At 47.2% G+C, this 72,089-nt stretch overlaps 1 protein-coding gene across 1 annotated transcript; it reads right to left on the bottom strand.

The window, feature by feature from the left end:
- Positions 1 to 52,148: 52,148 nt before the first annotated feature.
- LOC119958286 (probable G-protein coupled receptor 139) lies at positions 52,149 to 66,201 on the bottom strand. The gene is made up of 2 exons (XM_038786718.1): positions 66,105 to 66,201; positions 52,149 to 53,044 (listed from the first exon to the last, which is right to left on the bottom strand). The coding sequence occupies exons 1-2, from the start codon at positions 66,199 to 66,201 to the stop codon at positions 52,149 to 52,151; spliced, it is 993 nt and encodes a 330-aa protein (XP_038642646.1).
- Between the last annotated feature and the right edge of the window lie 5,888 nt (positions 66,202 to 72,089).

The following is a 72,089-nucleotide window of genomic DNA, read 5'->3' as shown; positions in this document are numbered from 1 at the left end:
CAATCAGTAGCTAGTAGTGTCCGTCAGGGATCAGTGTTGGGCCCACAATTGTTCACAATTTACATAGATGATTTGGAGTTGGGGACCAAGGGCATTGTGTCCAAGTTTGCAGACGACACTATGATGAATGTTAAAGCAAAAAGTGCAGAGGCTACCGGAAGTCTGCAGAGGGATTTGGATAGGTTAAATGAATGGGCTAAGGCCTGGCAGATGGAATACAATGTTGACAAATGTGAGGTTATCCATTTTGGTAGGAATTACAGCAACATGGATTATTATTTGAATGATAAAATATTAAAACACGTTGCTGTGCAGAGAGACCTGGGTGTGCATGAATAGCAAAAAGTTGGTTTACAGGTGCAACAGGTGATTAAGAAGGCAAATGGAATTTTGTTCTTCATTGGTAGGGTGATGGAGTTTAAGGCTAGAGAGGTTATGCTGCAATTGTATAAGTCGTTAGTGAGGCCACACCAGGAGTATTGGGTTCAGTTTTGGTCTCCTGACCTGAGATTGGACCGACTGCCGCTGGAGGGTGTGCAGAGGAGATTCACTAGGTTAATCCCAGATTTGAAGAGGTTGGATTACGAGGAGAATTTGAGTAGACTGGGACTGTACTCGTTGGAATTTAGAAGGATGAGGGGGAATCTTATAGAAACATATAAAATTATGAAACGAATAGATAGGTTCGATGCGGGCAGTTTGTTTCCACTGGCAGGTGCAAGCAGAACTAGGGGCAGAGCCTCAAAATAAGGGGAAGTAGATTTAGGACTGAGCTGAGGAGGAACTTCTTCACCCAAAGGGTTGTGAATCTATGGAATTCCTTGCCCAGTGAAGCAGTTGACGCTCCTTCATTAAATGTTTTTAAGGTAAAGATGGATAGTTTTTTGAAAAATAAAGGGATTAAAGGTTATGGTAATCGGGCTGGAAAGTGGAGTTGAGTCCACAAAAGATCATCCATGATCTCATTGAATGGCGGAACAGGCTCCAGGGGCCAGATGGCCTACTCCTGCTCCTAGTTCTTATTTGCCGAGTTCTCAGAGTGAATCGTCAGTTCAGTAAAGACGAATATGCTGACTGGATCGTGTAGTTCGATGACTTGTTCAATAACTGATGTTGTTGTTGCAACTGATGTCTGGAGCTTGCCTTGTTCAATGGAGGTGCTCTGGAGGTAAACGGGCACATTCCTTAAAGGGTTTGCTGGAATCAAAGACATGGATCATTTCATTCATAACTGATATATTCCGACAACAATCATTTCCAGTATTCGGGTCAAAATCTTCGACACAGTGCGCTTGGCCATACATATTACTCAAATCTCAGATAACAATGCAGACAATGTAAATACATTTCTGTAACATCGAAATGGCTTCGATTCTTAAATCATATCGGAAACACTGAACTGAAAAGTAAAAGGAAAGAATCTGAAAAATGGTACATCTAACTCAGGAAATCGAGTAGTATCTAAAACGAGGAGAGTTGAGAAGTGAGGATTAATTGAGAAAGGGTAGTTAATGTAAACAGATTTTAAAATAATAATGTTGATTGGGCATAGCTGGGTAAACCAGCACTTATTGCCTATCCCTAATTGCCCTTGGGAAAGTGATGGTGAGCTGCATTCTTGACCGCTGCTCTCTATGTTGTGTAGGTGCACCCGCAGTGCTGTTAGGGAGGGACTTCCAGCATCTTCACCCAGCGACAAGTGAAGGATGTGTTTGTGTGTTTGTTTTTCAAACAAGCATCACAATTAGCATTTCTACAAGGGAAGATTTATTTTTCGGATTAGCAAATCCCATTTCACATTTTTTTCCATTCACTCTCCTGTTTGTTACATTAACTTACACAGTACAGCAGATGAACAGACTAATTGGCACAATTAACCTGCACTCGTGTCTGTACTCCGCTCCAAGCTTACGCCACTTGCTGAGAGTTCAATATTTCCCAACTAACTGCCTATTTGGCAAATTGTCTGACATATTAGGCAGCGTTGTTCTGTTTCGACTTTGTTTTGTTGTATTCAGGGGGAGACCACACACAACCAGATGTAACAACAGAGGTTTAGTGCACAAATAAATAATGGTGGTAATAGAACAGATAAGTTTGTCGCTGACTGCTGACAAGAGTAATGAATACATTTAAATAAAATAAACAGACAAATGTTTTACATCAACAATTCAAATTCAGAGATCAATATTTTGGACCAGATGCCTTAGAACCATACATTTCTTTAAATAATCCATTGAATATAAAGCAGAGACTTTGCTGCACAAGTTCTGTAATTTTTCACAAATAAGTCTTTTGTGTCAGAGGGGGTCGGTTTGGGGGCTGGTTTGGTGGCTGGTTTTGGGGCTGGTTTGAGGGCTGGTTTGGGGGCTGGTCTGGTGGTTGGTTTGGGGGCTGGTTTGGGGGCTGGTTTGCTGGTCGGTTTTGGGGGCTGGTTTCGGGGCTGCTTGAGCTCACGTGGCTGAATCAGGAGGCACGGCAACGTCTAACTTAAGAGTGCTGATCCTCAGGTTGAATGACCATCAGGCAGCGCTCCCCCTCAAAGTGAAAGCAGTTTATCGTCACAGATAGAACATAGAACATTAAAGCGCAGTACGGGCCCTTCGGCCCTCGATGTTGCGCCTCCATGTGAAACCATCTGAAGCCTATCTGATCGACACTATTCCATTTTCATCCATCTGTCTATCCAGTGACCACTTAAATGCCCTTAAAGTTGGCGAGACAACTACTGTTGCAGGCAGGACGTTCCACACCCCTACTACTCTCTGCGTAAAGAAACTGCCTTTGACGTCTGTCGTATATCTACCACCCCTCAATTTAAAGCTATGTCCCCTCGTGTTGGTCATCACCATCCGAGGAAAGAGACTCTCACTGTCCACCCTATCTAACCCTCTGACTATCTTATATGTCTCTATTAAGTCACCTCTCAGCCTTCTCCTCTCTAACGTAAACAACCTCAAGTCCCTGAGCCTTTCCTCGTAAGACCTTCCCTCAATACCAGGCAACATTCTAGTAAATCTCCTCTGAACCCTTTCCAAAGCTTCCACATCCTTCCTATAATATGTTGACCAGAACTGCACGCAGTACTCCAGGAGCGGCCGCACTAGAGTAATGTACAGCTGCAGCATGACCTTGTGGCTCCGAAACTCAATCCCCCTACTGATAAAGGCTAGCACACCATATGCCTTCTTAACAGCCCTATTAACCTGGGTGGCAACTTTCAGGGATTTATGTACCTGGATGCCGAGATCGCTCTGTTCATCTCCACTACCAAGAATCTTGCCATTAGCCCAGTACTCTGCATTCATGTTACTCCTTCCAAAGTGAACCGCCTCACACATTTCCGCATTAAACTCCATCTGCCACCTCTCAGCCCAGCTCTGCAGCTTATCTATGTCCCTCTGTATCCTATAACATCCTTCAGCATTATCCACAACTCCACCGACCTTCGTGTCATCTGCAAATTTACTAACCCATCCTTCTACACCCTCTTCCAGGTCATTTATAAAATGAAAAACAGCAGTGGCACCAAAACAAATCCTTGCGGTACACCACTAGTAACTGAACTCCAGGATGAACATTTGCCATCAACCACCACCCTCTGTCTTCTTTCAGCTAGCCAATTACTGATCCAAACCGCTAAATTACCTTCAATCCCATACTTCCTTATTTTCTGCAATAGCCTACCGTGGGGAACCTTATCAAACGCCTTACTGAAATCCATATACACCACATCAACCGCTTTACCCTCATCCACCTGTATGGTCACCTTCTCAACAAACTGAATAAGGTTTGTGAGGCATAACCTACCCTTCACAAAACCGTTTTGACTATCGCTAATTAACTTGTTGTTTTCAAGATGATTATAAACCCTATCTCTTATAACCTTTCCCAACATTTTACCCACAACCGAAGTAAGGCTGACAGGTCTATAATTACCAGGGTTGTCTCTACTACCCTTCTTGAACAAGGGGACAACATTTGCTATCGTACAGTCTTCCGGCACTATCCCTGTCGAAAACGACGATATAATGATCAAGGACAAAAGCTCGGCAATCTCCTCCCTGGCTTCCCAGAGAATCCTAGGATAAATCCCATCTGGCCTAGGGGACTTATATATTTTTACATTTTCCAGAATTGCTAACACCTCCTCCTTGTGAACATCAATTCCATCTAGCCTGGTCGACTGTACCTGAGTATTCTCCTCGACAACATTGTCTTTCTCCAGTGTAAACACTGACGAAAAATATCCATTCAACGCTTCCCCTATCTCCTCTGATTCCACACACAACTTTCCCCTACTATCCTTGATTGGCCCTAATCTTACTCTAGTCATTCTTTTGTTCCTGATATACCTATGGAAAGCCTTAGGGTGTTCCTTGATCCTATCCGCCAACGACTTTTCGTGTCCTCTCCTCGCTTTTCTTAACTCTCCCTTTAGGTCCTTCCTGGCTAACTTGTAACTCTCAAGTGCCCTAAATGAGCCTTCATATCTCATCCTAACATAAGCCTTCTTCTTCCTCTAGACAAGTGCTTCAACGTCCTTAGTAAACCACGGTTCCCTTGCTCGACAACGTCCTACCTGCCTGACAGGTACATACTTATCAAGGACACGCAGTAGCTCTTCCTTGAAAAAGCTCCACATTCCGATTGTACCCATCCCCTGCAGTTTCCTTCCCCATCCTATACATCCTAAATCTTGCCGAATAGCATCATAATTGCCTTGTCCCCAGCTATAGAACATAGAACGATTCAGCGCAGTACAGGCCCTCCGGCCCACGATGTTGCACCGGCATGGGAAGTCAAAAACTAAAGGCCATCTAACCTACACTATGCCATTATCATCCATATGGTTATCCAATAAACTTTTAAATGCCCTCAATGTTGGCGAGTGCACTACTGTTGCAGGTAGGGCATTCCACGGCCATACCACTCTTTGCGTAAAAAACCTACCTCTGACCTCTGTCCTATATCTATTTCCCCTCAATTTAACGCTATGTCCCCTCGTGCTAGCCACCTCCATCCGCGGGAGAAGGCTCTCACTGTCCACCCTATCTAACCCTCTGATCATTTTGTATGCCCCTATTAAGTCACCTCTTAACCTTCTTCTCTCTAACGAAAACAACCCCAAGTCCATCAGCCTTTCCTCAGAAGATTTTCCCTCCATAACAGGCAACATCCTGGTAAATCTCCTCTGCACCCGTTCCAAAGCTTCCACGTCCTTCCTATAATGAGGCGGCCAGAACTGTACGCAATACTCCAATAGCGGCCGTACTAGAGTGTTGTACAGCTGCAACATGACCTCATGGCTCCGATACTCAATCCCTCTACCAATAAAGGCCAACACACCATAGGCCTTCTTCACAACCCTCTCAACCTGGGTGGCAACTTTCAGGGATCTATGTACATGGACACCGAGATCCCTCTGCTCATCCACACTACCAAGAATTTTACCATTAACCAAATAGTCCGCATTGCTGTTATTCTTTCCAAAGTGAATCATCTCACACTTCTCTACATTAAACTCCATTTGCCACCTCTCAGCCCAGCTCTGCAGCTTATCTATGTTCCTCTGTAACCTGCAACATCCTTCCACACTGTCTACAACTCCACCGACTTTAGTGTCGTCTGCAAATTTACTCTCCCAACCTTCTGTGCCCTCCTCTAGGTCATTTATAAAAATGACAAACAGCAACGGCCCCAGAGCAGATCCTTGTGGTACGCCACTCGTAACTGAACTCCATTCTGAACATTTGCCATCAACCACCACCCTGTGTCTTCTTTAAACTAGCCACTTTCTGATCCACATCTCTTAATCACCCGCAATCCCCAGCCTCTGTATTTTCTGTAATAGCCGACCGTCGGGAACCTTATCAAATGCTTTACTGAAATCCATATACACCACATCAACTGCTCTACCCTTGTCTACCTGTTCAGTCACCTTCTCAAAAAACTCGATAAGGTTTGTGAGGCATGACCTACCCTTCACAAAACCATGCTGACTATCCCTAATCATATTATTCCTATCTAGTTGATTATAAATCGTATTTCTTATAATTCTCTCCAAGACTTTACCCACAACTGACGTGAGGCTCACCGGCCTATAGTTACCGGGGGTTATCTCTACTCCCCTTCTTGAACAAAGGGACCACATTTGCTATCCTCCAGTCCTCTGGCACTATTCCTGTAGCCAATGATCACACAAAAATCAAAGCCAAAGGCTCAGCAATCTCTTCCCTGGCTTCCCAGAGAATCCTAGGATAAATCCCATCAGGCCCCGGGGACTTATCTATTTTCATCTTGTCCAGAATTGCCAACATTTCTTCCCTACGCACCTCAATGCCATCTATTCTAATAGCCTGGGTCTCAGCATTCTCCTCCACAACATTATCTTTTTCCTGTGTGAATTCTGACAAAAAAGTATTCATTTATTATCTCGCTTTTCTCCTCAGCCTCCGCACACAACTTCCCACCACTGGTCCTTGACTGGCCCTACACTTACCCTAGTCATTCTTTTATTCCTGACATACCTATAGAAAGCTTTTGGGTTTTCCTTGATCTTACCTGCCAAAGACTTCTCATGTCCGGCTCAGAGTTGATGATCTGGAATCTGAGCTTCAAACACTGCGGCACATCCGGGAGGGGGAGAGTTACCTGGACACTTTGTTTCAGGAGGCAGTCACACGTGGGAGATTAAGTAATTCACATTCAGTAAGTGATCAGGGACTTCAGAGTGTGACTGTTAGTGAGGCAGGCAGGGGGAACCTGAGTTCAGGAGTGCAGGAGCCTCAGCCTTTGACCTTGTCCAACAGGTATGAGACTCTTGCTCCCTGTATGGATGAGGAAAAGGGCTCTGGACAGGATGAGCCTGCTGACCATGGTACCATGGTGCAGAAGGCCATTCAAGAGGGGGGAGTAAAAAGACAAGTAGTTGTTATAGGGGATTCTATAATTAGGGGGACAGATAGTATCCTATGCAAGCCGGATCGGGAGTCTCGCATGGTGTGTTGCCTGCCCGGTGCCAGGGTGCGGGACATCACTGACCGGCTTGCAAGGATATTGAAGCGGGAGGGGGAGGATCCAGTTGTTGTGGTCCACGTTGGGACTAACAACATAGGTAAAGCTAGGGTGGAGGACCTTTTCGGGGACTATCAAGCGCGAGGAAGAAAATTGAAATACAGGTCCTCAAGGGTCATAATCTCCGGATTACTGCCCGAGACACGTGCCAATTGGCATAGGGACAAGAAAATTAGGGAAGTAAACACGTGGCTAAGGGATTGGTGTGGGAAAGAGGGATTCCACTTCATGGGACATTGGCATCAGTTTTGGAACCGGGGGGATCTGTACCGTTGGGACGGTCTCCACCTGAACCGATCTGGAACCAGTGTTCTAGCGACGAGGATAAATAGGGTGGTCAGTAGGACTTTAAACTTCTGAGTTGGGGGGAAGGGAAAGTGAAAGCGACAGGGAGCATGGAGTTAAATGGCAAGATACGCAGGAGGATAACATGTAGGCAGGTGGATTTAAGCTTGAGGCAGACTAGGAATGCAACATAAAGTAAGGATAACTTTGGACATCTTAGGACTTCCAATATCTGTAATGATAAGAAAGTTAGCATTAAGGCACTTTACCTGAATGCTCGTAGCATTTGTAACAAAGTAGACGAACTAATGGCACAGATCATCGTGAATGATTATGATGTGGTAGGCATCACAGAGACATGGCTGCAGGGGGTTCAGGACTGGCAGTTAAACATCCAAGGATACACAACCTATCGAAAAGACAGGGAGGTGGGCCGAGGGGGTGGGGTTGCCATGTTAGTTGAGAACAAAATTAAATCTATGGCACTAAACGACATAGGGTCGGATGATGTGGAGTCTGTGTGGGTAGAATTGAGGAACCACAAAGGCAAAAAAACCATAATGGGAGTCATGTACAGACCTCCTAACAGTGGTCAGGACCAGGGGCGCAACATGTACCGGGAAATAGAAAAGGCATGTCAGAAAGGCAAGGTCACGGTGATCATGAGGGACTTCAATATGCAGGTGGATTGGGTAAATAACGTAGCCAGTGGATCCAAAGAAAAGGAATTCATGGAATGCTTACAAAATGGCTTTTTGGAACAGCTTGTCATGGAGCCCGCAAGGGAGCAGGCTATTCTGGACCTAGTGCTATGTAATGAACCAGACTTTATAAAAGATCTTAAAGTAAGGGAACACTTAGGAAGCAGCGATCATAATATGGTTGAGTTCAGTCTGCAGTTTGAAAGAGAGAAGGCAAAATCGGAAGTAATGGTGTTACAGTTAAATAAAGGTAATTACGAGGGCATGAGAGAGGAACTGGCGAAAATCGACTGGAAGCAGACCCTAGTGGGGAAGACAGCAGAGCAAAAATGGCAGGAGTTTGTATGCATAATTGAGGACACTGTACAGAGGTTCATCCCCAAGAAAAGAAAGATTATCAGGGGAGGGATTAGACAGCCATGGCTGACAAAGGCGGTCAGGAAATGTATCAAAGAAAAAGAGAGATCCTATAAAGTGGCCAAAAGCACTGGGAAATCAGAAGATTGGGAAGGCTACAAAAACAAACAGAGGTTAACAAAGAGACAAATAAGGAAGGAGAGGATCAAATATGAAGGCAGGCTAGCCAGTAATATAAGAAATGATAGTAAAAGTTTCTTTCAATACATAAGAAACAAACGACAGGCCAAAGTAGACATTGGGCCAATTCAAACTGATTCCGGAAGGCTAGTGATGGGAGACGAGGAAATGGCTGGAGAACATAATAAGTACTTTGCGTCTGTCTTCACAGTGGAAGACATGAGTAATATCCCAAAAATTATAGAGGGTCAGGGGGCTGAGTTGAGTATGGTTGCCATTACAAAAGAGATGGTGCTAAAAAAGCTAAAAGGTCTTAAAATTGACAAATCTCCTGGCCCCGATGGGCTACACCCTAGAGTTCTGAGGGAGGTGGCTGAAGAAATAGCGGAAGCGTTGGTTGAGATCTTTCAAAAATCACTGGAGTCAGGGAAAGTCCCGGACGATTGGAAGATCGCTGTTGTAACCCCCTTGTTCAAGAAAGGATCAAGACAAAAGATGGAAAATTATAGGCCAATTAGCCTAACCTCGGTTGTTGGTAAAATTCTAGAATCGATTGTTAAGGATGAGATTTCTAAATTCTTGGAAGAGCAGGGTCGGATTAGAACAAGTTAACATGGATTTAGTAAGGGGAGGTCGTGCCTGACGAACCTGTTAGAATTCTTTGAGGAGGTGACAAGTAGGTTAGACCAGGGAAACCCAGTGGATGTGGTCTATCTGGATTTCCAAAAGGCCTTTGATAAGGTGCCCCACAGGAGGCTGCTGAGTAAGGTGAGGGCCCATGGTGTTCGAGGTGAGCTACTGGCATGGGTTGAGGATTGGCTGTCTGACAGAAGGCAGAGAGTTGGGATAAAAGGTTCTTTTTCGGAATGGCAGCCGGTCACCAGCGGTGTCCCACAGGGTTCAGTGTTGGGGCCACAGCTGTTCACCATATATATTAATGATCTGGGTGAAGGGACTGGGGGCATTCTAGCGAAGTTTGCCGATGATACAAAGTTAGGTGGTCAGGCCGGTAGTGCTGAGGAAGTGGGGAGGCTGCAGAAGGATCTAGACAGTTTGGGAGAGTGGTGCAGGAAATGGCTGATGCAATTCAACGTGAGAAAATGTGAGGTCTTGCACTTTGGAAAAAAGAATCCAAGCATAGACTACTTTCTAAACGGTGAGAAAATTCATAATGCCAAAGGATCTGGGAGTGCTAGTCGAAGATTCCCTAAAGGTAAACATGCAGGTTGAATCTGTGATTAAGAAAGCGAATGCAATGTTGTCATTTATCTCAAGAGGGTTGGAATATAAAAGCAGCGATGTGCTACTGAGCCTTTATAAGGCTCTGGTTAGGCCCTATTTAGAGTACTGTGTCCCGTTTTGGGCCCCACATCTCAGGAAGGACATACTGGCTCTGGAGCGTGTCCAGCGGAGATTCACACGGATGATCCCTGGAATGGCGGGTCTAACATATGATGAACGGCTGAGGATCCTGGGATTGTATTCATTGGAGTTTAGAAGGTTAAGGGGAGATCTAATAGAAACTTACAAGATAATACATGGCTTAGAAAGGGTGGACGCAAAGAAACTGTCTCCGTTAGGCGAGGAGACGAGGACCCGTGGGCACAGCCTTAGAATTAGAGGGGGTAAATTCAGAACAGAAATGCGGAGACATTTCTTCAGCCAGAGACTGGTGGGCCTGTGGAATTCATTGCCGCGGAGTGCAGTGGAGGCCGGGACGCTAAATGGCTTCAAGGCAGAGATAGATAAATTCTTGATGTCACGAGGAATTAAGGGCTACGTAGAGAATGCTGGTAGGTGGAGTTGAAATGCCCATCAGCCATGATTGAATGGCGGAGTGGACTCGATGGGCCTAATGGCCTTACTTCCATTCCTATATCTTATGGTATGGTCCTCTCCTTGCTCGTCTTAGCTCTCTTTAGATCCATCCTCGCTTCCTAGTAACTATCAAGCGCCCCAACCGAAACTTCACGCCTCATCTTCACATAGCCCTCCTGCACACATTGTACAAAGAACGACCCATCTAATGTACTCGAACTATATATTTTCCAGTCAATATTTGGAAAGTTAAAGTCTCCCATAACAACTACCCTGTTACTTTCGCTCTTTTCCAGAATCATCTTCGCCATCCTTTCCTCTACATCCCTAGAACTATTAGGTGGCCTATAGGAAACTCCCAACAGGGTGACCTCTCCTTTCCTGTTTCTAACCTCAGCCCATACTACCTCAGAAGAAGAGTCTCCATCTAGCATCCTTTCCGCCACCGTAATACTGTCCTTGACTAGCAGCGCCACACCTCCCCCTCTTTTGCCCCCTTCTCTGAGCTTACTAAAACACCTAAACCCCGGAACCTGCAACAACCATTCCTGTCCCTGCTCTATCCATGTCTCTGAAATGGCCACAACATCGAAGTCCCAGGTACCAACCCATGCTGCCAGTTCCCCTACCTTATTTCGTATACTCCTGGCATTGAAGTACACACACTTTAGTGATAACAATCCTCTCAAGGTCCTCACCTGTCATAGTCTCATTTCTATCAGTCGCTGGCATGTTATTTGTGTCTTCCACTGTGAAGACCGACCCAAAAAACCTGTTCAGTTCCTCAGGAATTTCCTCATCTCCCATTATTAAAACTCCCTTCTCATCCTCTAAAGCACCAATATTTACCTTAGCCACTCTTTTTTGTTTTATATATTTGTAAAAACTTTTACTGTCTGTTTTTATATTCTGAGCAAGTTTACTCTCATACTCTATCTTACTCTTCTTTATAGCTTTTTTAGTAGCTTTCTGTTGCCCCCTAAAGATTTCCCAGTACTCTAGTCTCCCACCAATCTTTGCCACTTTATATGCTTTTCCCTTCAATTTGATACTCTCCCTTATTTCCTTAGATATCCACGGTCGATTTCCCCTCTTTCTACCGTCCTTCCTTTTTGTTGGTATAAACCTTTGCTGAGCACTGTGAAAAATCGCTTGGAAGGTTCTCCAAGGTTCCTCAACTGTTCCACCAGAAAGTCTTTGCTCCCAGTCTACCTTAGCTAGTTCTTCTCTCATCACCTTGTAATCTCCTTTGTTTAAACACAAAACACGAGTATTTGATTTTACTTTCTTACACTCCATCTGTATTTAAATTCCACCATATTGTGATCGCTCATTCCGAGAGGATCCCTAACTATGAGATCATGAATCAATCCTGTCTCATTACACAGGACAAGATCAAGGACCGCTTGTTCCCTCGTAGGTTCCATTACATACTGTTCTAGGAAACTATCGCGGATACATTCTATAAACTCCTCCTCAAGGTTGCCTTGACCGACCTGGTTAGATTAAAATCCCCCATTATAACTGCTGTACCATTTCTACATGCATCAGTTATTTCTTTGTTTGTTGTCTGCCCCGCTATTACGTTACTATTTGGTGGCCGATAGACTACTCCTATCAGTTACTTCTTCGCCTTACTATTCCTGATTTCCACCCAAATGGATTCAACTTTATCCTCCATAGCACCGATGTCATCCCTTACTATTGCCCGGATGTCTTCCTTAAATAACAGAGCAACACCACCACCCTTACCATCCACTCTGTCCTTTCGAATAGTTTGATACCGTCGGATATTTAACTCCCAGTCGTGACCATCCTTTAACCATATTTCAGTAATGACCACTAAATCATAGTCATTTACGATGATTTGTGCCGTCAACTCATTAACGTCATTCCGAATACTACGAGCATTCAGGTAAAGTACACTTATGTTGGGTTTTTTTTACCTCTGTTTTGAATCTTAACATATCCAGTTTTATTCCTTTTGTTATTACTGGGCCTATTCACTGAGCTCCCCTCAGTCACTGAACCTTGTACTGTCGCCCTTTTAGATTTTTGACTGTCTTCTCTGCCTTGCACTTTCCCCCTTACTTCCTTTTGCTTCTGTCCCTGTTTTACTACCTTTCAACTTCCTGCATAGGTTCCCATCCCCCTGCTACATTAGTGTAAACCCTCCCCAACGGCTCTAGAACCCCCCCCCCCCCAGGACATCGGTTCCAGTCCTGCCCAGGTGCAGACCGTCCGGTTTGTACTGGTCCCACCTCCCCCAGAACCGGTCCCAATGCCCCAGGAATTTGAATCCCTCCCTCTTGCACCATCTCTCGAGCCACGCATTCATCCTATCTATACTGACATTCCTACTCTGACTAGCACGTGGCACTGGTAGCAATCCTGAGATTACTACCTTTGAGGTCCTACTTATTTGTTTAACTCCTAACTCCCTGAATTTCGCTTAGAACATAGAACATAAAACACTACAGCGCAGTACGGGCCCTTCGGCCCTCGATGTTGCGCCGACCTGTGAAACCATCTGAAGCCTATCTGACCTACACTATTCCATTTTCATCCATATGTCTATCCAGTGACCACTTAAATGCCCTTAAAGTTGGCGAGTCTACTACTGTTGCAGGCAGGGCGTTCCACACCCCTACTACTCTCTGAGTAAAGAAACTGCCTCTGATATCTGTCCTATATCTATCACCCCTCAATTTAAAGCTATGTCCCCTCGTGTTGGTCATCACCATCCGAGGAAAAATACTCTCACTGTCCACCCATATCTAACCCTCTGACTATCTTATATGTCTCTATTAAGTCTCTATTGTAGGACCTCATCCCGTTTTTGACCTATATCGTTGGTGCCTATGTGCACCACGACAGCTGGCTGTTCACCCTCCCCCCCCCCCGAATGTCCTGCAGCCGCTCCCAGATATCCTTGACCCTTGCACCAGGGAGGCAACATACCATCCTGGAGTCTCGATTGCGTCCACAGAACCGCCTGTCTATTCCCCTTACGATCGAGTCCCCTATCACTATAGCCCCGCCAATTTTCAACCTGCCCTGCTGTGCAGCAGAGCCAGCCACGGTGCCATGAACCTGGCCTCTGCTGCCTTCCCTTGGTGAGCCATCTCCCTCAACAGTATCCAAAGCATTTTTATCTGTTTTGCAGGGATATGACCGCAGGGGACACCTGCACTGCCTTCCTACTCTTGCTCTTTCTTTTGGTCACCCATTTTCTATCTCCCTCATTAATTTTCACCTGCGGTGTAACCAACTCGCTAAACGTGCTATCCACGACCTCCTCAGCATCGTGGATGCTCCAAAGTGAGTCAATCCGCAGCTTCAGAGCCGTCACGCGGTCTAACAGGAGCTGCAACTGAACACACTTCTTGCACGTGAAAGAGCCAGGGACAGTGGACGTGTCCCTGAGCTCCCACATCGCACACGGGGAGCATGACACGGGTCTGGGGTCTCCTGCCATGTCTTAAACCTTAGGTAAACTTATACAACAGCAATTTCAAAATAAAAATAAATAAATTAGACAATGAAAAGAAAAACTACTCACCCGTCACTTACCAGGTTTAAAAAGCACCTTATCTCACTCTGCACCGAATTACCTCACTGCACCAAATTACCAAATTGCAATCCCACTCTTGATGTGTCTCACTCAGGATGTGACTCCTTGAAAAGCGCTAGCTTACTGAGTGCGCTCTCTGTCTATCTTTTATGCAGACCTCAGCTAATCGATGACTCAAAAAATACCTAAACTTCAAAGAGAAGAATACAATGTGCCCCTAAACAGGCCTAAGGTGATTGACAGATAACTGCCTCTCGGCAATTAGGGTGGGGGCAACTTCAACCAATCAGACATTAAGCTACACACTGCACTTGTAACTGAGTTGAAGCGGCAGCTCGTTCATGGTGCAGAGAGAGGCGATTAGCGCTGGTTCAGTTTCCCTACCAGCGAAGATTATTCATGAAGGCCTTCTCAACCGCGCCCCTCCTGAGAGTGCGCTGACCCTCATGTGGGACGGCATGATAGCACAGTGGTTAGAACTGCAGGCTGTTATGGGGAGGGTTTAGACAGCCCCAAAGTTTATCATGGAGTTCACCTGACCTACAACCGGTTATGAGGAGCACAAGGCCTCCCTTTCAGGTGTTATTCAACAGAGGCCTTAAGAACTTTTAATCAAAAGCAACATTTATTCTACGAATTAAGTTAACGTTTTTATAAACACACATAGTTGGCATTTTTATAAACTACAAACTTAAATAACCCGCTCAGCTACAGTCTTCTATATATAACAAAGAATAAAGAACAAAAAAAAAATACGGCGCAGGCTTGGAGGGCCTAAATCTAAAACTGTCACCAATTTTCTCAGGATCTGCTCCCTGCCCATTCATGTATCTGTCTAGATATATTTTAAATGACGCTATCGTGCCCGCCTCTACCACTTCCGCCGGCAATGCGTTCCAGACACCCACCACTCTCTGCTTAACGAACTTTCCACGTATATCTCCCTTAAACCTTTCCCCTCTCACCTTGAACTCGTGACCCCTAGTAATTGAGTCCCCCACTCTGGGGTAAAGCTTCTTGCTATCCACCCTGTCTATACCTCTCATGAATTTGTCGACCTCAATGAGGTCCCCCACCAACCTCAGTGTTTCTAATGAAAATAATCCTAATCTACTCAACCTCTCGTCATAGCTAGCGCCCTCCATACCTGGCAACATCCTGGTGAGCCTCCACTGCACCTTCTCTAAAGCATCCACATCACTTTGGTAATGTGGCGACCAGAATTGCAGGCAGTATTCCAAATGTGGCCCAACCAAAGTCTTATACAACTGTAACATTACCTGCCAACTCTTGCCATGCTAAATTGCCCCTTAATTGGAAAAACTAAATTGGGTACCCTAAAATATATACCACCAAATATTCAAAGGATAGTCTATTTCAACATTACTGATGATGAGTTAACACTGTGCTAGATAGCTGGCTGTAATGTCGAACAAGGCAGCAGCACGGGTTCAATTCCCGTACCGGCCTCCCTGAACAGGCGCCGGAATGTGGCGACCGGGAGCTTTTCACAGTAACTTATTTGAAGCCTACTTGTGAACAATAAGCGATTATTATTAATACAGGGATGGGGTTGGGAGGTAATAGTAAAGATTGCGATTCAGTATCACTTCGGTGACAACCACCATCAGATCTGCCGCTGCCATTGCCACCACGTACAGAGTGATATATTGGAGAGGCCACACTTAACCAGGAATAGAGTCCAGATCGTCACCAGGTTCCCTGAAAGACAAAAGGAAAACAGTTATCAAACATGCAAATATGGAAATCACCACTGCTGGGGCAGATGGCGGCATAGTGTTAGTGCCATTGGAGTAGTCGTCCAGAGGCCCAGGCTCACGCTCAAACCCCAGTGTGGAAGCTGTTGGAATTTGCAAGTCTGGAATATAAAGTTGGCCTCAATAATGGTGACTATGACAGTGGATCGTCGATTGTCATAAAAAGTTATTATGCTCAATATTTCCTTTAAGGGCAGGAGGTTTGACCTCTGAACCTGGTCGCGCCTAAATGTGGCTCCAGGCACACAGCAAAGTTGCTACTCTTTGTAACTGTCCTCTGAAATGGACAATATTGGACAACAATGATTGGCTTTTCCCGCAATGCCCACATCCCATGACAGAAGAGTAAAGAACATCCCGTCTGAGCTCATCCTTTCCTATTTTGTTTTCACTTCAATCTCCACTTTTAATTCACTCCAGTCATAAAACGCCAGCTGTCTTCTCAGATTGCCTTCAGGAGAACTCCTTTCCTGGAGGACTCACACATGACCATTTTGGAAACTCACTTTCGTCCCCTTTTAAATCCCCCAAAAAGAGGCAATTCAGAAATTGGGTGAGGAAATATTCTCCCTGCTGCTCGTCTATTTCTGGCACTATCCATTTCTCCGCTGGGTTGCAGGCCGAGTGGAGGAAGATCCCAACATCAGTATGGAGACACATCTTATAAATGAGGACACACTGGATTGATTGCTGCCTTGGCACCACACCAGGTGTAAATGTTAGGTCTCCACAAATACCCGCCCTGGTGCATTTAACAGAGATCCCACCTTGAACATGTTGAAAGTGCATAAAACTTTGTCCGCTTACTCCTGTACAACGCTGCCATCACCATGGTCCTTAAGCTGGACCCCTTTCAAGATTTGTCCTGAATCCTATCCCATTCTACCCCCTCTCCTTCCCACTATCATCGTACCTTCCCCACACTTGCCGCCCAATAATAATGAAACAGGATCGGCAATGCCAACACTTCCACCCCCCCGCTAACTCTGCATCTGCAGCCGGGTCCTCCCTACCCTTGGCACCTTCCCTGCCCATACAAAATAATCATGTCCAATTTTCGAAAAAAGGCCTTTAGTAGTGCCTGAAAATTAAAGAGGAATCTTGGAGGAAGATTCATTTTTACAACTTGAATGTCCCTGCTAAAGTTAACTGCAACGTATCCCACCTACGCAGATCCCCTCTGGCCACCTCGACCAGCTTCCTTAAGTTCCACTTGTAAAGCATCGTCCATTGCCTTGCTTCCTGAATCCCCAAATACCCGAACCTAACCCCAGCCACCTTAAATGACACCCCCCCCCCCCCATAAATCAGTCGCTGTCCTTACTCGTTCACCGGGAACACTTTGTTTCCCCCTGCATTCTGCCTGTACCCCGAGAACTCGCCCAACCTCCCCAGCAGGCCCATGTTCATCCCACGCTCCGCCTGCTGGTCGGAAGGCAGAAGTGCACCTACCTCAGAATCCTGTGTGCAACACTATCTGGTAGCCAGCGCCAAGTCCATCACTGATCAGAACACCGTGCACTCAGTTCCATCCAATGGCTCAAGAGCCGAATTGCACGACTTTGAATTCTTAGGTGACACGCCATCTGGTGGTCGAGGCAGGAATTGCGCCAACGTGAACCTTTCGAGTGAATCTATTTCCCAGAGGCCGCAGCCATATGAATGAAGAGTAATCTCAAACCTACCTCTGAATCCCCAATTGCTTTTGATGCCCGCCAACCTTTACCTTTTGTCTGTCTTGTGTGCTTGTGCGTAGATCGTGGGACTGGGGTTTGGGATTCGGTAGTCTGGTACACCATTATCCTGCTATTTCCTTCTATGTTGATCTTTTCTTCATTTTAGTGATGAATAGTTTGTTAATGTTTACTAACAAATCTGGAATCCGTAACTCATTGGAGTAGTCAGGGGTTAAAGATCTTTGGAAAACGTGAATTTTTGATTAATTCACTTGTGTTGGGATTTCGGAGTCTGAGGGGTTGGAATCGACTACCCACTCACCCACGGTGCCATCCCAACAACTGAGATGACCCCTGCCGGATTATCTTATGAGCAAAGGTTAAACAGGTTTGGACTCTACTTATTGGAATTTAGCAGAATGAGAGGTATTCTCATTGGAACATGTGGGGTTCTTCAGGAGCTTGAGAGGATACATGGTGAGAGGATGTTTTCCCTCACGGGGAAATCAACAGAGGCATTAATGGAGTACAGAAAGTGCTGAATTGAGCTTAAGAAAGCAATTAGGAGAGCAAAAAGGGGATATGGGAAATCTCCAGCTGGTAAAAGCAAGCCAAATCCCAAACATATTATATAAGTACATCAATGGGAAGAGGATAACGAGGGAAAAAGTAGTGCCCATTAGGGACCAAGGGGGGAATGTGTGAGTGGAGCCCGTGCCCGTGCGATGCCTTCTGCGAAGGAGGTCCTCCGCACATGCACACGGATAGCTCAATCTGCACCACTCCATGTTTTAAGGTATTATTAGTCACCATCTCACACGTCAGACTCTCGCTTCCCTCTCGATTCTGAAGCACTGATTCTCTTTTTTTACTTTTCCGATTTATTTTTTGCTCAATGTCTCCCGCGTTCCCCATGTCGCAGAAATATGGCGTGCGCCCTGCCCCGCCCGTACCCACCCGGCAGACCCCCTGATGTTCCCACCAATGAGCAGCGCCCGGTGCCAGGAGCGGGCAAGAGGTGACACTGGGAGTTCGAGGAGAGGCCTCTGGCGGTCGGGAGACTCATGGCAGCTGGTGAGCAGTGAGTGTGGGATGTAAGGCGGAGTCTGCCTGTGTCTCTGTCTGTGGTACATTCTGCTGCACAGACTGTATTTCAGTGCGAGGCACACGCGCAGCTGATCGGCCATGCGGGAGGCACACACACACAGCTGATCGGCCATAGGGTGAGGCACACACACCCTACTGATCGATCATGGGGGTTTCCAATTGTTGACTAGTTACAACCGGCTCTGCTGTCATGTTTCATTTCGAGCACTTATGGACAATTGTTTCCTGCTGTTAGAAATTATAAATCATTAATAATCATTGTTCTGAGTCCCGGTTCCACAAAATTACATTTCCTACCCTTATAGCAATTGCTGTCAATGATACCCACCATGTTGAATATTTGTAACACAATAATGCCTTGAAACAAGGAAACAAGATAACATGAAGCCGAATAGCCCCTTGTTGTAATGTGGGGAGGGGGGTTAAGGTCAGGGGCTGCTGTCACTCTGCTCCCTGGTGCAAAAATCTGCAGCGGTGACACTGGAAGGGATTGAAGAGCAGTTGGATGGCGGTAGGAGGCAGCGCTGCAGCTCCCATTGGAACTGCAATTGTTGCTCCATCTCCTCAACAATCCCAATCACCCCCAATGGGGACACTTCCCAGCAGGAGGCGCCACTGCGCATGCGTCACATCCATCTCTCCCAGCAGTCTCTGCACGGCTCCCATCTTGCGTTGCCAGAGGAGACGTTGAGCGGCCAACTTGCGTTGCCAGTGGAGACCCACGGCTGCCATCTTGCATTGCCTGGAGTGACGGTCTCAGTGCGTCGTTGGCGAGCGCGTTGCCTTTTGTGAGAAGACCCTCCGCAAATGTGCACGGGCGGCTCTATCTGCACATCTCCAGCTTTCAAAGTATTATGACTCACCTCGTCTCCTGTCAGGCTCTCGCTTCCCTCTCGGTTCCGAGGCGCCAATTCTCCAGTTTTTAATTTTGTGATTTATTTTTTGTTTAATGGGCCGCTCGCGTCGTACGTCACGGCAATATGGCGGACGCTCGGCCCCGGCAGGTCCCGGATGTTGCCGCCAAAGAGCGGCGACCGGTGCCGGGAGCGTGCAAGAGGTGACACTGGGAGGAGCAGCAGCGGCCTCTGGTGGCCGGGAGGGTGAACAGCAGCTGGTGAGCAGTGAGGGTGGGCTGTGGGGCTGAGTCTGTCTGTGTGTCTGTCTGCAGCACATTCTGCAGCACAGACTGTGTTTCAGTGTGAGGCACACACCCAGCTGCTCTCCCGTGGGGGGAGGCACAGACCCAGCTGATCAGTCATGGGGGGAGGCACACACACAGCTGATCGACCGTGGGGAGGGTATGGAGGGGGGCGTCGCACATGCACAGATGGCCGGCCGTGGGGAGCTTAGCACACACCCAGCTGATCACCCATGGGGAGAGGCACACATACCAGCTGCCGGGAGGGGAGTGGGTATGAAATGAAAAATGAAAATGAAAATCGCTTATTGTCACGAGTTGACTTCAGTGAAGTTACTGTGAAAAGCCCCTAGTCGCCACATTCCGGCGCCTGTCCGGGGAGGCTGGTACGGGAATCGAACCGTGCTGCTGGCCTGCTTGGTCTGCTTTAAAATCCAGCGATTTAGCTGAGTGAGCTAAACCAGCCCCAATGCACACTGAACCAGCTGATCGGCCATGGGCGGAATCAGTGATACCCAACTGAGTGTCCATAGGGGAATGACAGAGATCCAGCAGATGGGCCATGGGGGAATCAAAGACCAGCTGATTGGCCGTTCAAATATGTCATGCTCGTGAGCGTGCTGCGAAGCAGATCGACATGTTGAATCTCAGCAGTTTTGGCACAAAGGCACGGAACGTGGCAGACGCCATTAGTGTGGGATCATGGCGCTAGGATGGGGTGGACGGGGTAGTGAATATGGGTACAGAATTCATTGGAATGGTCAGTGCGGACTTCATGGGCCTAATGGCCTCCTCCTACACTTTCAGGATTCTATGATTCTAAGAGGAAAGATTAGATCGGCTCAGGTTGTTATCCTGAGTGCGGAGGAGGTTGAGGGCTGACCTAAGTGAAGTGTCTCAACTTCTGAGGAGGCCGAGATAGGGTAGAGGGGAAAGGCCTGTTTCCCTGAGCAGAGAGAAGTCTGTGGTGTGAGCGAGGGGGTGAGGGGTATGAAAAGCCATTGGTGGAAGCATTAGAGGGAACATTAGGAGGAGGTTTTCCACTCAGAGGGTTTGTTCGGTGAGGCAGAAACCCCCTGGGCTCAGTCGCTGGGATTCGGATGGGAAGTGGGATTAGACTCCGGGGGAAGTTGGGAGTCCAGTATTAATTTCACAAACTAGTGCAGGCATGAGGGGATGAATGGCCTATTTCTGTGCCGTGGTGTGACGTTTCTGTACTTTCTGATTGGTGTTGCCGCGTGGGAGGTGTGTGTGGTTTGATGAGAAATAAGGCGGGAACGTCGAGATGAAGCTGACTTATTCCAAACCCCTCCCTGGTCCTCCTTCAAAGTGAGTCAGAAACAGCCCCCATTCCCAATGGGGGGAATCACAGAGACCCAGCTGATCGGTCGTGAGGGGAGGCGCACACACATACCTGATTGGTGATGGTGGAGGCACCCACACCCAGCTGATCGGCCTTGGGAGAGGCACATACCTAGCGGATCGGTCATGGGGGCAGGCACTCTCACCCAGCTGATCGACCCTGATGGGGGGGGGGGGTTAGTCTGACACACACAGGTGATCAGGCATGGGTGAATCACACACACCCAGCTGATCAGCCATGGGGGAATCACAGAGACCCAGCTGATCAGCCATGGGTGAATCACACACACCCAGCTGATCAGCCATGGGGGAATCACAGGGACCCAGCTGAGCGGCCATGGGGGAACCACACACACCCAGTTGATCGGAATGGAGGAATCACAGAAAGCTAGCTGATCGGCCATGGGGGAATCAAAGAGACGCAGCTGATCCGCCATGGGGGAATCACAGAGACCCAGCTGATCCGCCACAGGGAAACACAGAGACGCAGCTGATTGGCCATTCAAATATGTCACGCTTGTGACCTGGCTGCAAAGCAGCTCGGCACGTTGAATCTTCGCAGTTTCGGCACAAAGGCAGAGCAGGTGACAGGCCCCATTAATGTGGTGACGCAGCTTAATAAGAAACGTGCTTCCAGTGCAGGCGGCCAATTTGAGCGGCTGACCTGATCGTCCATTTTGTGTCTGCGATGTACAAACGGCATAAACCACGGCAATGCCCCGCTGATGGAAAAACTTGTGCCATCTGTAATGACTGACTGTTATATTTGCAGCCCAATGTTATATCAAAAACAGTCCTGAACAACGTCCAGCAGGGCCGAGGAGAAATTCTCTTGGTGGACATGACCTCCAGCAAAGACAAGGAGACTCAAGGTGTTTCAAACAGAAGTATGTTTGTACCACTCTGCAGCAATGTTGACTGGAAGGCAGATAATTAAACGGATAAATGGACGGTGCCATTAGAAATAAATAGCACCATAATTTCTTTTAAAATTTAGAGCACCGAATTCTTTTTTTCCAATTAAGTGGGCAATTTAGCATGTTAATTCCACCTACCCTGCACGTCTTTGGGTTCTGGGGGCGAAACCCACGCAAAAACGGGGAGAATGTGCAAACTCCACATGGACAGTGACCCAAAGCCGGAATCAAACCTGGGACCTCGGCGCCGTGAGACAGCACTGCGCCACCGTGCTGCCCCAAATGGCACAATAATAAAAGTCAAGCTTGACACTGGTGCAGTGGCCAACCTCATCAAACTTTCTGATTGTAAAAAAGATAGTACCCTTCTAAACACGCGACTGAAATTATAGAGGATATTCTATTTGCAGACACGAAAATGGATCTGGGGCCTCGATTTAGCATTCACCTGAAGAGAGCGGAAGTACTCCGCCATATCATCCCTTGGCCAATGTGATTCTCTCCCTTCAAAAACCTCCTACAAGAAAAGTTGAGTTGAGAGAACAATTGAGCTGAGCCCCAGTCCCTCGCGTTAATAGTCAACCCGTGGGGTGTCTGGAAGCTTGCATTAAGACCACCGCCACGAAGCCCGACCCTCACCCTGCACAAATAGACTGAAAATGTTACTCCCTCCCACCGCTCCCCACCGTTCAACAGTTCAGCGTACATTGCTTGATCAGTGGTCTAAATCCTGGACTGGATTTACTGTGAAAGTGGAGCTTGAGCTTTTGTAAAGGTGTCATTTGGAAAACGTGGACTGGATTTCAAAACACAAACCGCCAAGGGAAAGCATTATTAGGACAGAAGATCTAAAAGTGTGTTTTAGTACTGCAGTGTAGAAACTTTCAAAAGACAATCACCTGGATGGATTCAGAGGAGACAATAACTTGAATTCAGAGAAGAGTGCCTATTTATCCACAGTCATGTTGTGTCTTTAAAATTGACGTTGTGTTATTGGACGATTGTAGACTAAGATATACTTCACCAACTGTGTTACTCCTAAAATCTCTGCGTGATTGTTAAGATGAGGAGGAGATAAAACAAATTGCATCATTAGCCAATTTATTTATATTTAATAAATGTTTGTTTTTCATGTTGTTGAAGCTAACTACCAGTCCTGTGACACTGCCCCCCCCCCCCCCCCGGTTTTAAAAAATGAATCAAAGTTACAGTTCTTTGAGGCAGGGCTCCATTGGGAATCTTCCCCTCCAGTTGTAACACTAACTGTCGTGACAAATATATATATATATATATATGTAAACCGTATCTCTGAAAGTTTCAAACATTTTTCTCTGGTTTACAGTCTTCCGTAAATTTTCATTCATGTTGCTATTGTATATTTATGAACTTCAATTTAAAGAAGAAATATATAATGTTGAAATTTGTCGCACTTCTTTTGGAAGCCAACGTCAAGCCCTGCGACTCTGTCCCACCGCGATTCTAATTGAACATAAAAGTTTATTCAAGTTGATCAAATGTGAGTTTATTTTGACAAAGCAGGGGTGACACTCATTTATTTGCCCATGCTTTTCATATTCCAATGATTTTCGTCTTATTTCCTTGATGCCTGAATATCTTTCTGTTCACAAACGTTACCCAACTATGAAGGTAGTCGGATTGATCCCTCGTTGCCAGGTACCGTCGACCATTGAATTCTGTTGTACGGGCATACGGAATATACAATACTCCATCACATTGGCAGCATACCGGAATCAAAGATGTGCGGCAGACGTTCCCGAACTTTAGTCATTAACCTAAACTGCACTCGAACCAGAATAGATAACTATCCCAACTTGAGAACTAGCATCCTTGCAAGTACCTAATCTTAACCTAACCAATATTGTTACAGTTCCTTCTCTTCCTGTTGTGGCACCATGTTCTTCTGCCATGCGAATAGGTGAAGGTACCCAACGAATAACTCAGTGATGACCTCTGCTTCAAGAAGAAGACGCCGTTTTTCTTGTCTTAGCTTCACTCTCTCCTTTTGACTACTATTTGTACTAAGTCAGCGCTTATTAGTGACTTTGATTCTGTTATATGTGAGCCACATACCTAACCAAATGCTCTCTTCATACCCCAATATTTACATTTCACAGATCATGTCAGCACATCTACCTGCAAATTAATATGAGAATGCCTGAGGTCATCTCATCGAATTAACGCAATCATCTTTTCAATTGGATATTTCACTCCATTCTTCACCTCATCTCTGAATTTTCTCTGAGTAACTGCATAGATGAAAGTGTTCGTGCAGCAACTCAGAAGCTGCAGCATGAAGCCTATTTCAGATACAAACGAGGGAAGAGAAACTGGAAAACCCAAATAATCCAAGCGTCTCAATATAGAACATACCATAAACACTACCCATAACACCATGAAATTACCCGATATAACAAATAGTAAAATCATGGATTTCCTTCTGTTGGTCATCTCTGGGTCAGGTGGGCTCTCTCCATTGCTGCGACACTGGAGTCTCCTGCGGGCCCTGTTGGCCACTAAAATGCTCCTGACAGTCAGGGCATTCAACAGTAGAATCAATAGAAATGGTGTAAAGGGCGTTAAAATGTAATGCAGAAATTCAAAGACGGCCCAGCCCAATGAGCGGCTTACCATAGTTGCTACAAGACAAAACCATGGACTGTTCGTCAGCCAATACCGACTTGTATACAGAAAATACCAGCAAATATTCTTCAAACAGCTCACTGCAGTCACTGTTCCGATGACAATAATTGCTGTTTTCTCCGTGCAATATTTAGCTCTTAACTTTGGAGTGGAAATAGCTATAAAGCGATCAAATGTGAAAGTAACAGTAAACCATACCGAACAGTCTGTGACAGCATAAAGCAGAACAGCATGGATGTTGCACAAGCGAAGCGAGCGTACAAACCTAAATTGTTCACGATAGATAATAGGAATTTGCCTTAGTATCAGATCGAAAATAATGACCAGTAGATCTGTCGCTGCCATGGCTACCAGATAGCGAGTGACACATTTGGAGAGACCACACTTTCCACGAGAAAGGATTGCGATTGTCACCACATTAACTGCAAGAGTAAATGACAGAATTATTCAACAGACATTCCTGGAATATCGGAAGTATTGTATTGCCGCTGAAACTGTGGGGTAGTCTGTAAAGTATGAACATGAATGTTCCTCATGATAAACACACGTTTTCACAGAATCCCTACAGTGCAGAAGGAGGCCATTCAGCCAATCGAGTCTGCACCGATCCATTGAAAGAGCAGCCCAGCCAGACCCAATCCCCATCGTACCCCGTAAGTTCGGGGCAATTTAGTACAGCCAATCTACCGAAACTGCACATCTTGGACTGTCAGCGGAAACCGGAGCACCTGGAGGAAACCTACGCACACACGAGGAGAACGTGCAGACTCCACACAGGCAATCGCCAGAGGACAGAATTGAACCTCGGTCTCTGGCACTGAGAGGCAGCAGTGCTAACCACTATGCCACTGTGTTGCTCCTGTATGCAACATGGTGGTGAACACTGCATCAACCGATTACATCTAAATGTTTTCCCGGTGATACGGTGGCCCAGATATACGCTATGTAATCATAGTAATCACCAATTGATCAGCAAATAATTGATCCAATCACATAAAATGAAAGTTTAGTCATGGATTTGTAATGCAAATGATGTAACGCAATAGGACAGACCGGGTAACAACATTAAAACCCATATGTTAAAATTGGATAAAGCAGAATGGATCCAAAATTTGATAAGGGATGAATAACAGAGCTGTGGCGTGTGGATTTTTTCCTGGACTGCAGTGACGTATGTCCCAGCATTTAATTCCGGACAACTGTTCCTCTTATGTACATTAATGACTTGGATTTGGGGTGCCCTAAGCAATTCCGTAAGTTACAGGCGACATGGGCAAAAGAAGTGCAGTAAACAAAAGACGTCCATTAATTCACTATCAAATGGACATAGGGTGGAGCGTGGATTTGGCAAACAGAAAGTAGATACAAACATAGATACCTAGAAGATAGGAGCAGGCGGAGGCTTTTTAGCCCTTCCAGCCTGCTCCATTTATCACGATCATGGCTGATCATCCAACTCAATAGCCTAATCCTGCTTTCTCCCCATAGCCTTTGATCCCATTCTCCCCAAGTGCTATATCCAGACGCCTCTTGAATATATTCAATGTTTCAGCATCAACTACTTCATGTGGTTGTGAATTCCACAGCCTCACCAGTCTTTGGGTGAAGAAATCTCTCCTCATCTCTGTCCGAAATGGTTCACCCTGAAACCTTTGATTATGACACCCTGGTTCTGTAAAATGTGGGGTTCAGCCCAGAGATTTGTGAACTCAGCACTTTGTTAGTAATAATGCAATGAAAAGGAAATTATCTGGGACAACTTCAGACGGAAAACAACCGGAAATGGACAAGGGGTGTACTTGTTTACAACTTTGAAGGTGACAGCACCTAACAAAATGGTTGAAAAAAATTGAAATCCTAAGTTGATAAATACAGACAAATGAGAGCTGTGAGCCTATTGAATTTGTTACCACAGGAAGTAGTTGAGACCAAAACATGGCATGTTTCCAAGAAGCAGTTCGATATAGCACTGAGGGCGAAGGGGATCAAAGGATAGCAGGGCAAGATTAAAGGGCAGCACGGTCGCACAAGTGATTAGCACTGTGGCTTCACAGCGCCAGGGCCCCAGGTTCGATTCCCTGCTGGGTCTCTCTCCATTGCTGCGACACTAGAGTCTCCTGCGGACCCTGCTGGCCACTAACATGCTCCTGACCGTCAGGAAATTGAACAGTAGAATCAGTAGCACAGACGCCTGTGTGGAGTCTGCATGTTCTCGCCGTGTCTGCGTGGGTTTCATCCGGGTGCTACAGTTTCCTCCCACAGTCCAAAGACGTGCTGATTAGGCGGATTGTTCATGATAAATTGCCCTTAGTGACCAAGAAAGGTTAGGATAGGTTACGAGGATAGTGTGGAGGTGGGGCTTAAGTGCAGACTCGATGGGCCGAATGGCCTCCTTCTGCACTGTCTGTTCGATGATTTGGGGAGAAAGTGGGATTAGGCAATTGAGTTGGATGATCTTATCAGCCTTGATCACAATGAATGGCGCAGAAGGGCCGAATAGCCTCCTCCTACTCCTATTTTATATGTTTCTATTCAAAAAACATGCAGTTCTGCTCAAGTTCCCGAAACATTATTTATTTTTCAACTATTTCAGCAAGAGACACTGACCAGTACAGGACACCAGAATTGGGAAAGGATGGGAAGGCTGAGGAGAAGGTTCTTAAAGAAAGACTCGAACCATTCTGGAGTAGATATACTGTGGAAGCTGGCGTTGTTGTACTTGGGGTGGGAAGGTAGTGACATAATGATGAGTTTAAAGACAGTGAGTGCGAGCATTTTAAACCAGCTGAAGATAACCAGAGAGTACATTTCTAAGATAATTGTCAATAGGAGCAGACGGTCAGGAAGGAAATGCATCTAATTGCTGGAATTTAGATTGTACTGCCCTTTAGGATGCGAAAAATTATTCAATTTTAACCTCAAAAAGGGTTGTCGTGCGGACAAACAATGGATAAATGAGGAATGAGCGATGAAATGGGACTAATAGATTCTTCTTCAATTGTGCTGGCTCGCTGGGACTTCTTGTGTGCCACTTTTCTATAACTCCATTACTTTATTTCTCATACTCTTACCGTGAGGTGGATTAGTTCTCAATTTAAGCCTCTACATTTTTGCATGGCTCTCATATCACAGGAGATTGCTCCTCTGTGTACCCGAACAAATCCTTGAATCAATGTTCTTTCCACAAACAGATCACCCATCAGTGTTTTAATATTCTAAGAATGCAACTTGCATCTATCCAATTGGTTCATGAATTTGCAACATTTAGTCCCGGTGTCCTCGGGTGGAATCAGCGCTGCAGCTTCAGCAAGGTCAGTATGCACCTTCTGTTGTGCAGTCGCTAAATCTGAATGCATTACTCAAATTGAACTCTGCACTGTTGTCTAATTTCAAAGCCCTTTGTTTTACAAACCTTTTTCAGATAAAGGCTGGGGTTGTCTTAAAAGTTTCTCGTTGCTCATATATGCCTCCTTTAAAACAGAGATGAGGAGGAATTTCTTCAGCCAGAAGGTGGTGAATCTATGCAACTCTTTGCCGCAGAAGGTGTGGAGCCCAAATCACCGAGTGTCGTTAAGACAGATATTTAGGATCTTGATTAATAAGGGGATTAGGAGTTATGGGAGAAGGCAGGAGAATGGGGATGAGATAAGTATCAGCCATTGTTGAATGGCAGGCAAGGATCGATGGGCCGAGTGGCATATTTCAGCTCCTATGTCTTATGACTCTTCAATATAGATTGAAATTTATTATGGCGATCTTATTGTTCTGACATGGGAGACAATAAAACGGAACGGCGATTAACGGGAATAAGGGAGTAGATTATACTTTCTGAATGGTATAGATAACCAAACCCACTGTCTTTGCTCATTCATTGACTATGCTCACTTGCTCCGTGTATACTTGTGCAGAGTACGTGAATGCAAAAACAGGCATCAATCTTTCTAAAACAGTTGATTCTTCAACTTCTCCCTTCCTGATCCAAATTGCTAAATATTAAATCCCGGTTCATTCTGGATATTCAAATTCACGGAACATCTCATCCATCACTTCTCGATTGTTCGTGGTCGATCAATGAATAAACACAGCTACTTAAATCTTACGGGCAACGAGATATTCACATATACATACACATCAAGTCTTAGAAATAAAATGTTGGGTCGAAAAACGTTTTCTTATCGAACACTCGAGCTCAGTAGATGCAACATGATTCGGGGTTAATATAGAACATAGAACATAGAACATAGAACGATACAGCGCAGTACAGGCCCTTCGGCCCTCGATGTTGCACCGACATGGAAAAAAAAAAACTAAAGGCCATCTAACCTACACTATGCCCTTATCATCCATATGCTTATCCAATAAATTTTTAAATGCCCTCAATGTTGGCGAGTTCACTACTGTTTCAGGTAGGGCATTCCACGGCCTCACCACTCTTTGCGTAAAAAACCCACCTCTGACCTCTGTCCTATATCTATTACCCCTCAATTTAAGGCTATGTCCCCTCGTGCTAGCCACCTCCATCCGCGGGAGAAGGCTCTCGCTGTCCACCCTATCTAACCCTCTGATCATTTTGTATGCCTCTATTAAGTCACCTCTTAACCTTCTTCTCTCTAACGAAAACAACCTCAAGTCCATCAGCCTTTCCTCATAAGATTTTCCCTCCATACCAGGCAACATCCTGGTAAATCTCCTCTGCACCCGTTCCAAAGCTTCCACGTCCTTCCTATAATGAGGCGACCAGAACTGTACGCAATACTCCAAATGCGGCCGTACCAGAGTTTGGTACAGCTGCATCATGACCTCATGGCTCCGGAACTCAATCCCTCTACCAATAAAGGCCAACACACCATAGGCCTTCTTCACAACCCTATCAACCTGGGTGGCAACTTTCAGGGATCTATGTACATGGACACCGAGATCCCTCTGCTCATCCACACTACCAAGAATTTTACCATTAGCCAAATATTCCGCATTCCTGTTATTCTTTCCAAAGTGAATCACCTCACACTTCTCCACATTAAACTCCATTTGCCACCTCTCAGCCCAGCTCTGCAGCATATCTATGTCCCTCTGTAACTTGCAACATCCTTCCGCACTGTCTACAACTCCACCGACTTTAGTGTCGTCTGCAAATTTACTCACCCATCCTTCTGCGCCCTCCTCTAGGTCATTTATAAAAATGACAAACAGCAACGGCCCCAGAACAGATCCTTGTGGTACGCCTCTCGTAACTGAACTCCATTCTGAACATTTCCCATCAACTACCACTCTCTGTCTTCTTTCAACTAGCCAATTTCTGATCCACATCTCTAAATCACCCTCAATCCCCAGCCTCCGTATTTTCTGCAATAGCCGACCGTGGGGAACCTTATCAAACGCTTTACTGAAATCCATATACACCACATCAACTGCTCTACCCTCGTCTACCTGTTCAGTCACCTTCTCAAAGAACTCGATAAGGTTTGTGAGGCATGACCTACCCTTCACAAAACCATGCTGACTATCCCTAATCATATTATTCCTATCTAGATGATTATAAATCGTATCTTTTATAATCCTCTCCAAGACTTTACCCACCACAGACGTTAGGCTCACCGGCCTATAGTTACCGGGGTTATCTCTACTCCCCTTCTTGAACAAAGGGACCACATTTGCTATCCTCCAGTCCTCTGGCACTATTCCTGTAGCCAATGATGACCTAAAAATCAAAGCCAAAGGCTCAGCAATCTCTTCCCTGGCTTCCCAGAGAATCCTAGGATAAATCCCATCCGGCCCCGGGGACTTATCTATTTTCACCTTGTCCAGAATTGCCAACACTTCTTCCCTACACACCTCAATGCCATCTATTCTAATAGCCTGGGTCTCAGCATTCTCCTCCTCAATATTATCTTTTTCTTGAGTGAATACTGACGAAAAGTATTCATTTAGTATCTCGCTTATCTCCTCAGCCTCCACACACAACTTCCCACCACTGTCCTTGACTGGCCCTACTCTTACCCTAGTCATTCTTTTATTCCTGACATACCCATAGAAAGCTTTTGGGTTTTCCTTGATCCTACCTGCCAAAGACTTCTCATGTCCCCTCCTTGCTCGTCTCAGCTCTCTCTTTAGATCCTTCCTCGCTTCCTTGTAACTATCAAGCGCCCCAACTGAAACTTCACGCCTCATCTTCACATAGGCCTCCTTCTTCCTCTTAACAAGAGATTCCACTTCTTTGGTAAACCACGGTTCCCTCGCTCGACCCCTTCCTCCCTGCCTGACTGGTACGTACTTATCAAGAACATGCAATAGCTGTTCCTTGAACAAGCTCCACATATCCAGTGTGCCCAACCCTTGCAGCCTACTTCTCCAACCAACACATCCTAAGTCATGTCTAATGGCATCATAATTGCCCTTCCCCCAGCTATAACTCTTGCTCTGCGGGGTATACTTATCCCTTTCCATCACTAACGTAAAGGTCACCGAATTGTGGTCACTGTCTCCAAAGTGTTCACCTACCTCCAGATCTAACACCTGGCCTGGTTCATTACCCAAAACCAAATCCAAAGTGGCCTCACCTCTTGTTGGCCTGTCAACATATTGTGTCAGAAAACCCTCCTGCACACATTGTACAAAGAACGACCCATCCAATGTACTCGAACTATATCTTTTCCAGTCAATATTAGGAAAGTTAAAGTCTCCCATAACAACTACCCTGTTACTTTCGCTCTTTTCCAGAATCATCTTCGCCATCCTTTCCTCTACATCTCTAGAACTATTAGGTGGCCTATAGAAAACTCCCAACAGGGTGACCTCTCCTTTCCTGTTTCTAACCTCAGCCCATACTACCTCGGAAGAAGAGTCCCCATCTTGCATCCTTTCTACCACCGTAATACTGTCCTTGACTAGCAGCGCCACACCTCCCCCTCTTTTGCCCCCTTCTCTGACCTTACTAAAGCACCTAAACCCCGGAACCTGCAACAACCATTCCTGTCCCTGCTCTATCCATGTCTCTGAAATGGCCACAACATCGAAGTCCCAGGTACCAACCCATGCTGCCAGTTCCCCTACCTTATTTCGTATACTCCTGGCATTGAAATAGACACACTTCAAACCACAGACCTGAACACTGCCGCCCTCCTGCGAAGTCAAAACTGTGCTCCTGACCTCTCTACTCTCAATCTCTCGCACCCCAAAACTACAATCCAGGTTCCCATGCCCCTGCTGGATTAGTTTAAACCCCCCCAAAGAGTACTAACAAATCTCCCCCCCAGGATATTGGTGCCCCTCAGGTTCAGATGTAGACCATCCTGTCTATAGAGGTCCCACCTTCCCCAGAAAGAGCCCCAGTTATCCAGAAATCTGAATCCCTCCCGCCTGCACCATCCCTGTAGCCACGTGTTTAATTGCTCTCTCTCCCTATTCCTCATCTCACTATCACGTGGCACGGGCAACAACCCAGAGATAACAACTCTGTTTGTTCTCGCTCTGAGCTTCCATCCTAGCTCCCTAAAGGCCTGCCTGACATCCTTGTCCCCTTTCCTACCTATGTCGTTAGTGCCAATGTGGACTACGACTTGGGGCTGCTCCCCCTCCCCCTTAAGGACCCGGAAAACACGATCCGAGACATCACGTACCCTTGCACCTGGGAGGCAACATACGAAACGTGAGTCTCTCTCGCTCCCACAAAATCTCCTATCTGTGCCCCTGACTATTGAGTCCCCAATTACTAATATTCTACTCCTTTCCCCCCTTCCCTTCTGAGCAACAGGGACAGACTCCGTGCCAGAGGCCCGTACCCCATGGCTTACCCCTGGTAAGTCGTCCCCCCCACAAGTATCCAAAACGGTATACTTGTTACTCAGGGGAACGACCGCAGGGGGTCCCTGCACTGACTGCTTCTTCCCAGTCCCTCTTACAGTTACCCATCTATCTCCAGTCTTTGGTGTAACTACTTCCCTGAAGCTCCTATCTATGACCCCCTCTGCCTCCCGAATGATCCGAAGTTCATCCAGCTCAAGCTCCAGGTCCCTAACACGGTTTTTGAGGAGCTGGAGTTGGGTGCACTTCCCACAGATGAAATCAGCAGGGACACTGACGGCGTCCCTCACCTCAAACATTCTGCAGGAGGAGCATTGTACTGCCTTCCCTGACATCCCCTCTAGATTAAAAAAAAAACAAGAAAAAGAAAAAGAAAGGAAGAGCTTACCTGATATTACCTCAAACCCTGATCCCGCTGAAAGGTAAGCAAATTTAAAGGCACTCACTCACCTTCACGATGGAGCTTTAGATTTACCGAAATTGAACAAAATATGAGAATTAATAACATAGAACCCCTTCAGTGCAGAAGGGGGCCATTCGCCCCATAGAATCTGCACTGACCCTCTGAAATGGCACCGTACCTTGGACCAATCCACTGCCCCATTACTGTTACACCACCTAACCTCCATAACTTTGGATACTGTGGAACAATTTCGCATGGCCAATCAACCAAACCTGTGAGAGGAGAAAACACCCCGAGGAGACCCACGCGGACACGAGAGGAAGTGGAAGCTCCACATAAACAGTCACACAAGGCTACAATCGAACCCGGGTCCCCTGGTGTTGTGAGGCAGCTGTGTTGATCACTGCGCAATCATACTAATAATTGAGTTGAGTCTGACGAATGCTATTTCATTTCAAACTGTGTCGCACTAGCACCAGGTCGTAACTTACCCGGAACACCGACTGCAGCCAACACAGGGTAGTAAGTCATCTGTGCATCATAAAGTGCCCGTAGAATCTGGAGTTTGACAAAGAAACCAAGACCCATTATTTCCCCTGAAATGATAATCAATGAGTTGATGATTGCTTTTGATTCTGCAGCAACTATCTGAACAATACTTCCGGAGAATGCCTCTTACTTATAGGACAGCATTACCATCCGATCGCAAGATCTTGTCCCTTGCTGACTGGGCTTACTTCCAGTCAATGAACAAACATGTGAAGTCAACAAACTTCACTGCAAGAACAATCGAATTCCCAGAGTAGAAATTGCAAGAAGGCCAAGCCTACACTGACAATATGGATGTCTAAAGCTGTCTTTTTAAAATAACGTGTAAGAAGAGACTTGGTCCATCAGATGTGAAACAAAACATATCAGAAGGTGAATTTTGTTTTTCTACCAACTCTTGATACTGCATTCTAAGCTCCTGGTCTGTCTCTTCACTACATAATTATGTTTTTGACGCTTCTTATCCCGAACGAACATCATTTGCCTTAATATTAATGCATTCATATGTTTAGCCCATGCTGAGCCAATTCTTTGGCAATGCATATCCCACATCTTGTCTCCCCTTAGTACAGTTTAACTGCGAGTATATTGTACGTCAGGAAGCATCCCTTCAATATTCAGAAAGGAAAACATGCCTTCAATATTCAGGGCAGCAGTTACCAAAATTACTTCTTCAGTGAAAAAATGCCCGTTTCCCCCTCAATCCTATCAGTCGGAATTGTTTAATCTACAGATTCTACTAATACCTATCCCATAATCTCATCAACTCAGTGACAATCATTGGCTCAACTATCGAACTAGCATGCGGATAAATGATTGTGTTTTCAACAATGTTACCGGAGCAGGGGGATGGGAACCAATGCAGGAAGTTGGAAGGTAGTAAAACATGGACAGAAGCAAAAGCCAGTCAGGGGGAAAGTGTCAGGCAGAGGTGCCATAGTCAAAAATCAAAATGGGCGACAGTAAACGGTACAGTGAATGAGGGAAGATCAGTGAATAGGCCCAGTAATACTAAAAGGAATAAAACGGGAAGTAAAACCATAAATGGTAAGTAACGCGGCAGGTTGTTACATGAATATATGGGTTTAACGACAAGGAAAATTAGGAGAAAAATTAAAGGGAAATATAACGTAGAAGAGGTTACTGATCGAGGTGTTAAGATTCAAAACAGAGGTATAAAAGCCAACATAAGTATACTTTACCTGAATGCTCGTAGTATTACGAATAAGGTAAATGAGTTGATGGCGCAAATCATTGTGAATGAGTATGATTTAATGGCCATGACTGAAACATGGTTAAAGGATGATCACGACTGGGAGCTAAACATCCAAGGGTATCAAACTATTCGGAAGTACAGAGTGGATGGTAAGGGAGGTGGTGTAGCTCTGTTATTTAAGAATGACATCCGGGCAATAGGAAGGGATGATATCAGTGGTATGGAGGATAAGGTTGAATCCATTAGAGTGGAAATCAGGAATAGTAAGGCGAAAGATTCACTGATAGGAGTAGTCTATAGGCCACCAAATAGTAACCTTATGGTGGGGTAGGCAATAAACAAAGAAATAACTGATGCATGTAGAAATGGTACAGCAGTTAACGTGAGCGATTTTAATCTCCATGTCGATTGGTGTGACAGGCCGGTCAAGGCAGCCTTGAGGAGGGGTTTAGATAACGTATCCGCGACAGTTTCCTAGAACAGTATGTAATGGAACCTATGAGGGAACAAGCAGTCCTTGATCTGGTCCTGTGCAATGAGACAGGATTGATTAATGATCTCATAGTTTGGGATCGTCTCGGAAGGAGCGATCACAACGTGGTGGAATTTAAAATACAGATGGAGGGTGAGAAGGTGAAATCAAACACTAGTGTTTTGTGCTTAAACAAAGGAGATTACAATGGGATAAGAGAAGGGCGAGCTAAGGTAGACTGGGAGCAAAGACTTGATGGTGAAACAGTTGAGGATCAGTGGGGAACCGTCCAAGCGATTTTTCACAGTGCTCAGCAAAGGTTTATACCAACAAAAAGGAAGGACGGTAGAAAGTGGGAAAATCGACCGTGGATATCTAAGGAAATAAGTGAGAGTATCAAATTGAAGGAAAAAGCAGGCAAAGTGACAAAGATAAGTGGCAGACGAGAGGACTGGGAAATCTTTAGGGGGCAACAGAAAGTTACTAAAAAAGCTATAAAGAAGAGTAAGATAGATTGTGCGAGTAAACTTTCTCACAATATATAAACAGATAGTAAATGTTTCTACAAATATATGAAACAAAAAAGAGTTTCTAAGGTAAATATTGGTCCTTTAGAGGACGAGAAGGGAGATTTAATAATGGGAGATGAGGAAGTGGCTGAGGAACTGAACAGGTTTTTTGGGTCGGTCTTCACAGTGGAAGATACAAATAACATGCCAGTGACTGATAGAAATGTGGCTATGACAGGTGAGGACCTTGAGATGATTTTTTTTATCACTAAGGAGGAAGTGATGGGCAGCTAATGAGGCTAAAGGTAGACAAGTCTCCTGGCCCTGATGGGATGAATCCCAGAATGCTCAAAGAGATAGCGAGGGAAATTGCAAATGCACTAGTGATAATTTACCAAAATTCACTAGACTCTGGGGTGGTCCCGGCGGATTGGAAATTAGCAAACGTGACACCACTGTTTAAAAATGTAGATGGGCAGAAAGCGGGTAATTATAGCACAGTGAGCTTAACTTCGGTAGTAGGAAAGATGTTGGAATCTATCATTAAAGAAGAAATAGCGAGGCATCTGGATGGAAATTGTCCCTTTGGGCAGACGTAGCATGGGTTCATAAAGTGCAGTTCGTGCCTAACTAATTTAGTGGAATTTTTTGAAGACATTACAAGAGCGGTAAGTAAAGGCTAGCCAATGGATGTGGTATATCTGCATTTCCAGAAAGCCTTTGACAAAGTGCCACGTAAAAGATTGATGCATAAGATAAAGATGCGTGGCATATAGGACAAAGTCGTAGCATGGATAGAGGATTGGTTAATTAATAGAAAGCAAAGAGTGGGGATTAATGGGCGTTTCGCTGGTTGGCAATCCAGTAGCTAGTGGTGTCCATAAGACCATACGACCATAAGACATAGGAGCGAAAATAAGGCCATTCGGCCCATCGAGTCCACTCCACCATTCAATCATGGTTGATTTCAACTCCATTTACCCGCTCTCTCCCCATAGCCCTTAATTCCTCGAGAAATCAAGAATTTATCAATTTCTGTCTTAAAGACACTCAATGTCCCGGCCTCCACCGCCCTCTGTGGCAATGAATTCCACAGACCTACCACTCTCTGGTTGAAGAAATTTCTCCTCATCTCTGTTCTAAAGTGACTCCCTTTTATTCTAAGGCTGTGCCCCCGCGTCCTAGTCTCCCCTGCTAATGGAAACAACTTTCCTACGTCCATCCTATCCAAGCCATTCTTTATCTTGTAAGTGTCTTTAAGATCTCCCCTCAACCTCCTAAACTCCAATGAATATAATCCCACGATCCTCAGACGTTCATCGTATGTTAGGCCTACCATTCCTGGGATCATCCGTGTGAATCTCCGCTGGACCCGCTCCAGTGCCAGTATGTCCTTCCTGATGTGTGGGGCCCAAAATTGCTCACACTTTACATAGATGATTTGGAGTTGGGGACTAAGGGCAATGTGTCCAAGTTTGCAGACGACACTAAGATGAATGGTAAAGCAAAAAGTGCAGAGGATACCGGAAGTCTGCAGAGGGATTTGGATAGATTAAATGAATGGGCTAAGGCCTGGCAGATGGAATACAATGTTGATAAATGTGAGGTTATCCATTTTGGTAGGAATTACAGCAACATGGATTATTATTTAAATGATAAAATATTAAAACATGTTGCTGTGCAGAGAGACCTGGGTGTGCTCGTGCATGAATCGCAAAAAGTTGGTTACAAGGTGCAACAGTGATTAAGAAGGCAAATGGAATGCTGTTCTTCATTGCTAGAGGGGTGCATTTTAAGACTAGGGAGGTTATGCTGCAATTGTATAAGCTGTTAGTGACGCCACACCACGAGTATTGGGTTCAGTTTTGGTCTCCAGACCTGAGAATGGACGTCTGGCGCTGGAGGGTGTGCAGAGGAGATTCACTAGGTTAATCCCAGACCTGAAGAGGTTGGATTACGAGGAGAGGTTGAGTAGACTGGGACTGTACTCGTTGGAATTTAGAAGGATGAGGGGGGATCTTGTAGAAACATTTAAAATTATGAAGGGAGTAGATAGGATCGATGCGGGCAGGTTGTTTCCACTGGCGGGTGAAAGCAGAACTAGGGGACAGAGCCTCAAAATAAGGGGAAGTAGAGTTAGGACTGAGCTGAGGAGGAACTTCTTCACCCAAAGGGTTGTGAATCTACGGAATTTCTTGCCCAGTGAAGCAGTTGAGGCTCCTTCATTAAATGTTATAAAGATAAAGATAGATAGTTTTTTGAAAAATAAAGGGATTAAAGGTTATGGTAATCGGGCTGGAAAGTGGAGTTGAGTCCACAAAACATCAGCCATGATCTCATTGAATGGCGGAGCAGACTCCAGGGGCCATATGGCCTACTCCTGCTCCTAGTTCTTATTTGACGAGTTCTCAGTGTGAATCGTCAGTTCAGTAAAGACGAATATGCTGCCTGGATCGTCTAGTTCGATTACTTGCTCAATAACTGATGTTGTTTTTGCAACTAATGTCTGGAGCTTGCCTTGTTCAATGGAGGTGCTCTGGAGGTAAACGTGCACATTCCTCACAGGGTTTTCTGGAATCAAAGACATGGATCATTTCATTCATAACTGATATATTCCGACAATACTTTCCAGTATTCGGGTCAAAGTCTTCGACACAGTGAGCTTGGCCAAACATCTTACTCAAATCTCAGATAACAATGCAGACAATGTAAATACATTTTTGTAACATCGAAATGGCTCCATTCTTAAATCATATCGGAAACACTGCACTGAAAATGTAAAAGGAAAGAATCTGAAAAATGGTACATCTAACTCAGGAAATCGAGGAGTATCTAAAACGAGGAGAGTTGGGAAGTGAGGATTAATCGAGAGAGGGTAGTTAATGTAAACGGATTTTAAAATAAAAACATTTCCGGGATTGGAGCATAGCTGGGTAAGGCAGCATTTAATGCCCATACCTAATTGCCCTTGGGAAAGTGATGATGAGTTACATTCTTTACCGCTGCTCTCTATGTTGTGTTGGTGCACCCGCAGTGCTGTTAGGGAGGGACTTCCATCACCTTCACCCAGCGACAAGTGAAGGATGTGTTTGGTTTTCAAACAAGCATCACAATTAGCATTTCTACAAGGGAAGATTTATTTTTCGGATTAGCAAATCCCATTTCACATTTTTTTCCATTCACTCTCCTGTTTGTTACATTACCTTACACAGTACAGCAGATGAACAGACTATTGGGCACAATTAACCTGCACGCATGTCTGTACTCCGCTCCAAACTTACGCCACTTGCTGAGAGTTCAATATTTGCCAACTAACTGCCTATTTGGCAAATTGTCTGATATATTAGGCAGCGTTGTTCTGTATAGATTTTGTTTTGTTGTGTTCAGGGCGAGACCACACACAACAAGATGTGACAACAGAGGTTTACTGCACAAATAAATAATGGTGGTAATAGAACAGATAAGCTTGACACTGACTGCTGACAAGAGTAATGAATACATTTATTTAAAATAAACAGACAAATGCTTTAGATCAACAATTCAAATTCAGAGATCAATATTTTGGACCAGATGCCTTAGAACCATACATTTCTTTAAATAATCAAATGAATATAATGCAGAGACTTTGCTGTACAAGTTCTGTAATTTTTCATAAATAAGTCTTTTATGTCAGAGAGGGTCGGTTTGGGGGCTGGTTTGGTGGTCGGTTTGGAGGCTGGTTTGGGGGCTGGTTTGGGGGCTGGTTTGGGGGCTGGTTTGAGGGCTGGTTTGCGGGCTGGTTTGTGGTCTGGTTTGTGGTCTGGTTTGGGGGCTGGTTTTGGGGCTGGTTTGAGGGCTGGTTTGAGGGCTGGCTTGGGGGCTGGTTTGGTGGTCGGTTTGGGGGCTGGTTTTGGGGGCTGGTTTGGGGGCTGGTTTTGGGGGCTGGTTTGGGGGCTGGTTTGGGGGCTGGTTTTGGGGGCTGGTTTGCTGGTCAGTTTGTGGGCTGGTTTTGGGGGCTGGTTTGGTGGTCGGTTTGGGGGCTGCTTTGGGGGCTGCTTTGGGGCTGGTTTGGTGGTCGGTTTGGCGGCTGGTTTTGGGGGCTGGTTTGCTGGTCGGTTTGGGGGCTGGTTTGGTGGCTGGTTTGGGGGCTGGTTTGGTGGCTGGTTATGGGGCTGGTTTTGGGGCTGGTTTTGGGGGCTGGTTTTGGGGCTGGTTTGAGGGCTGGCTTGGGGGCTGGTTTGGGGGCTGGTTTGCTGGTCGGTTTGGGGGCTGGTTTGGGGGCTGGTTTTGGGGGTGTTTTGGGGGCTGGTTTGGGGGCTGGTTTGCTGGTCGGTTTGGTGGTCGGTTTGGGGACTGGTTTGTGGGCTGGTTTGGGGCTGCTTGAGCACACATTGCTGATTCAGGAGGCAGTGCAATGTCTAACTTAAGTGTGCTGATCCTCAGGTTGAATGACCATCAGTCAGCTCTCCACCTCAAAGGAGAAAGCAGTTTATGGTTATCTGGGGTATGGCCACGTTACCCTCCCTTTGGCTGCCGGTCCAGCTGATTTGACGCAGAAGCTTGTTCATGGTGCAGAGAGAGGCTATTAGCGCTGGTTCAGTTTCCCTACCGGCGAAGGTTATTCATGAAGGCCTTCTCAACCTCGCCCCTCCTGAGAGTGCGGTGACCCTCAGGTGGGACGGCGTGATGGCACAGTGGTTAGAACTGCAGGCTGTTATGGGCCAGGGATTAGACAACGCCAAAGTTTATCATGGAGTTCACCTGACGAACAACCGATTATGAGGAGCACAAGGCCTTCCTTTCAGGTGTTATTCAACAGAGGTCTTAAGCACATTTAATTAAAAACAACATTTATTCTACGAATTAAGTTAACGTTTTTGTAAACACACACAGTTGGCATTTTTATCAACCACAAACATAAACAACCCGCTCATCAACAGTCATCTATACATAACAAAGAAGAAAGAACAAAAAAAATTACAGCACAGGAACAGGCCCTTCGGCCCACCAAGCCTGCGCCGATCCAGATCCTCTATCTAAAACTGTCACCTATGTTCTATGATCTGTAGCCCTCTGCTCCCTGCCCATTCATGTATCTGTCTAGATACATCTTAAATGACGCTATCGTGCCCGCCTCTACCACCTCTGCCGGCAGCGCGTTCCAGACACCCACCACTCTCTGCTTAAAGAACTCTCCACGCATATCTCCCTTAAATTTTTCCCCTCCCACCTTGAACTCGTGACCCCTAGTAATTGAGTCCCCCACTCTGGGGAAAAGCTTCTTGCTATCCACGCTGTCTATACCTCTCATGATTTTGTCGACCTCAATGAGTTACCCCTCAACCTCCGTCTTTCTAATGAAAATAATCCTAATCTACTCAGCCTCTCTTCATAGCTAGCGTCCTCCATACCTGGCAACATCCTGGTGAGCCTCCTCTGCACCTTCTCCAAAACATCCACATCATTTTGGTAATGTGACGACCAGAACTGTAGGGAGTATTCCAATTGTGGCCCAACCAAAGTCTTATACAACTGTAACATGACCTGCCAACTCTTGCCATGCTAAATTGCCCCTTAAAAACTAAATTGGTTACTCTCAAATATATACCACTAAATATTCAATGGATAGTCTATTTCAACATTACTGATGATGAGTTAACACTGTGCTAGATAGCTGGCTGTAATGAGAACAAGGCAGCAGCGCGGGTTGAATTTGCGTACCGGCCTCCCTGAACAGGCGCCGGAATGTGGCGACCAGGAGCTTTTCACAGTAACTTCTTTGAAGCCTACTTATGAACAATAAGCGATTATTATTAATACAGGGATGAGATTGGGAGGTAATAGTAAAGAATGCGATTCAGTATCACTTCGGTGACAACCACCATCAGATCTGCCGCTGCAATTGCCACCAGGGACAGATTGATACATTTGGACAGGCCACACTGAACCTGCAATAGAGACCAGATCGTCACCAGGTTCCCTGCAAGAAAAATTGAAAACAGTTATCAAACATGCAAATATAGAAAACACCATTGCTGGTGCAGATGGCGGCATAGTGTTAGTGCCATTGGAGTAGTCATCCAGAGGCCCAGGCTCACCCTCAAATCTCAGTGTGGAAGCTGTTGGAATTTGCAAATCTGGAATATAAAGTTGGTCACAATAATGGTGACTATGACAGTGAATCGTCGATTGTCAAAAAATGTTATTATGCTCACTATTTTCTTTTAGGGCAGGAGGTTTGACCTCTGAACCAGGTTGCGCCAACATGTGGCTCCAGGCATACAGCAAAGTTGTTGTCATTATAACTGTCCTCTGAAATGGACAATATTGGAGAACAATGATTGGCGTTTCCCGCAATGCCAGAGAAGGTACTGTGAATTCCGCTAGGTTGCTGAACGAGCAGAGGTAGATCCAAACATTAGTAAGGAGACAAGTCTTATAAATGAGGAGACACTGGAGTAAAGAACATCCCGTCTGAGCTCATCCTTTCCTATTTTGTTTTCACTTCAATCTCCCCTTTTAGTTCACTCCAGTCATAAAAAGCCAACTGTTTTCTCAGATTGCCTTCAGGAGAACTCCTTTCCTGGAGTACTCACGTATGACCATTTTGGACCAGGGGCAGCAGGGTAGCATGGTGGTTAGCATAAATGCTTCACAGCTCCAGGGTCCCAGGTTCGATTCCCGGCTGGGTCACTGTCTGTGTAGAGTCTGCACATCCTCCCCCTGTGTGCGTGGGTTTCCTCCGGGTGCTCCGGTTTCCTCCCACAGTCCAAAGATGTGCGGGTTAGGTGGATTGGCCATGCTAAATTGCCCGTAGTGTCCTAATAAAAGTAAGGTTAAGGGGGGGTTGTTGGGTGACGGGTATAGGGTGGATACGTGGGTTTGAGTAGGGTGATCATGGCTCGGCCGAAGATCATAGAGGGCCGAAGAGCCTGTTCTGTGCTGTACTGTTCTATGTTCTAAACTCACTTTCGTCACCTTTTAAATCCCCCAAAAAGACGCAATTCAGAAATTGGGTGAGGAAATATTCTGCCTGCTGCTCGTCTATTTCTGGCACGATCCATTTCTCCGCTGGGTTGCAGAACGAGCAGAGGAAGATCCCAACAGCTACAAGGAGACTCATCTTAGAAATGAGGAGACACTGGAATGATTGTTGCCATGGCACCACACCAGGTATAAACGTCAGCTATCCACAAATACCCGCCCTGGTGCATTTAACAGAGAACCCACCTTGAACGTGTTGAATGTCCATAAAACGTTCGTCGTTTACTCCTGTACAACGCTACCATCACCATGGTCCTTAAGCTGGACCACTTTCAAGATTTGTCCTGAATCCTACCCATTCTACCCCCTCTCCTTCCCACTATCCTTGCACCTTACCCACACTTGCCGCACAATAATAATGAAACATGTTCGGCAATGCCAACACTTCCACCCTCCCCCCCCCCCCGCTGACTCTGCCCCTGTAACAGGGTCCTCTCTATCCATGGCATCTTCCCTGCGCATACAAAATCCAAAATAATCGTGTCCAACTTCCGAAACATTGCCTTCAGTAGAGCCTAAAAATTAAAGAGGAACCTTGGAAGAAGATTCATTTTAACCACTTGACTCTCCCTGCTAAAGTTAACTGCAACGTATTCCACCTACTCAGTTCCCCTCTGGCCACCTCGACCAGCTTCCTGAAGTTCCACTTGTGAAGCATCGTCCATTGTCTCGCTTCCTGAATCCCCAAATACCCGAACCTAACCCCAGCCACCTTAAACGGCATCTCCCATAAATTAGCTCGCTGTTGTAAAACGCATTGTTTCCCCCTGTATTCTGCCTGTATCCCGAGAACTCCGTAAACCTCCCCAGGAGGCCCATGATCCTTTCCCATGCTCCGCCTGCTGGCAGGAAGGCAGAAGTGCACCGTACCTCAGAATCCTGTGTGCAACACTATCTGGTAGCCAGCGCCAGGTTGCACTGATCTGAACACCCTGGACTCAGAAGAGTGGAATTTCACCGACCTGGAATGCTGAGAAGCATGTTCGGCAATGTCAACCCTTCCACCCCCCCCCCCACTACCCACCCCCCCACCCCCCGCTGACTCTGCCTCTGTAGCAGAGTCCTCCCTACCCTTGGCATCTTCCCTGCCCATACAAAATCCAAAATAATCGTGTCCAACTTCCGAAACATGGCCTTCAGTAGTGCCTGAAAAATAAAGAGGAACCTTGGAAGAATATGCATTTTTACCACTTGACTCTCCCTGCTAAAGTTAACTGCAACGTATTCCACCTACTCAGATCCCCTCTGGCCACCGCCACCAGCTTCCTTAACTTCCACTTGTGGAGCATCTTCCATTGTCTCGCTTCCTGAATCCCCAAATACCTGAACCTAACCCCATCCACTTGAACCGGCATCCCGCATAAATTAGTCGCTGTCCTAACTCGTTCACCGGGAACACTTTGTATTCCCCTGCAGCCCAGCAGGCCCATGATCATTCCCACGCTCCGCCTGCTAGTCGGAAGGCAGAAGTGCACCGACCTCAGAATCCTGTGTACAACACTATCTAGTCGCCAGCGCCAAGTCCTGCACTGATCTGAACACCCTGGACCCAGTTCCATCCAATGGCGGAAGAGTGGAATTGCACCGACCTGAAATTCTTTGGGGACAGCCATCTGGTGGTCGAGGCAGGAATTGCGCCAACTTGAACCACTCGAGTGAATCTATTTCCCAGAGGCCGCAGCCATATGAATGAAGAGTCATCTCAAACCTACCTCTGAATCCCCATTTGCATTTGATCCGCGCCAACCTTTACCTTTTGTCTTGTGTGCATCTGTGTAGATGGTGGGACGGGGGTTTGGGAGTCGGTAGTCTGGTACACCATTCTCCTGCTATTTCCTTGTATGTTGATCTTTTCTTCATTTTAGTGATGAACAGTTTGTTAATGTTTACTAACAAATCTGGAGTCCGTAACTCATTGGAGTAGTTAGGGGTTAAAGATCTTTGGAAAACATGAATTTTTGATTAATTCAATTGTGTTGGGATGTCGGAGTCTGAGGGGTTGGAATCGACTACCCACTCACCCACGGTGCCATCCTAACAACTGAGATGACCCCTCTCGGATTATTTTATGAGCAAAGGTTAAACAGGTTTGGACTCTACTCACTGGAATTTAGAAGAATGAGAGGTGTTCTCATTGGAACATGTGGGGTTCTTCAGGAGCTTGAGAGGATGCATCCTGAGAGGATGTTTTCCCTCATGGGGAAATCAACAGAGGCATTAATGGGGCGCAGAAAGTGCAGAATTGAGCTTAAGAAAGAAATTAGGAGAGCAAAAAGGGGATCTCTAGCTGGTAAAATTAGGCAAAATCCCAAACATATTCTATAAGAACATCAATGGAAGAGGATAACGAGGGAAAAAGTAGTGCCCATTAGGGACCAAGGGGGGAATCTGTGAGTGGAGCCCGTGCCCGGGCGATGCCTTCTGCGAGGGAGGTCCTCCGCACATGCACCTGGATAGCTCAATCTGAACCGCTCCATGTTTTAAGGTATTATTAGTCACCTTCTCACTCGTCAGATTCTCGCTCCCCTCTCGGTTCTGAAGCACTGATTCTCTTTTATTAATTTTCCGATTTATTTTTTGCTCAATGCCCACGTCGCGGAAATATGGCGTTCACCCTGCCTACCCCCCCCCCCCCCCCCCACTCCCCGCCCTCCCGGCAGACACCCTGATGTTACCACCAATGAGCAGTGCCCGGAGCCAGGAGCGGGCAAGAGGTGACACTGGGAGGACGAGGAGAGGCTTCTGGCGGCCGGGAGACTCATGGCAGCTGGTGAGCAGTGAGTGTGGGATGTAGGGCGGAGTCTGTCTGTGTCTCTGTCTGTGGTGCATTCTGCTGCACAGACTGCATTTCAGTTCGAGGCACACACGCAGCTGATCGGCCATACGGGAGGCACACACACACAGCTGATCGGCCATAGGGTGAGGCACACAAACCCCACTGATCGGTCATGAGGGTTTCCAATTGTTGACTAGTTACAACCGGCTCTGCTGTCATGTCCCAATTCGAGCACTTATGGACAATTGTTTCCTGCTGTTAGAAATTATAAATCATTAATAATCATTGTACTGTGTCCCGGTTCCACAAAATTACATTTCCTACCCTTATAGCAATTGCTGTCAATGATACCCACCATGTTCAATATTTGTGACACAATAATGCCTAGAAACAAGAAAACAAGATAACATGAAGCCGAATATCTCCTTGTTGTAATGTGGGGAGGGGGGTTAAGGTCAGGGGCTGCAGTCACTCTGCTCTCTGGTGTAAAACTCTGCGGCGGTGACACTGGAGGGGATTGAAGAGCAGTTGGATGGCGGTGGGAGGCAGTGCTGCGGCTCTCATTGAAACTATAATTGTTGCTCCATCTCCTCAACAATCCCAATCACCCCCAATGGGGACAATGCGCAGCTGGTGGCGCCACTGCGCATGCACCACATCCATCTGTCACAGCAGTCTCCACACGGCTGCCATCTTGCGTTGCCAGGGGAGACGCTCAGCGGCCAACTTGCGTTGCCAGTGGAGACCCACGGCTGCCATCTTGCATTGCCAGGAGTGACTGCATCAGTGTGTCGCTGGAACGCACGCTGCCTTCTGGGCGAAAGACCCTCCGCACATGCGCACGGGCAACTCTATCTGCACAGCTCCAGGTTTCAATGTATTATTTCTCACCTCCTCTCCCATCAGACTCTCGCTTCCCACTCGTTTACGTAGCGCCAATTCTCATTTTTTAAACTTTGTGATTTATTTTTTGTTTAATGGGCCGCTCGCTTCGTACGTCACGGCAATATGGCTGCCGCTTGGCCCGTGGCAGGTCCCGGATGTTGCCGCCAAAGAGCAGCCACCGGTGCCGGGAGCGAACAAGAGGTGACACTGAGAGGAGCAGCAGCGGCCTGTGGTGGCCGGGAGGGGGATCAGCAGCTGGTGAGCAGTGAGAGTGGGATGTGGGGCTGAGTCTGTCTGTGTGTCTGTCTGTAGCACATTCTGCAGCACAGACTGTGTTCCAGGGCGAGGCACACACCCAGCTGCTCTGCGTGGGTGGAGGCACACACCCAGCTGATCAGCCATGGGGGGAGGCACACACTCAGCTGATCGACCATGGACGGGGGCGTCGCACATGCACAGCTGGCCGGCCGTGGGGAGCTTAACACACACCCACTGATCATCCATGGGGAGAGGCACACAGACCAGCTGCCGGGAAGGGGGGTGGGGCGGGTATGCACACGGAACCAACTGATCGGCCATGGGGGAAATCACACCCACCCAGCTGTCGGCCGCGGGCGGAATCAGTGATACCCAACTGATTGTCCATAGGGGAATGACAGAGATCCAGCAGGTCGGCCATGGGGAAATCAAGGTCCAGCTGATTGGCCATACAAATATGTCATGCTCGTGAGCGTGCTGCGAAGCAGATCGACATGTTGAATCTCAGCAGTTTTGGCGCAAAGGCATGGAACGTGGCAGACGCCATTTGTGTGGGATCATGGCACTAGGGTGGGGTGGACGGGGTAGTGAATATGGGTACAGCATTCATTTGAATGGTCAGTGTGGACTTCATGGACCTAATGGCCTCCTCCTACACTGTCAGGATTCTATAATTCTAAGAGGAAAGATTAGATCAGCTCAGGTTGTTTTCCTGAGGGCGGAGGAGGTTGAGGGCTGACCTAAATGAAGTGTCTAAACATCTGAGGAGGCCGAGATAGGGTAGAGGGGAAAGGCCTGTTTCCCTGTGCAGAGAGGTCAGCTACTGTGATGTGAGCGAGAGGGTGAGGGGAGTATGAACGGCCATTGGTGGAAGGATTAGAGGGAACATTAGGATGAGGTTTTCCACTCAGAGGGTTTGATCGGTGAGGAAGAAAACCACTGGGCTCAGTCGATGGGACCCGGATGGGAAGTGGGATTAGGCTCCGGGGGAAGTGGGGAGACTTGTATTAATTTCACAAACTAGTGCTGGCATGAGGGGCTGAATTGCCTATTTCTGTGCCGTGGTGTGACGTTTCTGTACTTTCTGATTGGTGTAGACGCGCGAGGGTGGGGGGGGGGGGGGTGGGGCTGTTGGTGAGAAATAAGGCGGGAACATCGAGGTGAAGCTGAGTTATTCCAAACCCCTCCCTGGTCCTCCGTCAAAGTGAGTCAGAAACAGCCCCCATTCCCAATGGGGGGAATCACAGAGACCCAGCTGATCGGTCGTGAGGGCAGGTGGACACACACACCTGATCGGCGATGGTGGAGGCACACACACCCAGCGAGAGGCACACACCTGGCTGATCGGTCATGGGGGCAGGCACACTCACCCAACTGATCGACCCTGATTTGGGGGGGGGAGGGTGGGGAGTCTGACACACACGTCTGGGCAGCACGGTAGCATGGTGGTTAGCATAAATGCTTCACAGCTCCAGGGTTCCAGGTTCGATTCCCGGCTGAGTCACTGTCTGTGTGGAGTCTGCACGTCCTCCCCGTGTGTGCGTGGGTTTCCTCCGGGTGCTCCGGTTTCCTCACACAGTCCAAAGATGTGCGGGTTAGGTGGATTGGCCATGCTAAATTGGCCGTAGTGTTCTAAAAAGTAAGGTTAAGGGGGTGTGGGGGTTGTTGGTTTACGGGTATAGGGTGGATACGTGGGTTTGAGTAGGGTGATCATTGTTCGGCACAAAATCGAGGGCCGAAGGGCCTGTTCTGTGCTGTTATATTCTATGTTCTATGTTCTACACAGATGATCCGCATGGGGGACTCGCACACACCCAGCTGATCAGCCATGGGGGAATCACACACAACTAGCTGATCAGCCATGGGGGAATCACAGAGACCCAGCTGATCGGCCATGGGGGAATCACACACAACTAGCTGATCAGCCATGGAGGAAACACAGAAATCTAGCTGATCTGCCATGGGGGAATCACAGAGACCCAGCTGATCCGCCATGGGGGAATCACAGAGACCCAGCTGATCCGCCATGGGGGAATCACAGAGACCCAGCTGATCCGCCATGGGGGAATCACAGAGACCCAGCTGATTGGCCATTTAAATATGTCACGCTTGTGACCTGGCTGCAAAGCAGCTCGGCACGTTGAATCTCCGTAGTTTTGGCACAAAGGCAGAGCAGGCGACAGACCCCATTAGTGTGGCGACGCAGCTGAATAAGAAACGTGCTTCCAGTGCAGGCGGCCAATTTGAGCGGCTGATCCTATCGTCTACTTTGTGTCCGCGATGTACCAAATGGCATAAGCCACGGCAATGCCCCGCTGATGGAAAAAATTGTGCCATCTGTAATGACAGACTGTTATATTTGCAGCCCGATGTTATATGAAAAACAGACCTGAACAAAGTGCATCAGTGCCTAGGAGAAATTTTCTTGGTGGACATAACCTCCAGCAAAGACAAGGAGACTCAAGGTGTTTCAAACAGAAGTAGGTTTGCACCAATCTGCAGCAATCGGATCCCACTCCAGCTTTTTGCTGCTCTGAGCGTGATTGCTAGTGGGGACAGTGGGCATCCTTGCCTGGTGCCCCTGTGCAGCTGGAAGCATTAGGAGTTGGTATTATTGGTCCATACGTTCGCCATGGGAGCGTTGTATAGGAGCTTTACCCAGGTGGTGAACCCTGTTCCAAGCCCGAACCGCTCCAGTACCTCTATGAGGTATTTCCATTCGATTCTGTCGAAGGCCTTCTCTGCTTCTAGGGAGACGATCACCTCTTGTGTTCTCTCCCCGGGGGGGGGGGGGGGGGGGGGTCATTTACACATTCAGCAGGCGTCTAATGTTCGAGGTAAGCTATCTACCTTTGACAAAGCCCTTCTGGTCCTCTGTGACCAACTCAGGTACACAGTCTTGTAGCCTTTTGGCTAGGATTTTGGCCCAGTATTTTGGCTCTGCGTTCAGCAGTGAGCTGGGTCTGTATGACCCAGATTCTGTTGGGTCTTTGTCTTTGTTAGGTATCAGCGAGATTGGGGCCTGTGCTAGCGTGGGTGGCAGTGTGCCCCTGGCTAGCGAGTCTGTGAACGTCTCCCGCAGCACTGTCGCAAATTTTTTTTAGACGTCTGCAGGGAATCCGTCTGGTCCCGGCGCCTTCCCCGCCTGCATGGAGCTAATGCTCTCCATGATCTCTCCCAGTGCTAATGGTGCTTCCAGGTCCCGTGTTCTGCCTTCCCCCACGATTGGAATGTCGAGTCCATCAAGGAACCGTTTCATTCCGGACTCCCCCCCTTGGGGGCTCTGAGGTGTACAGCTCTTGGTAGAAGGCATTGAAGGTTTCGGTAATCCTTTCTGGTTCCGTTTCTAACGTGCCTCTGGTACCCCTGATTTGTGCAATTTCTCTTGTGGCTGCCTGCTTTCTCAGCTGGTGTGCCAACAGGCGGCTGGCTTTGTCTCCGTGTTTGTAGAGGGTCCCACGTGCCTGGCGGTGTTGGTGCACTGCTTTCATGGCGGAGAGCAGGTCAAAGTTCCTTTGTAGCTCTTTCCTCTCCGCCAGGAGCTCTGCGGTCGGGACCTCGGAGTATTTACGGTCTACCTACAATATGTAGTCGACCAGCTGCTGCCTAGCCACCCTTTCCTCCCTATCTCTTTGCGCTTTGAAAGCGATGATTTCCCCTCTTAGTGTGGCCTTTAGCGCTTCCCAGAACGTGGAGGGTGAGACCTCCCCGTTCCGGTTGTTCTCCGTGTACTCTGCTATGGCCCGCGCTATCCTTTCGTTGAAAGCCTTGTCCTCTAGTAAGGCACCGTCCAACCTCCATGTGGGGCATTGGGCCCTGCCCGTCTCTAGCCGTACGTCCATGCAATGTGGAGCGTGGTCTGATATCACAATTGCGGAGTATTCCACTTTGTCTATCCCTGGAAGCACCGTTTACCCCACCACAAAGAAGTCAATTCTGGTGTCTATGTTGTGTACTGGGGAGAAGAAGGAGAATTCCTTCTCCCCTGGGTGGGCGAAGCTCCAGGGGTCCACAGCTCCCATCTGCTCCATAAAGTGAGTGAGTTGACTTGCCATGCTTGAGGTGTTCCCCGTTTTGGGGTTTGATCTGTCTGTCTTTGGATCCTGTACACAGTTGAAGTCCCCCCCAATGATTAGTCGACACGCCCCACCGCTCAACAGTTCAGCGTACATTGCTTGATCGGTAGTCCAAATCCTGGACTGAATTTACCGTGAAAAGTGGAGCATGAGCTTTGTGCAAAGGTGTCATTTGGAAAACGTGGACTGGATTTCAAAACGCAAACCGCCAAGGGAAAGCATTATTATGACAGAAGATCTGAAAGTGTGTTTTAGTAGTGCAGTGTGGAAACTTTCAAAAGACAATCATCTGGATGGTTTTTGAGGTGAAGTTAAATTGAATTCAGAGAGGAGTGTCTATTTGTCCACAGTCATCTTGTGCCTTTAAAATGGACTTTGTGTTATGAGACGATTGTAGACTAAGATATACTTCACCAACTGTGTGAATCCTAAAATCTCTGCGTAATTGTTAAGATGAGGAGGAGATAAAACAAATTGCATCATAATCCAATTTATTCATATTTAATAAATGTTTGTTTTTCATGTTGTTGAAGCTAATTAGCAGTTCTGTGAATATGTCCCCCCGGGTTTTAAAAATAAATCAAAGTTACAGTTCTTTGATGCATGGCTCCATTTGGAATCTTCCCCTCCAGTTATAACACTAACTGGAGTACAAATATATGTATATATATAGACCGTACCTTTGAAAGCTTCAAACACTTTTCTCTGTTTTACAGAATTCCGTAAATTTCAATTCATGTTGCTATTGTATATTTATGAACTACAATTTAAAGAAGAAATATATAATGTTGAAATTTGTCACGCTTGTTTTGGAAGCCAACGTCAAGCCCTGCGACTCTCTCCCGCCGCTATTTTAATTGGACCAAAAAGTTTGTTCAAGTTGATCAAATGTGAGTTTCTTTTGACAAAGCAGGGGTGACACTCATTTATTAGCCCGTGCTTTCATATTCCAATGCTTTTCGTTTTATTTCCTCGATGTCTGAATAGGTTTCTGTTCACAAACGTTGACCCAACTGTGAAGGTAGTCGGATTGATCCCTCGTTGCCAGGTACAGTCGACCACTGAATTCTGTTGTACAGGCATACGGAATGTACAATGCTCCATCACATTGGCAGCATACCAGAATCAAAGATGTGTGACAGACGCTCCCGAACTTTAGTCATTAACCGAAACTGCACTCGAACCAGACTAGATAACTATCCCAACTTGAGAACTAGCATCCTTGTAAGTACCTAATCTTAACCTAACCAATATTGTTGCAGTCCCTTCTATTCCTGTTGTGGCAACTTGTTCTTCTACCATGCAAATAGGTGCAAGGTACCCAACGAATAACTCAGTAATGACCTCTGCTTCAAGAAGAAGACGCCGTTTTTCTTTTCTTAGCTTCACTCTCTCCCTTTGACTACCATTTGTACTATGTCAGCGCTTATTAGTGACTTTGATTCTGTTATATGTGAACCACATACCTAACCTAATGCTCTCTTCATACCCCAATATTTACCTTTCACAGATCTTGCCAGCACATCTATATGAGAATGCCTGAGGTCATCTCATCGAATTAACGCAATCATCTTTTCAATTGGATATTTCACTCCATTCTTCACCTCATCTCTGAATTTTTTCTGTGTAACTACATAGATGAAAGTGTTCGTGCAGCAACTCAGAAGCTGCAGCATGAAGCCTATTTCAGATACAAACGTGGGAAGAGAAATTGGAAAACCCAAATAATCCAAGCGTCTCATTATGGAACATACCATGAACACTATCCATAACACCATGAAATTACCCGATATAACAAACAGTAAAATCATTGATTTCCTTCTGTTGGTCATCTCTGGGTCGTCTGGACTCTCTCCATTGCTGCGACTCTGGAGTCTCCTGCGGGCCCTGCTGGCCACTAAAATGCTCCTGACCGTCAGGGCATTCAACAGTAGAATCAATAGAAATGGTATAAATGGCGTTAAAATGTAATGCAGAAATTCAAAGACGGCCCAGCCCAATGAGCGGCTTTCGTTAATTAATACGAGACAAAACCATGGACTGTTCGAAAGCCAATATCGACCTGTATACAGAAAATACCAGGAAATATTCTTGAAACAGCTGACTGTAGTCACTGTTCCGAGGACAATAATTGCTGTTTTCTCCGTGCAATATTTAGCTCTTAACTTTGGAGTGGAAATAGCTATAAAGCGATCAAATGTGAAAGTAACAGTAAACCATACCGAACAGTCTGTGACAGCATAAAGCAGAACAGCATGGATGTTACACAAGCGAACCGAGCGTACAAACCTAAATTGTTCACGATAGACAATAGGAATTTGCCTTAGTATCAGATCGAAAATAATGACCAGTAGATCTGTCGCTGCCATGGCTACCAGATAGCGAGTGACACATTTGGAGAGACCACACTTTCCACGAGAAAGGATTGCGATTGTCACCACATTAACTGCAAGAGTAAATGACATAATTATTCAACAGATATTCCTGTAATACCAAAAGTTGGATGTATTACCACTGAAACAGTGGGGTAGTCTGTAAAGTATGAACATGAATGCTCCTCATGATAAACACACGTTTTCATAGAATCCCTACAGTGCAGAAGGAGGCCATTCAGCTAGTCGAGTCTGCACTGATCCTTTGAAAGAGCAGCCCAGCCAGACCTAACCCCCACCGTACCCCGTAACTTCGGAGCCATTTAGTACAGCCAATCTACCTGAACCGCACATCTTGGACTGTCACCGGAGCACCTGGAGGAAGCCTACGCAGACACGGGGAGAACGTGCAGACTCCACACAGGCAATCACCCGAGGCCAGAATCGAATCTCGGTCTCTGGCACTGTGAAGCAACACTGTTAACCACTGTCCCCACCGTGTTGACCCTGTATGCAACATGCTGGTGAACACTGCATCAACCGATTAAATGTAAATATTTTCCCGTTGATTGGGTGGCCCAGAAATACTCATTGTAATCAGAGTAATCACCAATAGATCAGCAAATAATTGATCCAACCACATCAAATGAAAGTTTGGTCATGGATTTGAAAAGGAAATGATGTAGCGGAATAGGATAGACCAGGTAACAACGTTAAAACCCACATGTTAGAATTGGAAAAAGCAGAATAGATACAAAATTGGATAGGGGATGAATAACAGAGCTGTGTCATGTGGACATTTTCTTGGACTGCAGAGACGTATGCCCCAGCATTTAATTCAGGACAACTGTTCCTCATATGTCCATTAATGACTTGGATTTGTGGTGCAGTACGCAATTCCATAAGTTACAGATGACATGGGCATTAGAAGTGCAGTAAACATAAGACGTTCATTAATTCACTTTCAAATGAACATAGGGTGGAGAGTGGATTTGGCAAATATAAAGTAGATACATATATAGATACATAGAAGATAGGAGCAGGCGGAGGCTTTTTTGCCCTTCGAGCCTTCTCCGCCATTTATCCCGATCATGGTTGATCATTCAACTCAATAGCCTAATCCTGCTTTCTCCCCATAGCCTTTGATCTCATTCTCCCCAAGTGCTACATCCAGACGCCTCTTGAATATATTCAATGTTTCAGCATCAACTGCTTCCTCTGGTAGTGAATTCCACAGGCTCACCACTCTTTGTTGAAGAAATGTCTCCTCATCTCTCTCCGAAATAGTTTAACCTGAAACCTCAGACTATGACCACCTGGTTCTGGAAAATTGGGCTTCAGCCCAGAGATTTGTAGTAATAATGCAATGAAAAGGAAATTATCTGGGACAACTTCAGGCGGAACACAGGAGCGAATGGACAAGAGGTGTACTTGTTTACAACTTAGACGTTGACAGCACCTAACAAAATGGTGGAAAAAATTGAAGTCCTAAGCTTTATCGATATAGACAAATGAGAGTGGTGAGCCTGTGGAATTTGTTACCACAGAAAGTAGTTGAGACCAATACATGGCATGTTTCCAAAAAGCAGTTCGATATAACACTGAGGGCGAAGGGGATCAAAGGATAGCAGGGCAAGATAAAACGGCAGCATGGTAGCACAATTTGGATTGGATTGGATTAGATTTGTTTATTGTCACGTGTACCGAGGTACAGTGAAAAATATTTTTCTGCAAGCAGCTCAACAGATCATTAGAAAAGGGAATTAAACAAAATTCAAGAAAAGACATGAGAATACATAATCGGGCAACACAAGATATACAATACATAAGCATTGGCATCGGTTGAAGCATACAGGGTGTAGTGTTAATGAGGTCAGTAAATAAGAGGTTCATTTAGGAGTCTGGTGACAGTGGGGAAGAAGCTGTTTTTGAGTCTGTTCGTGCGTGTTCTCAGACTTCTGAATCTCGTGCCCGATGGAAGATGTTGGAAAAGTGAGTAAGCCGGGTGGGAGGGATCCTTGATTATGCTGCCCGCTTTCCCTCGGCATAGCGAGGTGTAGATGGAATCAATGGATCGGAGGCAGGTTCGTGTGATGGACTGGGCAGTATTCACGACACTCTGAAGTTCCTTGCGGTCCTGGGCCGAGCAGTTGCCATACCAGGCTGTGATACAGCACGATAGGATGCTTTCCATAGTGCATCTGTAAAAGTTGGTAATGTGGACATGCCGAATTTCTTTAGTTTCCTGAGTAAGTACAGGCGCTGTTGTGCTTTCTTGGTGATAGCGTCGACGTGAGTGGACCAGGATAGATTTTTGGTGATGTGCACCCCTAGGAATTTGAAACTGCTAACCATCTCCACCTCGGCTCCGTTGATGCTGACAGGGGTGTGTACAGTACTTTGCTTCCTGAAGTCGATGACCAGCTCTTTAGTTTTGCTGGCATTGGGGGAGAGATTGTTGTCGTTTCACCACTCCAGTAGGTTCTCTATCTCCCTCCTGTATTCGGACTCGTCGTTATTCGAGATCCGGCCCACTATGGTCGTATCGTCAGCAAACTTGGAGATGGAGTTGGAACCACGTTTTGCCACGCAGTCGTGTGTGTACAGGGAGTAGAGTAGGGGGCTAAGTACGCAGCCTTGCGGGGCACCGGTGTTGAGGACTATTGTGGAGGAGGTGTTGGTGTTCATTCTTACTGGCTGTGGTCTGTTGGTCAGAAAGTCAAGGATCCAGCTGCAGAGTGGAGAGCCAAGTCCTAGGTTTTGGAGATTTGATATGAGCTTGGCTGGGATTATGGTGTTGAAGGCGGAGCTGTAGTCAATAAATAGGAGTCTGATGTAGGAGTCCTTGTTTTCGAGATGCTTTAGGGATGAGTGTAGGGCCAGGGAAATGGCGTCGGATGTGGACCGGTTGTGACGGTATGCGAATTGAAGTGGGTCAAGGCGTTCCGGGAGTATGGAGGTGATGCGCTTCATGATCAGCCTCTCGAAGCACTTCATTACAACTGACGTCAGGGCCACAGGGCGGTAGTCATTGAGGCATGTTGCCTGGTTCTTCTTTGGTACCGGTATGATAGTGGTCTCCTTGAAGCAGTGATTAGCACCGTGGCTTCACAGCGCCAGTGTCCCAGGTTCGATTCCCTGCTGGGTCACTGTCTGTGCGGAGTCTGCATGTTCTCCCCGTGTCTGCGTGGGTTTACTCCGGGTGCTCCCGTTTCCTCCCACAGTGCAAAGACGTGCAGGTTAGGTGGATTAGCCATGATGAATTGCCCTTAGTGACCAAAGAAGGTTAGGATGGATTACGGGGATAGGGTAGAGGTGGGGTTTAAGTGGGTCAGTGCAGACTGGATGGGCTGAATGGCCTCCTTCTGCACTGTATGTCTCATGATATGGGGAGAAAGTGGGATTAGGCAATTGCGTTGGATGATCTGATCAGTCTCGATCACAATGAATGGCGCAGAAGTGCTGGATAGCCTCCTCGATCTCCAATTCTATATGTTCCTATTCAAAAAACATGCAGTTCTGCTCAAGTTCTTGAAACACTATTTATATTTCAACTAATTCAGCAGGATACACCTACCAGTTCAGGGCGCCAGAATTTGGATAGGATGGGAAGGCTTAGGAGAAGGTTCTTAAAGAAAGACTCGAACCATTCTGGAGTAGATATACTGTGGACGCTGGCGTTGTTGTGCTTGGAGCGGGAAGGTAGTGACAAAATGGTGAGTTTAAAGACAGTGAGTGCTATCATTTTAAAGCAGCTGAAGATAACCAGAGAGTACATTTCTAAGATAATTGTCAATAGGAGCAGACGGTCAGGAAGGAAATGCAGATTGGACTTCCGGTCGGCGAGCGAAGCGGTCGCAGGGAGAGGGGCTCCCGCACGCGGCAGACAGCAAGGAAGGGACCCCCCGGCAGGCCGGTCGGCGGAGGAGCATCGGCGGCAGCGACGGGGCTCGGCGGCGGCGACAGAGGGACTCGGCGGCGGCGGCAGCGGGGCTTAGCGGCAGGGCTTGACGGCAGCGGCGGCAGCAGAGGGGCTCGGCAGCGGCAGGTCCAACCCCCCCCCCCCAACGTAGGCCTTGAGCGGTGCGGCAGCGGCAGGCCTCCCCCCCCCCAACGCAGGCCAGGTGCGGTGAGGCAGCGGCAGGCCCTCCCCCCCAACGCAGGCCTTGAGCGGTGCGGCAGCGGCAGGCCCTCCCCCCCCCGCAACGCAGGCCAGGAGCGGTGCGGCAGCGGCAGGCCCTCCCCCCCCCCCAAACGCAGGCCAGGAGCGGTGCGGGACCGAAGGGGGGAGCCAGGCCGGAGGCAGCGACCAGGAGGTCGCGAAGTGCGGGAGCGGGGACCCCACCCCCCAACCGGCAGCGGGGACCCCCCCCCAACCGGCAGCGGGGACCCCCCCAACCGGCAGCGGGGACCCCCCCAACCGGCAGCGGGGACCCCCCCCCCCCCCCAACCGGCAGCGGGGACCCCCCCAACCGGCAGCGGGGACCCCCCAACCGGCAGCGGAGACCCCCCCCAACGGGCAGCGAACACCGGCCCACCCAAACGGCAGCAACCACCACGTGGCAAGAACAAAGGGACTGGGCAAAAGCCTCTCTCTCTCTCTCTCCTGGGTGAGTGAGGAGAAAGGAAGGGGGAGAGAAAACCAAAAAACAGACATATTTCTGTTTAAAAAAAAAACCCCCAAAAGAAAACTGGTAAAGAGAAAGGGGGGAGTATATACTATTTTCTCTCTTTTTACACTCGCTCCCAGCAAAAGTAAGCCCATCGGAGAGGAGTTGCATAAAAGCGGGGAGGAGGAGAGAAAATAATTAAGAAATAAATAAATAAAATAAAGGGGTAAAGGAAAGAAGGGGGGGAAAAAAAAAATAAAAAAAAATAATAATAAATAAAATAAAAATAGGGTGCGGAAAAGGGGGGGAAAGAAAAACAAGGGCAGAAGAAAAGATGAAAGGGAAGGGGGAGAACAAAATGCCAGAAGGGAGCCAAGAGAAAGGGGGCACCGGAAGTAGCCGGGGCAAAGGGCAAGCCAGCTCGGGCGAACGAATCAGCACATGAAGCGACGGGAAGGATGTATCGCCGCATCAAAAAGAGCTGGACAGACAGGTACCCTCTCCCCTGGGGTTAGAGGGGTGCGTGAATTGGAAGGCAGCCTTTGCCGAGGTGGAGAGGGAGCAGCTGCAGGCAATCAGGGCAGAGTTGAAAGCAGATGCAGAGGCCGCAGTACAGGCAGCAGTGACCAGGGCCATGTCAGGGGTGCAGCAGGCTCTGACCAGATTGGAGGAGAAAGTGGATGCCCAAGGGGAGAAACTGGAAGCCCATGAGGCAACCATTAAAGAGCTGGAGAAAGCAGCGACCGACATGAGCGACCGGGTCACGGCCCTGGAGAGGGAAGTGGCGAGACTGGGTGCAACACAGGGGAGCCTGAAGGGCAGGGTAGATGACCAGGAGAACAGCTCGAGAAGGCAAAATGTTAGGATAGTGGGCCTGCCAGAGGGGATCGAGGGCAGAAATCCCACAACATTCGTGGCTGCGATGCTGGGCTCCTTAGTGGGGGGGGGACACTTTTCCCACCCCACTGGAAATGGACAGAGCTCATCGGTCACTGCGCCCGAAGCCCAAGACAGGGGAACAACCGAGAGCAGTCATAGCCAAACTGCACCGGTACCGGGAAAGGGAGACAATCCTGCGCTGGGCCAAGGAAAATAGAGCCTGAAAATGGAACGGGCACGCCATCCGTGTCTACGAGGATCTTGGAGCGGACATAGCTAAGAGACGGGCTGAGTTCAACAGAGCGAAAGCAGCTCTCTACAAGAACAAAGTGCGTTTTGGTATGCTGTACCCAGCAAAACTCTGGGTCACATACCAAAACAAGGAATATTTCTTTACAGCCCCTGCTGACGCGAATAGGTTCGTCGAGGAGCACGGGCTGGAAAAACGCCATGGGAGGTAGGGACGAGGGGCCCATGGCAAGGAGAAACGACATGCCGACGGGGGGGGGGGGGAGGGGCGAGGCAAAGCCAGCCCCCTCCCCACCGGCAGGAACACCCAGAACAAAAAACAACCCACTGCCCAAGGGACCGCTCCAGGTGGGAGGCCAGGCCCCAGCACGAGGGAACGGGAGTATTGGAGAAGGGAGAGGAGAAGCGGGACAGCAACCTCCGAGAGGGGAGCCACTGTGCTAGCAGGAAAGCTAGCGACGGGGGCACGCAACAAAGCAGGGCCGCAGCGCACCCCCAACAGGGGGGAAGGCGCCAGGCAGGGGAGGGGGAGGATCACCCATCAAAGTCGGGAGAGCAAATGGGGACAGGAATAGGGGATAGAGGGGCAAAGGAGGGGTACACCGGGGAGGGGGGAAAAGGGAGAGAGCGGGGCGGGGGACACCCGGGGTGCGAGAGACCAGGGAGGGGAAATGCAGGGACAAAGGGACAAAAGAGGCCAGAAAAGGAACAGGGCCACAAAGTGCCACAAACAAGGGCTCGAAACAGGGAACCGCTGCAAGCACCCACCCAGTACGGTCTGTGGGCGAAGGGCCCCCCCCCCGGAGTGCAGGGGACTACACGTGTTGCGGACACACAGTGGACGGCCATGGCGGGTGCCCCCGGGACCCGCAGCGACCCGACCACATGGGGAGAGGAGTGACAGCGGCCATCCTGGACGGCCCCCTAACAAAGGGAAACCCCGGAGCGCAGAGACCCGACCACATGGGGAGAGCAGTGATAGTGGCCATCCTGGACGGCCCCCTAACAAAGGAAAACCCCAGAGGGCAGGGGCGCGTCCACCGGACAAATATGGTTAATCCCACAGGAGCGAGGGGGCGGAGCCCACCACCAGGATAGTCACCTGGAACGTAAGGGGACTTAACGGCCCAGTGAAGAGATCTAGAGTCCTCACCCACCTCAGAAACATGAGGGCCGACATAGTCTTCCTCCAAGAGACACACCTGAGGGAGCAGGACCAACTGCGGGTAAGAAAGGGCTGGGTGGGACAAACCTATCATTCCTGTTATGGGACAAGGGCCAGGGGGGTGGCGATCCTGATTGGCAAGAGGACAATGTTTAGGGCGACAAAGACGGTTACAGACCCAGGGGGGCGGTATGTCATGGTCAGCGGGGCCCTGGATGGGACGCCGGTAGTTCTAGTCAACGTGTACGCGCCCAACTGGGACGACACAAGCTTCATCCAAAAGACCATGGCAGAAATCCCGGACATAGCGACGCACCGACTAATCATGAGGGGGGACTTCAACTGTGTACAGGACCCAAAGACGGACAGATCAAAACCCAGAACGGGGAAAACCTCAAACATGGCAAGGGAACTCAGTCACTATATGGAGCAGATGGGAGTAGTAGACCCCTGGAGATTCGCCCACCCGGGGGAGAAAGAATTCTCTTTCTTCTCCCCAGTACACAACGTGTACACCAGAATTGACTTCTTTGTGGTGGGGAAAACGGTGCTTCCAGGGATAGACAAGGTGGAATACTCCGCAATTGTGATATCAGACCACGCTCCACACTACATGGACGTGCGGCTAGAGACGGGAAGGGCCCAGCGCCCCACATGGAGGTTGGACGGTGCCTTACTAGCTGACAAGGCCTTCAGCGAAAGGATAGCGCGGGCCATAGCGGAGTACACGGAGAACAACCAAAACGGGGAGGTCTCATCCTCCACGTTCTGGGAAGCGCTTAAGGCCGTACTAAGAGGGGAAATCATTGCCTACAAAGCGCAAAGAGATAGGGAGGAAAGGGTGGCTAGGCAGAAGCTGATCGACTCCATACTGGAGGTAGACCGTAAATACTCCGAGGCCCCGACCGTAGAGCTCCTGGCGGAGAGAAAAGAATTACAAAGGAACTTTGACCTGCTCTCCACCAGGAAAGCAGTACACCAACTCCGCCATGCACGCGGGGCCCTGTACGAACATGGAGACAAAGCCAGCCGCCTGTTGGCACACCAGCTGAGAAAGCAGGCAACCAGCAGAGAAATTGCGCAAATCAGAGGTGCCAGAGGCACGTGGGAAACAGAACCAGAGAGGATTAACAAAACGGTCAAGGCCTTCTACCAAGAGCTGTACACCTCTGAGCCCCCAACGGGGAAGGCTGGGAGGAACCGGTTTCTGGATGGACTGGACATACCAGTCGTGGGAGAGGGCAGAAAACGGGATCTGGAAGCACCACTAGCACTGGGAGAGATCATGGAGAGCATTTGCTCCATGCAGACGGGGAAGGCGCCGGGACCGGACGGATTCCCGGCGGACTTCTACAAAAAATTCGCGACAGCGCAGGCCCCGCACCTGCGGGAGATGTTCACAGACTCGCTAGCTAGGGGCACACTGCCACCCACGTTAGTACAGGCCTCAATCTCGCTGGTACCTAAGAAAGACAAGGACCCAACGGAATGTGGGTCATACAGACCCATATCTCTGCTGAACGCAGACGCCAAAATACTGGCAAAATCCTAGCCAAAAGGCTAGAAGACTGTGTACCTGAGGTGGTCACAGAGGACCAGACGGGCTTCGTCAAAGGTAGACAGCTTACCGCGAACATCAGGCGCCTGCTGAACGTGATAATGACCCCCTCCGGGGAGAGAACACAAGAGGTGATCGTCTCCCTGGACGCAGAAAAGGCCTTCAACAGAGTCGAATGGAAATACCTCATAGAGGTACTGGAGCGGTTCGGGCTTGGAACAGGGTTCACCGCTTGGGTAAAGCTCCTATACAACGCTTCCATGGCGAGTGTATGGACCAACAATACCAACTCCCAATACTTCCAGCTGCACAGGGGCACCATACAAGGATGCCCACTGTCCCCGATGCTGTTTGCACGAGCAATCGAACCGCTTGCAATTGCGCTCAGGGCAGCAAAAAAGTGGAGGGGGATCCGAAGGGGAGGTAGAGAGCACAGAGTCTCACTCTATGCGGATGATCTGCTCCTCGACATCTCGGACCCACAAAGCAGCATGGACGGAATCATCGCGCTCCTGAAAGAGTTTGGAGCCTTCTCGGGCTACAAACTCAACATGAGCAAAAGTGAGAACTTCCCAGTACACCCGGAAAGGGGGGGGGGGGGCAGCACTAAAGGGGCTGCCGTTCAAACAAGCCCGACATAAATTCCGCTACCTGGGGATCCAAATAGCCCATGACTGGAAAGGGATCCACAAATGGAACCTCACCAGCCTGACGGAGGAAGTTAAAAAGGACCTGCAAAGATGGAACACACTCCCGTTCTCCCTCGCGGGGGAGTCCAGACGATCAAAATGAACGTACTGCCCAGGTTCCTCTTCCTGTTTAGATCCATTCCGATCTACATCCCCAAGGCCTTTTTCAAACCGCTGGACAAGCTTATCATGGCGTTCGTATGAGGGGGGGGGGGGGGTGGTAAAAATGCTAGGATCCCAAAGAAGGTCCTACAAAAATAAAAACCAGGGGGGGGGGGGGCTAGCCCTCCCGAATCTACAATTCTACCACTGGGCGGCAACAGCCGAGCGAGTAAGGGGATGGATCCAGGAGCCAGAAGCCGAGTGGGTACGTGTGGAGGAGGCCTCCTGCATGGGAACCTCCCTCCGGGCCCTCGCCACGGCAGAACTCCCATCCCCACCCAAAAAACACTCCAGCAGCCCAGTGGTGACAGCCACCCTCCAATCCTGGAACCAACTGCGGCAGCAATTTGGCCTGTACAAAATGTCGGACAAGGCTCCCATCTGCAACAACCATAGGTTCAAACCAGCACTGACTGACGCCACCTTCAAAAGGTGGAGACAGGACGGGGGGACACTGACAGTCAGGGACCTATACACGGACGACAGGATCGCAACACTGGACGAACTGACAGAGAAATTTCAGCTAGCTGGGGGGAACGAGCTACGGTACCTGCAGCTCAAAAACTTCCTACGAAAGGAGACAAGGACGTACCCACAACCGCCACGACAGACACTACTGGAAGACCTACTGGACGCAAGTATCCTAGAGAAAGGGAACTGTAGTGACATGTATGGCCAACTGGTAGTTAGGGACGACACCGTACTGGACGCAACAAGAAGGAAATGGGAGGACGACCTGGGGATGGAGATAGGGTGGGGACTCTGGAGCGAAGCACTGCATAGGGTCAACTCCACCTCCACGTGCGCAAGGCTCAGCCTGACGCAACTAAAAGTGGTACATAGAGCCCACTTATAGAGAAACCGTATGAGTAGGTTCTTCCCAGAGGTGGAGGACAGATGTGAGCGGTGCCAAAGAGGCGTGGCCAACCACGCCCACATGTTCTGGTCTTGCCCCAGACTTGTGGAGTACTGGACAGCCTTCTTCGAGGCTATGTCCAAAGTGGTGGGGGTGAGGGTGGAGCCATGCCCGATAGTGGCGGTCTTCGGGGTTTCAGACCAGCCAGATCTATTCCAGGGGAGGAGGGCGGACGCCCTTGCCTTTGCCTCCCTGATCGCCCGCCGTAGAATCCTGTTTGGCTGGCGGTCAGCAGCACCACACAGAGCTGCAGACTGGCTGTCCGATCTCTCCAAATGGAGAAAATCAAATTCGCCATCCGAGGGTCGGACGACGGCTTCCACAGAACATGGGAGCCATTCATGCAACTGTTCTGGGACCTGTTTGTGGCCAACGTACAAGAGGAAGAATAGTCGGGTGGCCAAGAATCGGGAAAATGGACGGGAATCGGGGGAAGGTAGCCGGGGGGAGGGGGGGTGGTTTCGGGCTCGTTATGGGGGTTTGATGGCAAGCCAAGGCCCAAAACCAACTATAAATGAATGCCTATAAACATGTGCCTCGGCCATACTGGGGAATGTAAAATATGTATGCTGGCTAAAGGAGGCGGCCACAATTGTTGTTATGAAGATGCTTACCTGTAAATATTCATGTTAAATTTTTGTGTTTTCTTTTTTTTTTCCTCTCTAATAATTTGTAATCTATCGTATATAAAATATGAAAACTCAATAAAAAACATTTATAAAAAAGGAAGGAAATGCATCTCATTGCTGGAATTTAGATTTTACTGCCCTTTAGGGTGCGAAAAATTATTCAATTTTAACCTCAAAAAGGATTGTCGTGCGGACAAACATTGGATAAATCTGAGGAATGAGCGATGAAATGGGACTAATAGATTCTTCTTCAATTGTGCTGGCTCGCTGGGACTTCTTCTGTACCACTTTTCTATAACTCCATTACTTTATTTCTCATACTCTTACCGTGAGGTGGATTAGTTCTCAATTTAAGCCTCTACATTTTTGCATGGCTCTCATATCACAGGAGATTGCTCTTCTGTCTACCCGAATAAATCATTGAATCAATGTTCTTACCGCAAACAGATCACCCATCAGTGTTTTAATACTTTAAGAATGCAACTTGCATCTATCCAACTGGGTCATGAATTTGCAACATTTAGACCCGGTGTCCTCGGGTGGAATCTGCACTGCAACTTCCGCAAGGTCAGTATGCACCTTCTGTTGTGCAGTCGCTAAATCTGAATGCATTACTCAAATTGAACTCTGCACTGTTGTCTAATTTCAAAGCCCATTGTTTTACAAACCTTTTTCAGATAAAGGCTGGGGTTGTCATAAAAGTTCCTCATTGCTTATGTATGACTCCTTCAAAACAGATGAGGAGGAATTTATTTAGCCAGAAGGTGGTGAGTCTGTGCAACTTTTTGCCGCAGAAGGCAGTGGAGGCCAAATCACTGACTGTCTTTAAGACAGAGATAGTTAGTTTCTTGATTAATAAGGGGATCGGGAGTTATGGGGAGAAGGCAGGAGAATGGGGATGAGAAAATTATCAGCCATGATTGAATGGCAGGCAAGCATCGATGGGCCGAGTGGCCTATTTCAGCTCCTATGTCTCATGACTCTTCAATATAGATTGAAATTGATTAAGGCGACCTTATTTTTCTGACATGGGAGACAATAAACGGTGATTAATGGGAATAAGGGAGTAGATTATACATTCTGAATGGTAGAGATAACCAGACCTACTGTCTTTGCTCATTCATTGACTATGCTCACTTGCTCCGTATATACTTGTGCAGAGTATATGAATGCAAAAACAGGCATCAATCTTTCCCAAACATTGCTTCGAAACTGATTCTTCAACTTCTCTCTTCCTTATCCAAATTGTTAAATATTAAATCCCGGTTCATTCTGGATATTCAAATTCACGCAACATCTCATCCATCACTTCTCGATTGTTCGTGGTCGATCAATGAATAAACACAGCTACTTAAATCTCAGGGGCAACGAGATATTCACAGACACACACATCAAGTCTTAGAAATAAAAGGTTGGGTTGTAAAACGTTTTCTTATCGAACACTCGAACTCAGTAGATGCAACATGATTAGTGGTTAAAGTGGAGTGTTAGATTTACCGAAATTGAACAAAATATGAGAAGTAATAACATAGAACCCCTTCAGTTCATAAGGAGGCCATTCGACCCATAGAATCTGCACTGACCCTCTGAAATGGTATCGTACCTTGGACCATTTCACCGCCCTATTCATAGAAGATGGCTGGTTTCATAGAATTTACAGTGCAGAAGGAGGCCATTCGGCCCATCGAGTCTGCACCGGCTCTCGGAAAGGGCACCCTACCCAAGCCCATACTTCCACCCTATCCCCATAACCCAGTAACCCCACCTAACATTAAGGGCAATTTGGACCCTGAGGGCAATTTTGCCTGGCCAAATTCACCTAACCTGCACATCTTTGGGCTGTGGGAGGATACCGAAGCACCCGGAGGAAACCCACGCACAGATGGGGAGAACGTGCAGACTCCACACAGACAGTGACACAAACCAGGATTCGAACCTGGGACTCTGGATCTGTGAAGCATTTGTGCTAACCACTATGCTGCCGTATTCCTGTTACACCACCTAACCTCCATAACTTTGGATACTGAGGGGCAATTTCGCATGGCCAATCAACCAAACCCGTGAGAGGACAAAGCACCCCGAGGAAACCCACGCGTGCACAAGAGAAAGTGCAAGCTCCACATAAACAGTCACACAAGGCTGGAATCGAACCCGGGTCCCCTGGTGTTGTGATGCAGCAGTGCTAACCACCGTGTCACCGTATCAATAATTGAGTTGCGTCTGATGAATGCCATTTCATTTCAAACTGTATCGCACTAGCACCAGGTCGTAACTTACCCGGAACACCGACTGCAGCCAACACAGGGTAGTAAGTAATCTGTGCATCTTGAAGTGCCCATAGTATCTGGAGTTTGACAAAGAAACCAAGACCCATTGTTTCCCCTTAGATGATAATCAATGAGTTGATGATTGCTTTTGATTCTGGCAGCAACTATCTGAACAATACTTCCGGAGAATGCCTCTTACTTATAGGACAGCATTACCATCAAATCGCAAGATAGTGTCCCTTGCTGACTGGGCTTAGTTACAGTCAATGAACAAACATGTGAAGTCAACAACTTTCACTGCAAGAACAATCGAATTCCCAGAGTAGAAATTGGAAGAAGGCCAAGCCTACACTGATAATAAGGATGTCTAAAGCTGCCTTTTTAAAATAACATGTAAGAAGAGATTTGGTCGATCAGATGTGAAACAAAACACACCAGAAGATGAATTTTGTTTTTCTATCAACTCTTGATACTGCATTCTGAGCTGCTGGTTCTGTCTCTTCACTACATAGTTATGTTTTTAACGCTTCTTGTCCCGAAGGACCATCATTTGTCTTAATATTTTTGCATTCATATGTTTAGCGCATGCTGAGCTAATTCTTTGGCAAAGCATAACGCAGACATTATCTCCACTTAGTAGAGCTTAACTGCGAGTATACTGCATGTCAGGAAGCATTCCTTCAATATTCGGAAAGGATAACATGCTTTCAATTTTCAGGGCAGCAGTTCCCAAAAGCACTTAAATTTTAAAATGCTCGTTTCCCCCACCTCAATCTTATCAGTCGAAATTGTTCAATCTACATATTCTACTAATACCTAACCAATAAACTCATCAACTCAGTGACAATCATTGGTGCAACTATCGAACTAGCATGCCGAGAAGCATTCTGTTTTCAATGTTACCGGACCATTTGACGAGTTCTAAGAGGGAATCGTCAGTTCAATAAAGACGAATATGCTGCCTGGATCGTGTAGTTCGATGACTTGTTCAATAACTGATGTTGTTGTTGCAACTGATGTCTGGAGCTTGCCTTGTTCAATGGAGGTGCTCTGGAGGTAAACGTGCACATTCCTTACAGGGTTTGCTGTAATGAAAGGCATGGAGTCATTTAGCTGGTTTAGCTCACCAGGCTAAATCGCTGGCTTTTAAAGCAGACCAAGCAGGCCAGCAGCACGTTTCGATTCCCGTACCAGCCGTACCAGCCTCCCCGGACAGGCGCCGGAATGTGGCGACTAGGGGCTTTTCACAGTAACTTCATTGAAGCCTACTCGTGACAATAAGCGATTTTCATTTTCATTTCACTTCATTCATAACTCATATATTCCGACAACAATCTTTTACAATATTAGGGTCATAGTCTTCGATACAGTGAGCTTGGCCAAACATCTTTACTCAAATCTCAGATAATTATGCAGAAAATGTAAATACATTTCTGTTACATCGAAATGGTTTCCATTCTTAAATCATATCGGAAACACTGAACTGAAAAGTAAAAGGAAAGAATCTGAAAAATGTTGCACCTAACTCAGGAAATCGAGGAGTATCTAAAACGAGGAGTGTTGAGAAGTGAGGATTAATCGAGAAAGTTTAGTTAATGTAAACGGATTTTAAAATAAAAACATTTCCGGGATGGGGCATAGCTGGGTAAACCAGCATTAAATGCCCATCCCTAATTGCCCTTGGGAAAGTGATGATGAGTTGCATTCTTTATCGCTGCTCTCTATGTTGTGTAGGTGCACCCCCAGTGCTGTTAGGGAGGGACATCCAGCATCACCACCCAGCGACAAGTGAAGGATGTGTTTGTTTGTTTGTTTTTCGAACAAGCATCAAAATTAGCATTTCTAGAAGGGAAGATTTATTTTTCGGATTAGCAAATCCAATTTCACATTTTTTTTCCATTCACACTCCTGTTTGTTACATTAACTTACACAGTACAGCAGATGAACAGACTAATTGGCAGAATTAACCTGCACTCGTATCTGTACTCCGATCCAAACTAACGCCACTTGCTGAGAGTTCAATATTTGCCAACTAACTGCCTACTTGGCAAATTGTCTGATATATTAGGCAGCATTGTTCTGTAAAGATTTTGTTTTGTTGCATTCATGGGGAGACCACACACAACCAGATGTCACGACAGAGTTTCAGTGCACAAATAAATAATGGTGGTAATCGAACAGATAAGCTTGACGCTGACTGGTGACAAGAGTAATGAATACATTTATTTAAAATAAACAGGCAATGTTTTAAATCAACAATTCAAATCGAGAGATCAATATTTTGGAGCAGATGCCTTAGACCCATACATTTCTTTAAATACTCCATGGAATATAAAGCAGATGCTTTGCTGCACAAGTTCTGTAATTTGTCATAAATAACGTTTTTTGTGTCAGAGGAGGTCGGTTTGGGGGCTGGTTTGGTGGTCGGTTTGTGGGCTGGTTTCGGGGCTGCTTCAGCTCACCTGGCTGGTTCAGGAGGCAGAGGAAAGTCTAGCCTGATGTGTGCTGATCCTCATGTTAAATGACCACCAGTCAGCTGTCCCCAGCAAAGGAGAAAGCAGTTTATGGTCATCTGGGAGTCTGGCCACGTTACCCTCCCTTTGGGTGCCGGTTCAGCTGAGTTGTCGCGGCCGCTCGTTCATTGTGCAGAGAGAGGCTGTTAGCGTTGGTTCAATTTCCCTGCCAGCGAAGATTATTCATGAACGCCTTCTCAACCTCGCCCCTCCTGAGAGTTTGGTGACCCTCAAGTGGGACGGCATGATGGCACAGTGGTTAGAACTGCAGGCTGTTATGGGCCAGGGTTTAGAAAACTCCAAAGTTTATCATGGAGTTCACCTGACCTACAGCTGTTTGTTAATTTTGGTTATGAGGAGCACAAGGCCTCCCTTTCAGGTGTTATTCACTTTTAATCAAAATTATTCTCCCAATTTAGTTAACGTTTTTATAAACACACACAGTAGGCATTTTTTATCCACTACAAATATAAATACCTGCTCAGCTACAGTCATCTAGATATAACAAAGAACAAAGAACAAATAAAAATTACAGCACAGGAACAGGCCCTTCGGCCCTCAAAGCCTTGACCCATCCAGATCCTCTATCTAAAACTGTCATCTATTTTCTAAGGATCTGTATTTCCCTGCTCCCTGCCCATTCATGTATCTGTCCAGATAAATCTTAAATGACGCTATCGTGCCCGCCTCTACCAACTCTTCCGGCAATGCATTCCAGGCACCCACCACCCTCTGCTTAAAGAACTTTCCACGCATATCTCCCTTAAACTTTTCCCCTCTCACCTTGAACTCGTGACCCCTAGTAATTGAGTCCCGCATTCTGGGAAAAAGCTTCTTGCTCTCCACCCTGTCTGTACCTCTCATGATTTTGTAGACCTCAATGAGGTCCCCCCTCAATCTCCGTCTTTCTAATGAAAATAATCCTAATCTACTCAACCTCTCTTCATAGCTAGCGCCCTCCATACCAGGCAACATCCTGGTGAACCTCCTCTGCACCTTCTCTAAAGCATCCGCATACTTTTGGTAATGTGACGACCAGAACCGTACACAGTATTCCAAATGTGACCGAACGAATGTCTTATAGAACTGGAAGAAGTCTTACAACACCAGGTTAAAGTCCAACAGGTTTGATTCAAACACGAGCTTTCGGAGCGCAGCTCCTTCCTCAGGTGAATTGAATCAAACCTGTTGGACTTTAACCTGGTGTTGTAAGAGTTCTTACTGTGCTCACCCCAGTCCAACGCCGGCATCTCCACATTATAGAACTGTAACATGACCTGCCAACTCTTGTACTCAATAACCCTTCCGATGAAGGAAAGCATGCCATATGCCTTCTTGACCACTCTATAAACGTGCACAGCCACCTTCATTGTACAATGGACCTGAACACCCAGATCTCTCTGTACATCAATTTTCCACAGGGCCTTTTCATTTACCGTATAGTTCGCTCTTTAATTGGATCTTCCAAAATGCACCACCTCGCATTTGCCCGGATTGAACTCCATCTGCCAGTACTCCTCCCAATTTTCCAATATATCTATATTCTGCTGTATTTTCTGACATTCCGTTCACTATCTGCGACTCCACCAATCTTAGTGTCATCTGCAAACTTGCTAATCGGACCACCTATACCTTCGTCCAGATCATTTATGTATATCACAAACGACAGTGGTCCCAACACGGATCCCTGTGGAACACCACTGGTCACAGTTCTCCATTTTGAGAAACTCCCTTCCACTAATACTCTCTGTATCCTGTTGTCCAGTCAGTTCTTTATCCATCTAGCTAGTACACCCTGGACCCCATGAGACTTCACTTTCTCCATCAGCCTACCATGGGGAAACTTATCAAATGCCTCACTGAACTCCATGTATATGACACCTACAGCCCTTCCCTCATCAATCAACTTTGTCACTTCCTCACAGAATTCTATTAAGTTTTTAAGACAGGACCTTCCCTGCACAAACCAATGTTGCCTATCACTAATAAGACCATTTTCTTCCAAATGGGAAGAGATCCTATCCCTCAGTATCTTCTCCAGCAGCTTCCCTACCACTGACGTCAGGCTCACCGGTCCATAATTATCTGGATTATCCCTGCTTCCCTTCTTAAACAAGAGGACAACATTAGCAACTCTCCAGACCTCTGGTACCGCACCGTGTTCAAGGATGCTGCAAAGATATCTGTTAAGGCCCCAGGTATTTCCTCTCTCAGTTCCCTCCGTAATCTGGGATAGATCCCATCCGGACCTGGGGACTTGTCCACCTTAATGCCTTTTGAAATACCCAACACATCCTCTCTCCTTTTGCCGAATTGACCTCGAATAAGCAAACATCTATCCCTAACCTCAATATCCGTCATGTCCCTCTCCTCGCTGAATACAGATGCAAAATACTCGTTAACAATCTCACCCACTTTCTCTGACTCCACGCATAACCTTCCTCCTTTGTCCATTAGTGGGCCAACCCTATCTCTAGTTACCCTCTTGCTCCTTATATATGAATAAAAGGCTTTGGGATTTTCCTTAACCCTGTTTGCTAAAGATAGTTCATGACCCCTTTTAGCCAACTTGATTCCTCGTTTCAGATTGGTCCTACATTCCCGGTATTCTTCCAAAGCTTTGTCTGTCTTCAGTCGCCTCGGCCTTATGTATGCTTCCAAGTTCCTCTAAGCTAGTCTCACAATTTCACCTGCCATCCATGGTTCCCTAATCTTGCCATGTCTATCCCTCATTTTCAGAGGGACATATCAGTCCTGCACTCTAACCAATCTCTCTTTAAAAGCCTCCCACATATCAAATGTGGATTTAGCTTCAAACAGCTGCTCCCAATCCACATTCCCCAGCCCCTGCCGAATTTTGGTATAGTTGGCCTTCCCCCAATTTAGCACTCTTTTTTAGCACCGCTCTCGTCTTTGTCCATGAGTATTCTAATAGTTACGGAATTTTGATCACTATTCCCAAAGTAATCCCTGACTGAAACTTCAACCACCTGGCCGGGCTCATTCCCCAACACCAGGACCAGTATGGCCACTTCCCGAGTTGAAATATTTACATACTGCTCTGGAACACGCTCCTGGATGCTCCTTACAAATTCTGCTCCAGCTAGACCTCTGACACTAACTGTATCCCAGTCAATGTTGGGAAAATTAAAATATCCTGTGACCACCACCCTCTTGCTCCTACATCTTTCCATAATCAGTTTACATATTTGTACCTCTATCTGACGCTGGTCTGTAGTACAGCCCCAGCATTGTTACCGCACCCTTCCTATTTCTGAGATCTGCCCATATCGCCTCACTGTTCGAGTCCTCCATAGTGCCCTCCTTAAGCACAGCTGTCATATCCACTCTGACCAGTAATGCAACTCCTTCATCCCATTTACCTCGCTCTCTATCCCACCTGAAGCATCAATGTCATGGGATATTTAATTGCCAATCATGCCCTTCCCTCAACCAAGTCTCAATAATAGCAATAACATCAT

The sequence above is a fragment of the Scyliorhinus canicula genome, chromosome 29 (genome assembly GCF_902713615.1).
Source record: "Scyliorhinus canicula chromosome 29, sScyCan1.1, whole genome shotgun sequence".
Taxonomy (NCBI): Eukaryota; Metazoa; Chordata; class Chondrichthyes; order Carcharhiniformes; family Scyliorhinidae; genus Scyliorhinus; species Scyliorhinus canicula.
The sequence above is the reverse complement of the archived record's forward strand: the minus strand, read 5'-3'. Positions and strand labels throughout refer to the sequence as shown.

Excerpts from the sequence above, each read along its gene's own strand:
- LOC119958286 (XM_038786718.1), bottom strand. The coding sequence starts at position 66,201 with ATGGGTCTTGGTTTCTTTGTCAAACTCCAGATACTATGGGCACTTCAA. Across the intron at positions 53,045-66,104 it reads GGCTGCAGTCGGTGTTCCGG|TTAATGTGGTGACAATCGCA; the intron begins GTAAGTTACGAC and ends TTACTCTTGCAG.